The sequence below is a fragment of the Gymnodraco acuticeps genome, unplaced genomic scaffold, assembly GCF_902827175.1.
Source record: "Gymnodraco acuticeps unplaced genomic scaffold, fGymAcu1.1, whole genome shotgun sequence".
Classification (NCBI taxonomy): Eukaryota; Metazoa; Chordata; class Actinopteri; order Perciformes; family Bathydraconidae; genus Gymnodraco; species Gymnodraco acuticeps.
The window spans coordinates 798,594-870,682 of NW_022990454.1; positions in this window are offsets into that span (position 1 = coordinate 798,594).

Below are 72,089 nucleotides of genomic sequence, written 5' to 3' on the forward strand. Positions count from 1 at the left end.
CTCCGCGCGCCATGACGCACGGGGTCCAGTCTGAGGGCAGCTACCCAGCGCTGAAACTCCCTCATGTGTAAGCGTCCCAGTCGTACCACCAGGATGGCTGACGCCATGAGCCCCAGTAACCGCAGACATGATCTGAAGAGAACATATTTGCGTGGCTGGAAATGAGCGAGGCAAGCCCTGAAGGCTTTCACTCTCTCTGCTGACAGGCGAGCTGTAAAGGGCACCGAATTCAGGCGTAGGCCCAGGAAGAGTACAGTCTGGGCTGGGGACAACATGCTCTTTTCTGTGTTTATTACGAAACCCAGGTCGAGCAGGTGTTTTACGAGGACATTCGTCTGCGTAATAGCCTCTTGCTCCGACTGTGGTCGGGCTGAGAGACAGACCGAAGGGAAGTACTCTGTACTCGTAACAGACACCCTGAAAGGCGAACCTCAGATATTTCCTGTGTGGATAATATACTGGGATGTGGAAATACGCGTCTTTCAGGTCGACTGATGTGAACCAATCGTTTTGGCGCACGAGACGCAACAGAGATGTGTGAGTGAGCATTCTGAATTTGTATCTTTTGAGATATTTTTTCAGAGCCCTCAAATCTAGTATAGGCCGAATCCCGTTCCCTCCCCGTTTGGGAACGAGGAAATACTTGGAATAAAAGCCGCTCTGACTCTGTTCGGAGGGTATTATAGATATAGCCTTCTTGTCTAGTAGCGAGAGGATCTCTTGCTCTAGAATATGGGCCGACTCGCCCCGGGCTTGCGAATGCAGAATGCCCGAAAAGTGAGGGGGGGTGACAGCGAATTGGAGTCTGTAACCCCGTGTTATTGTCTTGAAAACCCAAGCAGAATCTGTGAGCATCCTCCACTTTTCGCTTCTCAAAGCGAGTGGAGATGTCACTTCCCTTTCGTCTGCCCTCTGTGTCTTTATTTGTTGTGTTATGGGGCCCTCTAGTGTCTGAACACGGTGGTACCCCAGGTTGACAACCCCGGTCGACACTGCGCATGCGCGTGGCGGTGATGCCTTCACAGCCCCGTCCATCGTCCGCCTTCTGAGAGAGGTAGCAGCCACTCTTAGAAGGGGGGTAGACGTCAGACTGTTTATTGTTTTTATTGTCTTTCTTTTCATTTTTATTGACTGCGCCCTTGGCTTTAAGCCTGGAAACGACAGTGGAAAAGGATTTATTAAAAGACAATAGTGATGACATGTGTTTGTGTGACTTAAACGAGCAGCGGAGCTTGCTGTCGTTGATGTTAAGTCCATTTCCCTCATGGCACGAACTTGAGGATGACGTTCTGACATCACTCGAGGCGGCGGGAAGATGGGGTTGCACCCCTGAAACACATGAGCATCTAACACTGGAACGTGTTCTGGAGCTGGAGAACAGGGAACTTCCAGCTCTTTTATCCAGGAGAGGAGAGGAGGCTGTCAGGCCGCCCTCTTCTTCTTCCTCGTCTGGTGGCTGAAAGTCTGGGCCGGCTGCGCCTGAGCGGCTGCTGCCGGAACCGGAGACTTTCTTGGCCAGCTCGTCCTCGCCTCGTGTCTGGGCTAGAGACCCGGGGCGGGCTGTGGCCTCTGCTGTTTCGGGATCTTGAAACGGGCAGGACGTGAGGCAGCCTGAGCGAAGGACTGCCGCGGGGCTGTTGAAGACGGCGGCTGGATCCTTCGGGGAAGACAAAGCTGGAGAGCCTCATCCTCCTTCTTTTTGGATTCACACCGCTGCTGCATCGAAGCTAGAGCGGAGCCAAATCTGCCCTCGGGAACAATAGGCATGTCCAAGACGTCGTCTTTTTCCCGGTCTGGAAGGTTCGTCAGGGTAAGCCACCTGGCTCTCTCCTGTACCACCATTATCCCCAGTGCTTTGCCCGTGGCTTGGACTGCACAGCGCTGCACACGGAGGCAAATGTCCGTGATCGCTGCGATTTCGTCCCACACGGCAGGCTCAGGTTTCAATTAAATTCAAAACCTTTATTTATCCAGGTAAAATCCCATTGAGATCAATGATCTCTTTTTCAAGGGAGACCTGCAGCAGTAGGTTCCACAAGAAGACATACAAACATAAACAACAGAACAACAAAAGGACATCATACAGCAAAATGTACAGGGATTACAATTTACATATTTAACCACATGTACAGGTACCAACAGCATCTGATTTTGTAGCATCCAACCGAGCTTTAAAAACATGTAGTGGTACTAGCTTGGTAATTTTCCATTATTTTTGCAGACTGTTCCATGTTAGTGGAGCTGCACATCTAAAAGCTTTCTTCCCTAAACAGTCCTAGCACTTGGCACATTTAATAAAACCACAGCATGCGATCTCAGGCAATAAGTACTTTCAATTCGCAGAGAGATCAGGGAGCAGATATAAGATGGTAGTTTATCCAACATGGCTTTGTAAATGAAAAAGTACCAGTGACTAAGCCTCCGTACAGTAAGTGATGGCATAACCGCCTTGGTATACAGGGTACAGTGATGCGTAAGTGCTTTATAATTTGTCAAAAATCTCAGTGCACTGTGATACGCAGCATCTAACTTGCTCAGGTAATTGGCAGGTGCATTCATATATAACAAATCACCATAGTCCAGCACAGGTAAAAAGGTCACAGTGACTAGCCTTTTCCTGGCCTCAAGCGAGAAACAGGACTTATTTCTAATTAATTAGCACTTATTTATTAAATATTATGAATATGTCTTTATTATCAGGCTATGTTCCATAATCATTCAAAGTAGCAGTGATAAAACCGCTTCTTAAAAAGCACAACCTCGATCCAGAGGTTTTAGCCAACTATAGACCTATTTCTAATCTTCCGTTCCTCTTGAGAAAGCGGTCGCAAAACAGTTGTGTGATTACTTAAAAAACAATGATTTATTTGAAGCTTTTCAGTCTGGCTTTAGAACACATCATAGCACAGAGACAGCTCTGGTTAAAGTCACAAATGACATTCTAATAGCCTCTGACAAGGGACGTGTCTCTATTCTTGTTTTGCTCGATCTCAGTGCTGCATTTGATACTATCGACCATGATATCTTATTGCAAAGACTAGAGCACTTAGTTGGCATACAGGGAACTGCTTTACGACTGGTTTAGGTCCTATCTATCTGAACGCTCTCAGTTTGTACGTGTCAATGATGAATCTTCCACGCAAACCAAAGTTAGCCATGGAGTGCCACAGGGCTCAGTGCTCGGACCTATTTTGTTCACATTATATATGCTTCCGTTAGGCAATATTATAAGGAATCATTCTGTAAACTTTCATTGTTATGCGGATACTCAATTATATTTATCAATCAAGCCTGATGAAATTAATCATCTAAATAAAATTCAAGACTGCCTTAAGGACTTAAAAACGTGGATGACCTTAAACTTTTTGATGTTAAACACGACCAAAACTGAAGTTATTGTACTTGGCCCGAAGAATCTACGAAACAAATTATCTAAGGATATACTAACTATGGATGGCATTAATTTGGCCTCCAGTGAGACTGTAAGGAATCTTGGTGTTATATTTGATCAGGATTTATCCTTTAACGCCCACATAAAATCAATTTCAAGGACCGCCTACTTCCATCTACGTAACATTGCAAAAATCAGGCATATCTTGCCTCAAAACGATGCAGAGAAACTAGTCCATGCATTTGTTACTTCAAGGCTGGATTATTGTAACTCTTTATTATCAGGGTGTACCAAGAAGTCAGTCAAGTCGCTTCAGCTGATTCAAAATGCTGCGGCTCGTGTACTAACCAGAGTTAGGAAAAGGGACCACATTACTCCTGTTCTGGCTGCCTTACACTGGCTCCCTATAGAACACAGGATAGAATTTAAAATTCTTCTTCTCGCCTACAAAGCCCTTAATGGGCAGGCGCCATCTTACCTTAAAGAACTCATTATACCCTACTGTCCTACTAGGGCATTGCGTTCCAAGAATGCAGGGTTGTTGGTTGTTCCTAAAGTCTCTAAAAGTACAATGGGAGCCAGAGCCTTTTCTTATCAAGCTCCACATTTGTGGAATCAGCTTCCAGTTTGTGTTCGGGCGGCAGACACCCTATCCGTTTTTAAGAGTGCGCTTAAGACCTTCCTTTTTGATAAAGCTTATAGTTAGGGCTGATTAGATCCAGCCCCTAGTTTTGCTGATATAGGCTTAGTTTTTCGGGGGACATCTTACTTCTTCCTTCGCTCTGTCTATACCTGTGTACTCTCATGTTCCGATTAACCCAGCTTCCCCAAATGTCTTTCTTTTTGGTGTCTATATACGCCGGGATCCGGAGTCATGGATGATCCTGCGCTCCTCTGTCCTGGATCGCGAGCCCTGGATCTTGAGTCGTGGCTGTGGTCCTGGATCATAGGCCCTGGATTGATATCCTCGTGGATTCATCTTCCTATTATACACACATGCATTTCCAAACATTTGGACTACCTATGTTGCAAATGTATTATCGTTTCAATTTACACACGGCATCTATTGCACGTCTGTCCGTCCTGGGAGAGGGATCCCTCCTCTGTTGCTCTCCCTGAGGTTTCTCCCATTTTTCCCCTTTAAACTGTGGGTTTTCTCCGGAAGTTTTTCCTTGTACGATGTGAGGGTCTAAGGACAGAGGGTGTCGTATTGTCATACTGATATTTTGTACAAACTGTAAAGTCCACTGAGACAAATGTAACATTTGTGATATTGGGCTATATAAATAAACATTGATTGATTGATTGATTTCTGTAAAAGAAACCTAGCCTAACCCTCAGCTTTTTAAGCAGGTTATTGACATGAAGTTTAAAAGCGAGACAATCATCAAGCCAGATACCCAGGTATTTGTAACAGGTAACCACTTCAAGTTGTATTCCTTGCGTAGTTCATCCAAAGCAGTCTCTGGTGTATTTTTAGCTTTAGCTTTAGAAAAGAGCATTACCTTGGTTTTATCCACATTTAAAAGAAGCTTTAGTTCAGAGAGCTGAGCCTGAATAATGTTAAAAACAGCCTGTAATTTAACAACAGCCTCGTTAATCGAGGGACCTGCACAGTACATAACGGTATCGTCCGCATAAAAATGTAAGGTTGCTCCTTTGACATTTTCACCTAAACTATTAATATAGATAGAGAATAATAGCGGACCTAAAACTGAACCTTGTGGTACACCATTAGTGATGTTTAACCACTCAGAAGACAGCCCATCAAACTGAACACATTGGGACCTTTCAGAGAGGTAGTTCACAAATCACCCCACTGCATGGCTGGATATGCCGATACTGACCAGCCTCTGCTTCAAAATGCGATGATCGACGGTATCAAAAGCTTTGGATAGGTCAACAAATAGAGCTGCACAACTCTGCTTATTATCTAAAATACTCGTAATATCATTTACCACTTTCATTGTGGCAGTGATGGTACTATGTTGCTTTCTGAAGCCTGACTGATGTTTAGACAGGATGTCATTTATACATAAAATCTCCTTTACTTGTTCACTCACTAGGCGTTCAAGAACCTTAGCCAGAACTGAACATTTAGAGATGGGTCTATAATTGTTTAATAAGGTGGCCTCCCCTCCTTTTAGTAGTGGCAGGACATACGCTGACTTCCATACTTTTGGGATTTTGTTCGTGCTGAGAGAGAGGTTAAAAAGAGTAGTAAGAGGTGGAGCAATAAAATCTGCAGCTATCTTTAAAAAGAAAGGTTCTACGTTGTCCGGACCAGCCGGCTTTTTATGATCTAGCTTGGTTAAGACTTCACGAACAACATCAACAGTAAAAGGAGTAAACTGAAAGGGTTTTCCAGACCACATTGTTCTGAGTCACCGACTGTGGTGTTCACAGAAGCAGAATTAGAAACAGAATGAAACAGAGAGCCACAGGACACAAAATGCTCATTAAAACAATTTAACATGTTAGCCCTGTCCGATATAGTGCCAGATGCTGTGGTAAGGCACGGAGGTAGCTCATTACGGATATCACCGGTGGATATCGATTTTATGGCTTTCCAGAATTTTCTAGGGTTGTTCAGGTTCTTTGTGGTTACTGACAGATAATACTTAGATTTAGCACTTTTGACATGTGAAGTGAAGCTATTTCTTAGCTGCCTAAAACGCAGCCATTCTACCTCTGAGCCTGATTTCCTAGCCTTTGCTCAGGCCTTGTTTCTCTCATGTAGGAGACTAGATAATTCAGCAGAAAACCAAGGATTGTCTCATCCCTTTAAATGTACGCAGGGGTGCATGTCTATCTATAATTTCCATAAAACCAAGATAAAAATAAGACCATGCAGTCTCAACATCAGCACACAAATCGATTTTTCCCCAATCAAACCCAAACAGATCATGCACAAAACCCTGCTCCACAAAATGTTTAATGTCTCTCTTGATGATAATATGAGGTTTAACCTTTTGGACTTTTGTGTCCCGAATTGTGGCTACAACACAGTGGTCACTCAGATCATTCGCAAATACTCCCACAGATAAGTATTTATAGGGAATATTAGTTAGAATGAGATCAATTAGGGAGGATTTATTAGGGGACTTAATGTTAGGGCGAGTAGGACTGTCAACAATCTGTGTAACATTTAAAGAGATACAAAGGTTTTTAAAATCCTCTGACACTGTAGTTAACCAGTCCCAGTTAAAATCTCCAAGTAGCACTATTTCCTTGTAGTCTAGTTGCGATAAAAGATTTGCTAGCGAAGACAAGGAGTCTTTGACAGCTGAGGGGGGTCTGTAACAGCTAGGGCTGTACCCGAATATTCGACTATTGGAATATTCGTTCGTTGGCCAACTATTCGGGTTTCAATTTCATTATTCGGATATTCGTTTTTGTTTTTTTTTTAAATATATATTTTTTCCCCTAAATGTATGCTATCAATAAAGGCGAATTACCATATTCTTATACTATATTTATACTTTTGAATTGCACTGTTAAAATGCGGAAATATATACAATCTCAGCCTGTGCTCCTGACATCGTGTTCACTCACAGTTACAAACGCAAACGGCACGCTTCACCTCGCTTCACACACCTGAACACAAAATGCCGAAGACTTCAGCTGTGTGGGACCATTTTAAATTGGACGACGGTAAGAAGAAGGCAGTCTGCCAAATATGCGACAAGAAACTGGCCTACCACGGTGGCACAACAACTCTGAAAAGTCACCGGATGCTGTAAGTACTAGCCTAGCTTAGCTTAGCTGTTGTCAAGTTGCCATGATGAAGCTACTTTATCCACCGTTTAAACAGTAACGTTACACATGGTAAAATCGTGCACTTACTTTGCTTGGAAAATAGTTGCAAGCAATTAAGCAACCGAATTGTTTTCTAATATTAGTTTTACAATTTTATCCGAATAGTGAAAATAATAGGAGCAATGTGGGAACATCTGGGGCTAAGGCAATTATTGGCATACAGTTCGTTCATTTATTTTTCGTTCTTCATTTATTTAAATACAGTTTACTGTATCGGTAACAAGTATTACACTGTTAGGCCTACTGTTACGGCTATGTTATTAAAAGTATTGTTGTTATAACAGAAATATGTGTTTTGTATCTTCAGGTTGTAAAACGTTATAGACGGAATTTGGAACCAGATTTGGTCCCCGGGCGCTGCGCTGCGGCTGGGTTAAATGCAGAGGACACATTTAGTTTTAATGTATGCGAGTACTGAGACAATAAATAAATATAAATCGTAATAGTAGGCCTATGCTCTTTCTGTGATTCTGCTTAACAGCGTGTTGTCAGGTGTCTCGGAGCGTGTTATGAAAAAAATGTGAAAACAAAACTTTATTAAAAAAAAAATAAATAATCTCTCCGCACCGAATATTCGCTGCTGATTACTACCGAATATCCGGAGCCCGAAAAATGGTATTCGGGACAGCCCTAGTAACAGCCCACGACCATGACCTGTTGACCCTTTGCCACTTCTATATTTAAGGCTAAAAATTCAAATTGCTTACTGATAGATTTGGAAACTAATGTGGATACACTGAACTTATTCTTAACATAAATGGCAACGCCACCAACTTTATTAGGCCGGTCGGTACGATACACATTATAACCATTTAAGGCAATGTCAGAGGCCAAAATAGATTTATTTAGCCATGTTTCTGATAAAACAATGACGTCAGGGTCAGTCGAGCTCGCCCAAATATGGACAAAATCTAGTTTACCTAACAGACTGCGCACATTCAAGTGGATGAAACCCAACCCAGATCTAGCTTTAAAATCAGCAGGAGTAGCGATCTGACTACTACTACTGGGCGGACCAGGGTTAGGTTTGATCGTCATGTCCTCGCAGAGCTCCGCCTGGTAAGCGGTCAGCAGCGAGGAGACGTTGAGCGTCCTGGCGGACAAAGCTGCGGCTTTATAGGCTCGTTCGGTCATTGCTGACTGGAAGCGGTCTGCCTTTGCCGGTAGCGTGGGGTTCCTGCTCGGTGCCGAAGCCAGCCGCGGTTGGAGGTGGGCTGCCACCAGCGGTTCCATGGGCGGCATGCGGAGCAGACCGAGCTTCTCCATGCCGACACAGTCCAAAGAGGAGGCACCCTGGATTGGGGCCTTGTTGCTGAAAGGGCGGTCATTCCACGAGACCGACACCTCGTCCAGCATCTCTGGAAAGACTGGGAGAAGCTGCTTCCTCATCCTCGCTGCTTGGGGCAAGTTCTTCCCCTCATAGCGAGATCTGGAGGTCTCCTTGGCCACTTCAGGCCAGGGGATGTCCAGCCTGGACGCAGCGCGTTGGCACACGGCCTGCAAGTCCATACTGAGGCAGGGCGAAGCTGGTGTGATTTCGCCCGGGGGAGCGGACATCGCCTCCGGCTTGGCAGCCTGGGCAGATGAAACGAAGATGTCATCTTCGCGCTCATCCGAGTCGGATAAGAGAAACTCAGAGGCATCCTCTTCATCCTCCTCCATATAATCCAGCTGTAGGACATCCTCCGCGGGTGGAACCATGGTGAGGTCCAGTTGGGAGCCCCAGCTTGACACAGCGCGGGGCTCCGCTCTCGCGGCTCTTGCCGCCACTGGACCCCAGCCTGACACAGCGCGGGGCTCCGATTCCGCGGCTACCGCCGTTGTTGAGCCCCAGCCTGACACAGCGCGGGGCTCAAACTCCGTGGCGGTCGCCGCCATGTCCCGATTGCCGGCCGGCGAATCAACGGACATGAAGGGTCCCGTCCCGTCAGGCTAACTTGGCGCGCTAGCCGTCGGCGGAGGCTCTTGATGGTGAAGCGGGCACAATGCCCGCACGAACCGGGGGTATCGATAGCTTCCTGAGCGTGTTCCAGCCCAAGGCAGGACTAGCAGACCTGGTGTGAGTCCTAACCCATGTCCTGAAATAGCTGAATAATTTAATAGCTGAATGGTTTCTGTAGCTGAAAGTAGGCTGAAGAAGTTGTACGTAGTAGTATAAATTCAAGTAACATTACATCTCTAGGGCTTTTGGTTGGGGTATGTGGTTTGGGGGAATGCGAGGTGGAGAAAAATAAAATGAGATGTCTGACATCAATAAATGGGAGGTTTTATCCCATAAAAACAATGGTTAGGTGGGCAAAGGCCTTTGAATAGAATAGAAGAATAGAATCGGAGGGATGAAACCCTCTTTAATGGTCACACATGCAGAGTACACAGCACACACAGCGAAATTAGCTCTCTGCTTTTAACCCATCCTAGTACCAGAGGCCTGTACTACGAAGCCGGATTTTCGCTTAGCAGGCTAACTTCAGGGAAAACTCTGGGTTTCCGGTCCTACGACGCTGGTTCTCTTTTAGCTAGATCTCCATGGTAACTTATGCTGAGCGGCTAGCCTGCTCCAGAGCAAGTTAGGTTGCAGGCTAAGAGATCAACTCAGTGAAAGCACCGCCTGCTGACCAATCAGAGTTCAGTGTGCGGAGTTGAAAGCGATCAAGTCATATTACAGGAGAAAGGAAATACAGAAAAACTGCCGTTGCAGGAAAGACGGCCGGCAAAAATCACCGACTGTGTGAACGTGAAAATGAATAGAATATCACCTCCCATCTTCAGAGCAATCTGACTATTATAACATTAGCGTTAAGAAAGCTTACTTAAATATCTGCCACAACATAAGTAACCGGATCAAAGTAACATTACGTAGCATACAGTCCGTGGCACTGTGAGTGCAGACGTCGATGTGTCCCATTATCATTCATATCACATCACATCATAATGTATCATATATTTCCTTATCTGAGTCAGCTGAACCGTATCTGGCCGTGTAACACTCAGTGTCACATACTGTATGCATAAGTATTATTTTAAGCAACACATTAAGTTGACGAAACACTCGAGTCAAATGTAATGAAAGTCAGATCGTGTCTTAGACGGGGCAGTGATATCATAAACCTGTTAATGTACGCATTCAAACACTTGTTCTGTTCCCAGCTGTATTCACCTTGCAGGTGCAGCTATGTGGCTTTGATCCTGGATCAAGTGTTTAAGTCATGGATGTTTAAAGTTTAACTTCTTCATATGTCTAATATTATAGTTGACTTTTCATTCAGGAAGTATGACGCGCTGCGCTGTCAGTACACTCCAAATACCACCCCTTTCATGTGAACGTGCACCTAACTAGATGGGACACGGCTGGCTTGAGCGATCCACTTGATAACCAGTGTCGTAGGACCGCTTAGCGAGGGCGCGTATGTTTTGGATTGGGCCAACCGGCTAACTCAAACATATCCAGGTTATGTTGAACCGGCTTCGTAGTACAGGCCTCAGGAGTCTAGTACTAGGAGCAGTGGGCAGCTATTGTACAGCGCCCGGGGAGCAATGGGAGTGGGGGGATGTCCGATGCCTTGCTCGAAGGCACCACGGCAGGGCCCAGAGGGTGAACTGGGACCTCTCCAAGTAAAGTAGCAGTCCAGACTCCATATATAGGTCTGGTCGGGGACTTGAACCAGCGATCCTACGGCTCACAGTCCAAGCCCCCACTGCCAGACTAACGTGTGTGTGTGTTAGAGACATTTGTGTATGTGTGTCTTAACATATGTATTAGAGACATCCTGTGTGTGTGTGTGTGTGTGTGTGTGTGTGTGTGTGTGTGTGTGGTCTAGCATTACTATACTTGTGGGGACCTAAATCTGTTTACATAGTCACGTGTGGGGACTGGCTTCCCTTATGGGGACAAATTGGAGGTCCCCATGAGGGGAATCATTAATTTTAGGGTGAAGACTTGGTTAGGTTTAGTATTAGGGTTAGGGTAAGGTTAAGGGTTAGGGTTAGGCATGTGTTGGTTATGGTTAAGGATAGGATAAGTCTCCATGAAATGCATGTAAGTCAATGTAATGTCCCCTGAAGTGATGTATACATGGTGTGTGTGTGTGTGTGTGTGTGTGTGTGTGTGTGTGTGTGTGTGTGTGTGTGTGTGTGTGTGTGTGTGTGTCCATAGGTAGTATAGACATCTAGGCCGTGTCTCAATTCAGGGGTTGTATCCTTAGAAGGGTGCATTCATAGACCGCATACGTCACTTCCGCCGAAAGAAGGCTGTCCCAATTTTAGAAAAGACGAGACTCCTCCGAATGCGGCTCACGAATGCAGCCTACTTTTCCCCAATTTGAAGGATACATCTGATGTACACTCCGCGGCCTACCATATCCCAGGGTGCAATGCGCATAGGGAAGAGGGAGTTTTTTTCAAATAAAATGGCTTCCGGCCACCCCAGCATAGTGGATTTAAAAGCAGCAGCAAGCGGAGGAATCACTAATAAATGTGAGTATTGGGTTTTTACTTACTTTAAATTAACTAACGTCACACACGTCAAACCCAAGGTGCATTCAAACGTTATACTTTATATTACATAAATAGACCAAAGTGAAAACATTTAGACAACAGCCTACAGTACGGTGGGATTTATAAAATGCTACCCTGACATGTAGCTGCTGTTTGCTTTATTTATTTCTCTGACATGTTCCAATGTTTTACTGTTTATTAAACTTTTAGGACCACATTAAATTTTTATTCAGCTCATGCTGCTTTGAGGTAGGGCTAAAAGAAAAGCCTATTTTAAATATTTCCACCAGATTTGATCATCTTTTATTTAGGTTAAAGTGTATTTAATGTATCCTAATCCCATAATAATAAGACAATCAAAAATAGACAGCAGCCTTTAGCTTGATGTTAGTTTGTGCTGTCAAGGGGATGCAGGTGTGACTGTCATTTCATCTCTTTAGTTTTTTAAAAACCAGAACAGTACATCATTTTAAATGATCCTTTAGGGATTGTTTGTCTGAAATGCTTAGAGTTCCATTTTGCAATAATACTTTTGCAACCCTGTGTTTAATATGATTAATTCACTTTTTTCTTTTTGTCTAACCCTCTGTAATTAGGACAATTCTGGTGAAATGGATCTGCTGGAGAAGGACTCCTAATTTGAAAAGTGCTCAGCGGATCATCAGGACAGAGCTGCATCCACCTGGACACCCCGTGGTGCTGGACAAAGCAGAACGTCGAACAGGAACCTCCTCCACCCAGAACTCTGCTTACTGCTGTCTTACAGACTTGTGTCTTACTTTCAGAATTGGATTTTGTATGTGTCCTTTCTTTTAATAGATATCTAACTATTATAGCTTGAGTCTGTCTGATTCCCCAAACAGCTGCTTCTATATACTTTCTGCACATATAATACAAATAAACAACTCCATAAACACACTTTTGCTGATATTTGTGTTACTGCTGGTGATGTTAAAGTACATGATTGATATCCTCTGTCTTAATGATGAAAGTTATAATAATAGAAGACATGAAGCTGCAGAGAGAGGATGGATATATTCTTACCTCTACTTTGTGATAAGATGAAAATACAATATTAAATTGTAATTGTTAAACACATTGTTTATTTCATTTACTGAGGTTTTAACCATTATTTACAACATGCGTACATAAGCAGTGGAATAATAGGATATCTCTAGGTCATTAAACTGTTGAAGATAATTAAATTAACATATTATAGCAGGAAGTTTAATACAGTGTAATTTTTGGTATATTAATTTTAATGTCCCTTGATATATAGGAAGTGTGTTTTTATATATTCAGGTGTGTACTTAATTACTTTGTATTTAATAGTAGCAGTTTATATGAACAAGAAGCTGGAAAGAGAGAAGTGAAAACTTCCCTGTCAGGAGAAGGAGACAGAGAGGAAATACCCTTATATAGACATATGCTATAGGCAGCAGAGTAGGATGTGTGTGTGTGTGTGTGTGTTGCAGTAGCCATCTGGCTGTATCATAACTGCTCAATTATACTGATGCTTGTGTTTTTATTGATTTCTTTCTGTTTCATTCTTTCATGTTGTGAGTACTAAATTGCCAAAACTTTGTGCAGTAGTTGGCTTAAATGTGTTTAAATTACTTATGTGAAATAAGGAGCAGGTTGGCATGACAGGAGACTGGGGATGTGGGGAGAGGACACATTCTTATCTAAACACAGAATGCCAAGTAGCTAGAATGATACATGTCTAAAATATATGTGTGTGTTTAATTACTTTGTATCAATAATAATAGGGAGTTGGAAATATGAGTAAAACCATTATTTAAAGTAAGATGTGAGCAGGGGAATGCCCTTATTTGAAGATAGCTCAGATCTCTGAAATTAGTGTGCATTCTCTGTATATGTTATGTAGGTTCGTGCAGGACACTCAATGTGTCTGTGTTACCTTACATGGTAAAAGAAGGAAAATGAGTGTGTGTGTGTGTGTGTGACACAACTAAGGGAAAATGGGTTTGCGTTCTCTATAGAGGCTGATATTCTACTATTTTACTGCTTGAGAGCAGAGGTAATATTTTCCTCGTTATTATTGATATTAAAGTTGTACATATATTGTTTGTATTAGTCAACTATAACCAAAGTATGTGAAACTGTGTGTACATTGAACTAAGGGGAGAGGGGGGCCACAGAGAGGGAAGTCTCTGCAAAATGTGTGGGTGTGTGAAAGTACACCCAATGCGTCTGTTTTATCTAAAATGGTAAAAGACTCTTGTTTCTGTGAGTCCTCTGCTGGCTCGTCGCTTTTATATCAACCAATGAATGGACTCTATGGGAGGAGAATCCGGCACACCTCCTCCCCGTTCTTTTTGCATATAAGCATGTTGTGTCTTTAGATCGCCCTCTCTTCTCCTGCTGTCAAGACCGGAATCTGAACAGCACGCGAATCAGGGCAGGAGTACTCCTTATTGTATTGTATGGCATTGTATTTTTACCTTTTATAATTAAAACAGATTATTGTTTAACTGGTATCCTGGTGTCTTCTGATTTCCTTCCTTTTATGATTTTAAGCAGGCTCGCCAAAACGACACGCGGAGCCGAGGTGGGTTGTAAAAACCTCTCAGCTACAACAAGTGGTGACCCCGACGTTTGCGAGTGGGAGTTCAGAGGGAGTCACATCAGCAGCCAGTGGATGAAGTGTCCAGAGGTGACACCTCGAAATACTTTCTGACAACTAAAAACAGAGCTCTATACAAAATACAAGGTAAGCACGGATACCCGTTACACTCAAAATCTGTGATTTGGCTATATTCAAATTTTTAGAGTTGTCAGGAATATTTCCCAGTGTCATAGTCTTCACGCTAAAATAATGCAATACATATTTTAATATAAAAGTGAAGCAGCATAGTATTTCAGCGTAGGGTGAGTGTAAAAACCCAAGGGTATTGAGTCTCGGACGGCTGAAAGGGCACAACGTCCCTAGCTTAAGTGCTGGAAGTCAAGTGGAATTATCGAGTCTCCATCCATGACATATTTGAATAACAAATCCAAGGTTCATATGAACTGGAGGTGAGTTATAAGTACAAAGATCCAAAGGGAGATACGCAAATTTCAAAAAGCCATTTTGAAAGGACCGGCATCTCATCATCCTTTGTTCTGTGGGGTTAATCTATCAGGCTAAACGTGACGATAAAGAGATTCTGTTGACCTGGGTTTCGGCTCCATGAGAATGCCACATCGCTGAAAAGCGGTGTAGAAGCGCGTTCTAAGGTCTCATTATCTGTTGAAATAAACATCGCACCATAAAGCTGGATAGACTGTACGGGGAATAATTTTCTGTGAATAATTACTAATAGATAAGGGAGAAAGTCAGATAAAGACGCGAAGTTTAAGCTTGTACTCTCAGAAGCATTCTTCCCCTCAGTGAGGTGGAACTCATTCCTGTTGAGGTGCCGCCATCTGCTGGACGTAGTTTGTAGTATTTCTTGCATTATTACATTACATTTGACTGGCGCCTTTATCCGAAGCGACTCACAATAAGTGCGTTTGACTAGGAAAATACAATCAAAAACAAAACAGGATCATTAAAATATATCTGGGTTTATTTCAAAACATTTCAAGTGCTACTCAACTGCCTTTCGATAAGCCAGTTCGTTGTTAGTATCACAAGTGCTTTTGTGAGTACTTCTTTGTTAATAGTTCTATCATTCGAAGAGGACTTGAAATACTTGGGTTTTTACACTCAAACTATTTACACAGTTGGATTAAGGGCAGGGCAGTTAAATAAATACATTAACTACGTTAGGAGTAACGACAAGTATTGTCCATTATATTAATAAATACCACTGAACACAAAGCAACCTAGTCAGATAAATAAGATACAATCACTATGGAGGGACAGTTTAAAAAAAATGATTGACACGTCCCAATTCCCAGAAGTTTCCGAGAGCAATGGGGACAGACTGAGAGATTGATTCTCAGTGGACTCAAACAGGGAGACAAGAAGAAGGCTTGTGCCGACCTCGGGTTCCTCCATAAAAAAATGATAGAAGAAGATAGAGTGGGAGAAGATGACACTCTAGGAAATGTATGCTCAGCTCTAAATGTTTATGAACAGCTTGTAAAAAAACTTGCTGTCCTAAACGAACAAAAACACGGATTATTAGGCCGGACGAAACTAAACAAAGAGAAGGAGGAGGTAGATAAAATACGGAGGCTTTGTCATAATGCAGCACTCGCCATGAACGGTGTGGCTGTTACTCCCTTCACAGCCAAAACTCCCCCAGTCCTGGTCGCGGTCCAAACCCCGACCCAGGGAGAGGAGTTTCAACACTCTAATTACCTTAGAACTCTCCTGTTCCCTCATCACAGTATAGGGACGCACGTGCCAGCACAACCACCTACAGATGAAGAAATACATCACTTTATTGCAGAACGTGTCAGGGGCTTATAGGAATATGAATAAAGAGGAAACCTCTGCCTCAAACAGGGAAGACATGGGGAGGCAAACTCTCAGCAGTGCTGTAAATGACATGTGCACTGTACAAAAGGCTGGCTCAGAAGAGAGGTCTCAGACAGGACCTATAGAGGATCCAGTTCTCCCCTTCTGTTCCCCCCGCATTTACCCAGACTTATTTAATCCATTTAAACAACCTCCCCCTTACTCTCCCCCTGTCCCAGACACACCCCCCATGTCTAATCTACAGATGCCACTAACAAAAGGGTGCTATGGATCAGACCAAGAACAAGCAAGTGATAAAGGGGGTAACTTTACAATCATGGGAAATGTTTCACTGACTCCTTTAAGGAGTATCTCTATTAAAAGACGCAAGAGCAGCCCCACAGAGGCAGAATTACTCACCATCGTAGAACGCCAAGAGGAGAGGGAGAGAGAGGATAGAGTACGATTTGACTATGACAGAAGGCAGTATGAGGAGAGAAGACGTGATAAGAGAAACGGAGACGAGGGGAGTGGGGGTAGTCAGGAGAGAGAGAGGGGCTATCACCAAGGAGCGGAAGAATTACTGGAAAAGGGAGAAAGTCAAGACAGAGCAGAGGACAGCTCCTCTCAGGGAGAAAAGTCAGGTGACGAACCTTTTAGAAGTAGAGAAGCCCAGACCCGCTATAACCCAAAAAGTAGGGGAGGAGCATCTGGGGATGATAGTGATAAGCATTACTCTGAAGCAGAACACACAGGGTATAGAGGCAGCTATCAGGACACTGCTCAGCAAGGGCGAGCAGAACAGAAACAGGACAACTGCAGAAAAAAATAGGACAAAGGTTAAGAGCATATCTCTGGAAGGAACAATCACTGAATTGACTGATGTACAGGTTATTGGACTCGGGGGAGGTTAAGATCCCATCACACCTCGGAAAACCCCACATCTCATACCTTTCTGGCCCCAGTATTACAGGCTCCTTTAGTGACTCTCCCCAGTGGGAATATCACTTACCACCCTTTCACACTAGGAGACATACATGCACTAGTTGACAAAATGCCGCTACCTACTGAGGGAGGGAGACAGTGGATGAGAAAGTTTGCGGATATGTCAGTAGGACAAACAATCTGCCTTGGAGATTTCAGGAGGATATTAGCACAACAAACTTCCAGCTATGAGGTAAAGAGAGTTGAGGGAAGATCAGGTACAGGAAGAATGAGCGATGACAAGCCTATCTCTTCCAACGACATACACAGCTTGCTTAGCAAGGCAATGAGAGAACATTTCCCACAGACAGGAGGAGGCTACGGTTCACTGTCTTTCACATTCACACCTGGAGAGGCCGCAGCAACCATGTTGCTCAGGTCACGCCAACAATACACAGTAGCTACTGACTGTAGTCCAGAAAATAATGACCAACATGTGCCAGATGTTCCATAAAGCGATACTGGCAGCAGTACCTGCCGAGATTAAAGCTCTCATGGAGGACAACCCAGAAGCAGATCACCTAAACACACAGACATGGGAGCGTCATTTGGCCCATCACTTAGGCAAATTTAACAAACAACTCACAAAGAATAAAACCGAGGAGGAAGAGTTGAGGGTGCAACTACTCCGTACTCAGCTGGAAATAGCCCGTAAAACAGTTCAAAATGAGAAAAAGAGTGCCAAACAGCTGATTGTTCATCCCGTGGCGCCAGCAGAGCAGGCACCGGGGCCGCAAACCCCACAAGGGGGTTTTCCCAACCAAGGTCCGTCCTATAACCAGCCCCAATATGGCTACAATAATGGTTTTCAGCAACAGAGGGGCGGGTTCAGAGGCAGAACTAGAGGTAGAGGAGGGTTTGGAACAGCTCCAGGAGAGAACCAATATCAGCAGCAGGTGTGCTTCATCTGTGGACAAACCGACCACTGGTATAAACAATGCCCACAGGGACCCCCACCACAGAGAGGGAGGGGACAAGGGGGACAGAGAGGGCATGGACAAGGATACACAACAGACATGCAGTATTTCCAGAAATCCCATGACCTAGCCCCACAGGCCCAACATCGAGACCAGGGTCACGTGGCACCCAATGTGATGGCCGCCCCCTATGGCCAGTTTGTCCTGTACGAACAAGACTATTACCCACCACAATGAGGTCGCCCAGGGAACCCTGAATGTACGGGCCTGGCGGATCCTTACATGGACATGACTGTAGAAAACTCGAAGCTACCATTCCTTGTTGATTCAGGAGCTAGATATTCAACTATCAACTCCCCCGTGTTCAACACGTCCATTTCAAGTGATAAAGTCTCAGTCATAGGGTTTTTGGGAGAAATAGAGCAAGTACCGCTCTCTACGCCATTAACCACCAAAATAGCAGGCCAGATATTTTTACATCAGTACATTCTGGCACCCCAAAGTCCGGCTAACCTCATGGGACGGGATGTTCTTATCAAAGCTAATGCCTCCATCCTCTGTTCCCCCGATGGACTGATAATATCGTTTCCAGACGGCACTCACCTCAATTGTTCAATATCCACCATAAAGTCAGGTTCTCAGATGTTGTTGGGCCAATCCACTGAAGCAGACGCAACTCAGTATGCCACTATATACTGGGGGTTGCTCGACCGGCCCCAAGACAACACACCAGGACTATTTTCCATTTTTCAACAATGGAAGCCGTGGATTAACCTCCTCAGGCCTTATGGTTCCCCTCCAGACCCTCCCCATCTGACGCTAAATTATGATAGAAAAGACGACCAAAGTTATGCATATGCATATGACGCAGAGGTGGATATGTCCATTTGGGATGTAACCACAACCAATTTATTTGTGGGACAAGCGGGGGTGGGTGCATCTGTTGAACTCACTGATGAACAACTCTATTGGTACCGTATGTCAGCTGAAGCTACACTACACATTTCATTAGCTATCAGAAAGGGCTATGAAGCTAAAGAACTTGGTCCTATGGTCAAAACACTGCTAGAAGTCGAAGATTGGGAACCAACACAAATAGTAGCACTCACATACTCTCCTTCACACAAAGCTTATGCTCTAAAAATCTGCACTCAAGAATGCATCTTCATGGAGAGACATGAAGTGGATAGACATCATGGTAGAGAGAGGACTGACCATTCATACACTGATGACATGTTGCGTGACCTCCCGCCTGACCTGTGGTCATCTGACTCTCATGACGTAGGTTTCTGCTCAAAGGCTGCACCAATAACATTTGAGGTGAGCAGCTCTATACCTATAAATCTATCACAGTACCCTGTTAAACCACAGGCCAAAGGGGGTATCAGCAAGGCAGTTGAGGGACTAAAGAGAGCGGGGGTGTTGGAACCCTCAAAAAGCGAGTGGAATACTCCAATACTCCCGGTATCAAAACCTAGCGGGGAGTATAGGATGGCTCATGACTTGAGAACCATTAATGCTATCACGACTACAGCTCTGGTACCAGTGCCTAACCCATACACGGCTCAGGGTTTCCGTTAGCCGGTAATTACCGGTTTTTAGCTGGTAAAATGTATTAAAAACCGGTAAATTCAAAACCTGCCGGTCAAAATGTCTGGTAATAATTAGGGAGGCTCCGATAGATCGGCCGCCAGTCATTATCGGCCGATATTCACTGTTAATAGTTTGATCGGTGCTCTCTATAAAGCCCGATCAGGAGAGCTGGATCTGATCGATATGGACATAAACGCGAGTGAAGTATAACCGGACACGCGAGAGAGATCAGATCAGCTGCTGAGTCTGACAGAGACACGCAGCTCTGCATAATCACCTGAAGCCCCGCCCTCTGTTTAGCGAGCTGCATGAGAAACTGACGGGCTGTCAGGAGAGAGAGGGAGGGAGAGGGGAAAAGAGAGGATCCGTTTCTCCCGTGTTATTATTCAAAGTTAATGTAAACTTTTGAATAATGTACGTTATCTACTACAAGTAGTTTGTTTGAATGTAATAATTATGTTTGTTGTTTGTGGAATCATTTATTGAAAAATGAATATGAATTTTTCGATCTGTTACGATTATAAACTGAAGCAATATAAAAATGAGCCCCGTGAACTGAGTTTTAAACTGAAGCATATCTGCTCATAGTCCGGTAATTACCTGCTAACGGAAACTCTGCTACACAACTCTTATTATTATTATTGAAATATGACCGGTAATTTTCAAATGTGTCCGGTAAAATAAATTCTGCCCGGACATTTGACCGGCGAGAAAAAATACTAGCGGAAACCCTGACACGGCTATCTGTAATATCTCACCTGAACATACATGGTTCACCTGTATTGACCTGGCCAACGCTTTCTTCTGCATACCTCTAGCAGAGAGTATTAGTAGAGACCTATTTTTTCATTTACAATGGGGGGGGGAAACTACAGTACACAAGACTACCCCAAGGCTTCAGTTCGTCTCCAGGAATATTTAACAAAATACTCAGGGAACAGCTAGATGGCGTTCCATTGCCAGAGGGGGTGGTGTTGATCCAGTATGTAGATGACCTTTTCATTGCTGCACCCTCCGCAGTCTCTTGTCTGGAGGCCACCAGGAACTTACTGGTTCGCCTCCACGCAACAGGATTCAAGGTCTCCAAGAAAAAGCTACAATGCACCCGTAAAGAGGTGACATTTTTGGGCAGAGTTATCTCTCCAGCAGGTACAGGCATGTCAGCAGCACATCAAGAAAACATATTACACCACCCCAAACCCAAGACAGTCAAAAACATGCTATCTTTTCTGGGTCTCACAGGCTACAGCAGACACTACATCCCAGAGTATAACCCAAGAACAGCTGAACTCAGAACACTGATCAATGAGAAGGGCATGCGCAATCTCACTGCCACACTAAACTGGACACAAGCTGCAGAAGCTGCGTTCATTTCTCTCAAACAATCCATGTCCCAGGTCACCTCTCTCGCCTCTGCATCCTATGCATTGCCATTTTTCCTTGATATTTCTGAAAGTGAAAACACAGTAAATGGTATTCTATTTCAGAAAAAGGGGGGATGTAGGTCAATACTGATGTACATTAGTATCACACTGGACAGAGTGGAGAACAGAGAACCTCCATGCAGAAGACATGCAGCAGGTACAGCACGTATCTTAAACAAGATTTCACACATTGTGATGAGACACCCTTTGACAGTACTGACAACACATAGCATTGTCTCTTTTGTGAACTCAAGTGCATTCACAATGACTTCCACAAGACAGACCAGGTTAGAGAAAACTCTGACGCAAGCACACATCACCTACACACATGAAGGAGTTAACAGTGCAGACACTATTGGCAGCGGAGAACCCCATAGGTGTGAGGAAATAATCATCCAGGATGTGAAGCTAAGAATAGATCTCAGAGACGAGCCTATGCCACATGCAGAAAACCTGTTCACAGACGGCTGTTGTTTCAGACACCCCACCAACGGGCTCCAAGCGGCCTACGCAGTGGTAGGTCAAACAGCTGAGGGACAGTTTGAGGAAAGAGCAGCAGGAAAAGTAACAGGGAAAGTCTCAGCACAGTTGGCAGAAGTAATGGGAGTCATTGCAGCATTAGAGCTATCAAAAGAAAAAGATGTAAACATCTATACTGACTCAGCATATGTTCATGGTGTCATACATGTGGAAATGCGCCAGTGGATGAGAGCAGGATTTGTAACATCCACCAATACCCCCATCAAACACGAGAAAGACATCAAAAGGCTTGCAGAAGCAGTAATGTTGCCAAACAAGCTAGCTTTACTTAAGTGTAAAGGTCACAGCACGGCAGACAACTATTTGTCTTGGGGTAACAATGCAGCAGACAAAGCAGCTAAAGCCAAAGCAGGGTATATACCCCAGTTTCAAATGCTGGTCTCAAAATCTGCTGACTTACTGCCTGCAGTAACAGATGATACTCTTAGGGAAGCTCAACCAGCAGGGTCTCCTCAGGATAAAACAGTATGGTTAGACAGAGGAGCTACCAACAAAGACGGGATATGGTACTCCCCAGATGGGAGACCAGTGATACCCCCAGGATGGGTAAGATCAATGCTTAAAGAAGCACACGGCCCAACACATTGCGGTAAAACTCAAATGAGCAGACACCTGACTCACTGGTGGCACCCTTACCTACCTGACATGATAGCTAATTACCTAGAAGAATGTGTAATTTGCCTAACCCATAACATCAGAGCTACTGTAAAACCACACCAGGGAAAGTTTCCTTTACCTAAGATGGCAGCAGAAGAAATCATCATTGACTACACTGACATGATTGACAAAGTAAAAGGGTTCAGGTACTTATTAGTGGTGGTAGATGCATACACAGGTTGGCCAGAAGCTATGCCATGCAGGAGAGAGGATGCAGACTCAGTGATCAAGTTTTTAGTCACGCATTACATTCCACTACATGGGTTTCCTAGGAAAGTGAGGTCAGACAATGGCAGCCATTTCAAGAACCATGACCTATGCACAGTAGAACAGTCATTAGGACTAAGACACAGTTTTGGAGCAGTCTATCACCCCCAATCTCAGGGAAAGGTAGAAAGGATGAACCAGAACATCAAACAGAAACTCAGCAAAGCATGTGAGGAGACAGGCATGAAATGGTTAGACGCTTTGCCTCTGGCCCTTATGTCAATCAGGAGTTCTATCAACCGAGGGACAGGTTTCTCCCCATTTGAGCTGACACATGGCCATCAGTTTCCGGGCCCAGGAGCCCTGAGCGTAGGAAAGGAAGTAGAGGTCATGAGTTCGAAACCCTATTTCCAGCAACTTAAGGGGCTGGTGTCAGGCTTTTCCACACAGGTCGCTGACGCCAAAGGGGGACCCGAGAGACACGAGGCCAACACAGCGGAGTTCATCTGGCTGAAGGTCATCAGGCCCAAGTGGCTCAACCCCAGGTTCTCCGGCCCCCACAGAGTGACTCAGAGGACATCTCATGCCGTCCGCCTAGAAGGAAAGGGAGACAACTGGTATCACTGGAGCCAGTGTGCGGCGGGGAAACCACCTGGAAGGACCCTAGACGACATCAGGACGGATCTGGCTCTCGTCAAGGAGGTCGACTCGGAAGCTGTCATCAGCGGACTGGAGGAGAAGGACCTCGAGGACATCCATGCAGCAGACGACTTGGAAGCTGTCATCAGCGGACTGGAGGAGAAGGACCCCGAGGACATCCAGGCAGCAGACGACTTGGAAGCTGCCGTCAGCGGGCTGGAGGACAAAGACACCGGACTTCACGGGGAAACAAAGGAACCTACTTCCCTCTGATCAGGTTGCTATAAGCTACACAGAGCACCACATTTTTTAAACCCATTTTTTGAGGGACTTTTTATTAACCCATTTTTTGAGGGACTTTTTATCAAACCCATTTTTTGAGGGACTTTTTATTAACCCATTTTTTGAGGGACTTTTTATTAACCCATATTTAAGGAATTGTTTACGTTTTAATGACCTCATGTAAGGCTGACACAGAGACCAGAACATTTCAGAGAAGAATAGAAAATGTCTGAAGGAGCCCTGAATTTCCTGATAACCTGTTGGTCGCTACTACTATTGGGAATAATAGTGTATTTGTTCGCCCTACTGTATGTACATTCTAACGCTTAAAGAGTCAAGGTTGAATGACCCATTGGTCCACAGCACTCTTAATAACTTGGGTTTTAATACCATACGTTAGCATAGACGTTTTTTACTGACACTAGAAGAGTTGGAGCTAACAGCATAATCATGTATGAGAACTGGAAATGTTTCACAGGCTTAGTCCTGTTTTCTACTGTGACTGTTGCCATTATTTTAATCTTATGTGATTCCATTGACCACCCAGACTCCACTCCCCCGCCAGATGAATCTGTAACTAGGGTCAAACGGGCCAAATATGAGGTAGTAGTTACCACCATGTCTCTTAAACAAATCTTCTCTTTACAGGAAGGTAGTGATGGAATAATACAAATCGACCTGTGCAAAATTTCCCCCTGCGGAAACCTCGCCAGGACCTATTCCAACCTAGCCAAATACGTCTGCTTAGCCCCAGCGGTATGTAACAGAAGCATCCAAGATAAGGTCAAAGGCAGTCCTTACGTTTACCAAGGCAGTACAGTTAGAATCAAAGGCGATCCTCATGTGTTCGTCAAATACACCTACGGTTGCTCCTGCGAGTCCTGGGCCGGTGTCATAGTAAATTCGGGACCTGATGACTGGGGATACATGCCACCTTACCGATCGGCGGAAATTGTTAGATCCCTCAAATATAGAATGAAAGTGGTTAGGAGAAACCCAGGCGTTCCGTGCTCTGCTAGGTTTTGTAATCCGGTACTCATAACCCTAAAGAATGTCGTGCTCTCCGACGCTGGACTTTATGTCCTCGCAGTACATGCAGGAAGGGGTTCGCCACAAGGCCTCTTCGAAATTAAAGTTATACCAAAGGTACATGTAAAGCAAAACCTTCTTCAGTCAGGATCTAAGGTTAAATACCTGTCTAAAATTACATGCACAGATAAATGTACGGGGGATTATAGCCAACTTCAACCTCTAGACGTCATCCAAATGGCCACAGGATACACAGATGACGATCTATGGTTAAAATGGGTTGCTCGGACAGCCCAAGAACAAATGGCAGGGGATTGCCTAGCCTGTGCCACGGCCCGCCCGCAATTAATCACTGACCCTGCGCCCCTGTTTCCCACAGATACCTGGGGTTACAACTGTATGTTACAGCTGACCAAGATGGCTAGTCCTCCTAACTGCACCACCCTGGCCAAGGTTTTCCCTCCAATTGATAATGGTACTAGGACAGGCCTATTCACGCCTAGCAGAGGCGCCGGTGGGTACACCTGTTTCACCATGGTCCAAAAATCTCCACGTTTTGACCTAGGAAATATCCCTACGGATTGGTGTAACCACACCGTGTCTAGCACTAGTATAGGACATTGGGCCAGGGCTGGTCTCTACTATTATTGTGGGGGCCACCGCCTGTACACCCGTATCCCCGAATTATCTGTAGGATTGTGTGCTATGGTGCGTCTCCATGCACCCCTAATGTTATTAGGCGAAAAACTGGTGCCCACGGACCCTAAAGCCTCCCTACATGTACTGGCTAAAAGGGACACCAGAGACACGTTTGATTTATCCCTCAATTCTCCCACCTACATCGATTCCATATCAATCAATCAATCAATGTTTATTTATATAGCCCAATATCACAAATGTTACATTTGTCTCAGTGGACTTTACAGTTTGTACAAAATATCAGTATGACAATACGACACCCTCTGTCCTTAGACCCTCACATCGTACAAGGAAAAACTTCCGAAGAAAACCCACAGTTTAAAGGGGAAAATGGGAGAAACCTCAGGGAGAGCAACAGAGGAGGGATCCCTCTCCCAGGACGGACAGACGTGCAATAGATGCTGTGTGTAAATTGAAAAGATAATACATTTGCAACATAGGTAGTCCAAATGTTTGGAAATGCATGTGTGTATAATAATAAGATGAATCCACGAGGATATCCATCCAGGACCTATGATCCAGGACCACAGCCACGATTCAAGATCCAGGGCTCGCGATGCAGGACACAGGAGCACAGGATCATCCATGACTCCGGATCCCGGCGTATATAGACACCAAAAAGAAAGAAATTTGGGGAAGCTGGGTTAATCGGAACATGAGAGTACACAAGTATAGACAGAGAGAAGGAAGAAGTAAGATGTCCCCCGACAAACTAAGCCTATATCAGCAAAACTAGGGGCTGAATCTAATCAGCCCTAACTATAAGCTTTATCAAAAAGGAAGGTCTTAAGCGCACTCTTAAAAACGGATAGGGTGTCTGCCGCCCGAACACAAACTGGAAGCTGATCCCACAAATGTGGAGCTTGATAAGAAAAGGCTCTGGCTCCCATTGTACTTTTAGAGACTCTAGGAACAACCAACAACCCTGCATTCTTGGAACGCAATGCCCTAGTAGGACAGTAGGGTATAATGAGTTATTTAAGGTAAGATGGCGCCTGCCCATTAAGGGCTTTATAGGCGAGAAGAAGAATTTTAAATGATATCCTGTGTTCTATAGGGAGCCAGGGTAAGGCAGCCAGAACAGGAGTAATGTGGTCCCTTTTCCTAACTCTGGTTAGTACACGAGCCGCAGCATTTTGAATCAGCTGAAGCGACTTGACTGACTTCTTGGTACACCCTGATAATAAGGAGTTACAATAATCCAGCCTTGAAGTAACAAATGCATGGACTAGTTTCTCTGCATCGTTTTGAGGCAAGATATGCCTGATTTTTGCAATGTTACGTAGATGGAAGTAGGCGGTCCTTGAAATTGATTTTATGTGGGCGTTAAAGGATAAATCCTGATCAAATATAACACCAAGATTCCTTACAGTCTCACTGGAGGCCAAATGAATTCCATCCATATTTAGTATATCCTTAGATAATTTGTTTCGTAGATTCTTCGGGCCAAGTACAATAACTTCAGTTTTGGTCGTGTTTAACATAAAAAAGTTTAAGGTCATCCACGTTTTTAAGTCCTTGAGGCAGTCTTGAATTTTATTTAGATGATTAATTTCATTAGGCTTGATTGATAAATATAGTTGAGTATCATCCGCATAACAATGAAAATGTACAGAATGATTCCTTATAATATTGCTTAACGGAAGCATATATAATGTGAACAAAGTAGGTCCGAGCACTGAGCCCTGTGGCACTCCATGGCTAACTTTGGTTTGCGTGGAAGATTCATCATTGACACGTACAAACTGAGAGCGTTCAGATAGATAGGACCTAAACCAGCCTAAAGCAGTTCCCTGTATGCCAACTAAGTGCTCTAGTCTTTGCAATAAGATATCATGGTCGATAGTATCAAATGCAGCACTGAGATCGAGCAAAACAAGAATAGAGACACGTCCCCATAGGAGTTCCACGAGGGGTCCCTAATGAATACAAACTAGCTGACCAAATGGCTGCAGGGTTTGAAAGTTTTCCAGTTATCTCTGCCGTCTTCCCTGTTACCCCTATCAAAAATGTAGAAAGGATCAACTATGTACATTACAACATACTCCGATTGGCCAATCTCACTAGGGACGCGGTAGAAGGCCTGGCTGAACAATTGGGTCCAACGTCCCTTATGGCTGTGCAGAATAGGATGGCGTTGGATATGCTTCTGGCGGAGAAAGGGGGTGTTTGCTCAATGTTCAATAGATATGTGCTGTACGTTTATTCCCAACAACACGGCGCCGGACGGTTCCGTGACTAAAGCCTTAAAAGGTCTTCGTACCCTATCTAAAACTATGCATGAGCAATCAGGGATACACAATCCCCTTGAAGAGTGGTTTACTAACATGTTTGGTCAATGGAAGGGTTTAATAATGTCTCTTTTTATTTCTGTAGCTACTTTTTTGGCCATTTTAATAACATGTGGGTGTTGTTGTGTGCCGTGCATCCGCTCATTATGTGTCAGACTAATCAGTTCCACCATTGAAGGCAAAGCTGCTTCTCCCTCTCCGTATAAAATGCCCCTGTTGGCCTATGCCTCGGAGGGAGAGGACGAGTATGGAGGGTCAGCAGACAAGGACACCGTTTTTTAACATATTTTGGTCTCTCTCTCCACTGTCATAAGAAGTTGGTATGATGGGCTGTTCCCAAAGGTTTAAAGTAGCCTACTCTAGGTCTCAGTTTCTGATAGATATATACAAAGTTGGGACAGACACAGTACAAAAGAATGACTGTAGTTATGTTTCAAATGCCTTGTTTAAGTTGATCTTTGGAAATAAGATCAAAAGGGGGAAATGAAGAGAATTAAATTAACATATTATAGCAGGAAGTTTAATACAGTGTAATTTTTGGTATATTAATTTTAATGTCCCTTGATATATAAGAAGTGTGTTTTTATATATTCAGGTGTGTACTTAATTACTTTGTATTTAATAGTAGCAGTTTATATGAACAAGAAGCTGGAAAGAGAGAAGTGAAAACTTCCCTGTCAGGAGAAGGAGACAGAGAGGAAATACCCTTATATAGACATATGCTATAGGCAGCAGAGTAGGATGTGTGTGTGTGTGTTGCAGTAGCCATCTGGCTGTATCATAACTGCTCAATTATACTGATGCTTGTGTTTTTATTGATTTCTTTCTGTTTCATTCTTTCATGTTGTGAGTACTAAATTGCCAAAACTTTGTGCAGTAGTTGGCTTAAATGTGTTTAAATTACTTATGTGAAATAAGGAGCAGGTTGGCATGACAGGAGACTGGGGATGTGGGGAGAGGACACATTCTTATCTAAACACAGAATGCCAAGTAGCTAGAATGATACATGTCTAAAATATATGTGTGTGTTTAATTACTTTGTATCAATAATAATAGGGAGTTGGAAATATGAGTAAAACCATTATTTAAAGTAAGATGTGAGCAGGGGAATGCCCTTATTTGAAGATAGCTCAGATCTCTGAAATTAGTGTGCATTCTCTGTATATGTTATGTAGGTTCGTGCAGGACACTCAATGTGTCTGTGTTACCTTACATGGTAAAAGAAGGAAAATGAGTGTGTGTGTGTGTGTGACACAACTAAGGAAAATGGGTTTGCGTTCTCTATAGAGGCTGATATTCTACTATTTTACTGCTCGAGAGCAGAGGTAATGTTTTCCTCGTTATTATTGATATTAAAGTTGTACATATATTGTTTGTATTAGTCAACTATAACCAAAGTATGTGAAACTGTGTGTACATTGAACTAAGGGGAGAGGGGGGCCACAGAGAGGGAAGTCTCTGCTAAATGTGTGGGTGTGTGAAAGTACACCCAATGCGTCTGTTTTATCTAAAATGGTAAAATACTCTTGTTTCTGTGAGTCCTCTGCTGGCTCGTCGCTTTTATATCAACCAATGAATGGACTCTATGGGAGGAGAATCCGGCACACCTCCTCCCCGTTCTTTTTGCATATAAGCAGGTTGTGTCTTTAGATCGCCCTCTCTTCTCCTGCTGTCAAGACCGGAATCTGAACAGCACGCGAATCAGGGCAGGAGTACTCCTTATTGTATTGTATGGCATTGTATTTTTACCTTTTATAATTAAAACAGATTATTGTTTAACTGGTATCCTGGTGTCTTCTGATTTCCTTCCTGTTTATGATTTTAAGCAGGCTCGCCAAAACGACACGCGGAGCCGAGGTGGGTTGTAAAAACCTCTCAGCTACAACACTGTCTTCAGTTTAATTGTATTAATACAAAAAATAGGTCATAGAAAATGTTTAATTGTGTATTTCAGCAGAGCGGGGTGGGGGAGCACGGTGCTGCTGGACCTGGAGGTGCTGTCAGTGGGACATCATCTGGGCAGGTTTAGGGGAAGAAGGAGAATATAAACTGTTATAATCACAGTTATTAAGATTAGAACACTAATATTGTTAACAATCAATCTATACAACATGCTTTTGTTCATTTAAAAAACATATTGTTTTATTAGTACAGAAAAATTAAGATTTATTTTAAATATGAAATAATATGATTAAATTACATCAGCTATATTTAATTTATTTGTTAACTTACTAATGTAACATTACTGGGGGCTAAAGGAACAGCTTCATCTTATTTACCTGGCCATGGTCCTCTTTATTTCATCGCCGACGGTGATCTCCAAAAAATTTAAAAGTAAAGTTTCTGGATCCTTTTCAGCTGAGTTAGCTTGTAAGCTAATTTGCTAGCAGGCTGCTGGAGCAACGCAACGTATCACGTGACGTAAATACGAAGCGCTCCGTAGGCTAGACCGTCTCATTTCGTAGGCCGCTCGGTCCAGCCTACCCGGTCTACGTGGGCTGGGTCCTCCGTGGACCGCGTAGGCTGCGTACTCCGAAGGGTGCAGCCCCTGAATTGAGACACGGCCACAGTGTTTGTGTGTGAGTCTACCAGACTGACTATGGTTAGATTATGTCACTCAGGTGTGTCTGCCTCAATCTGCCCAGCAACACCACGATAACCAACTGCAGCACTGAGTCCCATTAAGAATGCACTGAGGATTATATCTGACAATTTTCCCACCTGTTCAAAAGCTATGGCTCCTATCAAAAAAATTACCAGAACGTGAGCATCAGGGTCTGAGTCCTCATGGTCATCAGGGTCCCAATGAACTGATATGTTTTTTTTGTGTGTAAAATGTGGAGATGGCAGCAGTTTGTCTAAAGTTGACTTCTTTCTGGTCTGTAGAAAGATCGGGCATGACTAATTATGCTCCTGAAATCGTTTGAAATTATTTGAATAGTGTATATTCTGGCTTTGAGTGCAGTTTTTAAATATTTTTTCGAAAGATTCTTAAGACCCATGTACGACATGATGTGACGTATGCTTTTAGTTCTAAAGTTTTCAGTTCAAATATTCTGCAGCTTTTTCATGCATTTAGACTTTTATTTTCTTGTTCTTATTTCACATTCAAGTCCCCTCTATTCATGAACCCTTTAAAGTACTCAGCCACACCACTTATATATCAGGTGTGACTGTTGCTATGTCAGTTAATCTTTCAAATACAAGGTTGCTTGTTTGATTCAAGCTCTTGTAGTCAATATGTCAAGGTATTTATCCCTAACATTTTATCAGCTAACTAACTGACACACACTCAGAGGATCTTTATAAACGATTTAAGTATTGCACATCTTTAAACATGACTCTTATAAATCACTTTTAAAACCAACGATGCACTACAGGGTCAGCTTTTCTAAAATAGAAACTTCACTGTTCACATCTTTCTAAATGATTCTACTTTTCAATGACCTACAAATAATCCTAATAATAATCCCATTTTCAATCTTCCAACTGTTCATATGTTTTGGTCAATCAACAAACCTGTTGCCACATTTATTTGATCACCATGGAAACCTTTGATCTCTGGACAGTCATTAGCTCAAATAGAAACACCTGTGTCATGGAACACGATGATGTCATAACTCCAGCTGACATGCTCAGAGCAGCAGACTTCAGATAAAGGTTAATGGTCCTGCCCTCAACAGCTCTACTCAATTATGGGGTGTCATCATATGCCGTTTCCATGGAAACGCCTCCCTCACCATAAAACACGATGTCGCTGTAGCTCCAATGGACACGGTCCGGTCGTCCCACAATCTTCACCTGTATATCACCTCTCCATGCCTCAACAGCTCTACGTCAAATCTGACATCTCACCATATGCGGTTTCCATGGAAACGCATCCCTCGCCATAAAACACGATGTTGTCGTAACGCCTATGAAAAGGGTCAAAACAGCACTACACTTCAGATAATGGTTAACGGTCCAGCCCTCAACAGCTCTACGTCAATTATGGAGTTTCATCATATGCTGTTTCAATGGAAACGCATCCCTCGCCATAAAAGACGATGTCGCTATAACTCCTATGAAAATGTTCAAAAAGTGCTCAAACTTCACATGTGTGCTAACAGTCCAGCCGTGAAGACATCTACGGGACAGTTTTGAGATTTCTTCAAATGCCGTTGCCATGGCAACACAATGCTCGCCATGAAACACGGTTTTCTCATAATTTCAGTGAAAATACTCCAAACAGCCCAGAACTTCACAGGTTTGGTAACGATGCAGCCATCAACGCATCTAAGCGTATTATGGGGTGTCATCAAATGCCGTTGGCATGGCGACAGATCATTCGCCATCAAGTTAGTTCAAAAGTTTGCAGTTCAAATATTCTGCTGATTTTCCAAGCCTTTTTACTTTCTTTTCTTCTCTCATCACACATTCAAGCCCCCAGTGTTCATGTATCATTTCAATCTAAATTCTTCACTTTCTTCTTACACATTACATTTCAGAATAGCAATTCAGCGTCAGCAATTTCTTCAGGAATTGCATTCTCTAATTTGTAATGATGTTGCTTTATTCCTGCTGTCTATTTGTGGATACATTTACAGGGACACATCTCCAACACGCGTGTCTCTGTGTTCAATGTCTCTCTCCCTTCTTGACAATTAACTGTTGTTTCCATAATTATCATATTATGCAAATGAGGGTCTGTGAATAGAGCTGCAGCCCACACCTATCATGATGTTTATCAGAGGGTCTCTCAGGGGCCGAACAGCACTCCCTCTCTGCAGGAGCTGCTTTTGTCTGGATTAAAGCTGCTATTTTAAACAGAGAACACCAACAGTTCCACCTCAGCGGTGGATACATCCGGACCGTTCCTTCGCATGTGCTCACATACAGACCTGAGATGTGTTAAAGTTAGTGTAGGAGCCAGGAATGTCAGTGGGGATTTCTGATATATGATTTAATAATGTTTTTAAATGTTTTTTGGCATTGGGCTTTGTTTATTATATTTCAATGTTTGGATCAATTATGGGTTGGATCAGTAAGGTCACATGGTTATGGGCGGTACTCATAGTTAATATAGTCACCTGTTCACCTGAGTCGCTGCACTTTTTGTTGTCCGCAGCATGTGATAGCTGGATTATTCTAAATATTTGTTTATGCACTTACTATTAAATTGATTATTTTCATTAAATTATGATTTTGTTGAACACATTTTGGGATCTTTGGGCAACCAGACCCAACCTCAGCCTCTCAGAGACTTTGTTTCTTCCTGCAGTTGCTACATTTAGTATGTGCTGCAAAACAGCCAAGCAGAAGTTGTCTTTAATCCCAGGGTTCTTGTACGAAATGTCTGTTTACGTTCTACAAAACTCAAATCTCAGCAGTACAACATACATAGCAGTTGATTCCAAACTTCCAGTGTAGAAATACGAAGACGTTTTGCTGCATTGACTCATTTTCACTGCCTTGTAGCATGACTCCACCCACCTGGAAACATATTTTTTTAGTTTTTGATGAGAAAAGTTATAAACAGTAACTGCTACTTTTGTTGGTTCCACCTCAGGGAGGGTTCTAACGCTGGCTTAGGTCCTACCAAATTCTGGAGTTAAAACCCTGTAGTCCACTGATTGGTCAGAGAGAATCCTGACTAGTGCAACACGTGCCTACAGTACATAAACCCTCCAAGCTACGATCAATAGCAAACCACAATGTCATTAAATTACTCGACACAGATTTAGAAGATGGCAGCCCACAACAAAATTGCTGTGGGAACTTGACAAAGACCCTGCTTGGTCGCAAGGGATCCAAGGAGGAAACACGTTGTGTAAGTGTTGCGTTGTACTTGATTTCACAACAGATTGACGTGCGCTGGCTGAATGAGAGTTGCTACAGGCGCTAACTGAAGGAGTGATGCTGCAGCTGGGAAACAATAAACATGCACCGTCACAAAGAGCAGTCAGGAGGGAGGTAGTGAACTACTTAGACTCACCTATTATGCTAAATACACTTTTATACATATATATGTGTCTCAAGTGTGTTAAGAGATTATCTATCTTTTTCTCTTGAACCACCTACAGTGTTTCCCACATATCTGAAATATACTTGTGGTGGTAGCCGAGAACGGGGGGGTGCTAGTGGAGCACGCTCATGAACTGTTCGCCGGAGCCTCACAGCGGAGTTACTGCGGAGCGCATTAAGCAGACCCTTCACGTGATAGCAGAGCAAACAGGTACAAGAGGGGTAGTTAATCAATCGCAGATGGCGTCGGGCTCGCGGATGGATAAAAAAAGATTAAACCTAAATGGGGCGCGAAATATACTTCGGCGGACGTTAATATACCTGGGCGGCCCGCCCAAGTAAAGTCTATGTCTGGGAAACCCTGACCTATTTAAAACCCTGTCTGATAATGAGCTGATCAGATTTGGCCACTTTGTGATGCGTCAGGATCAGAATCCTGAAGAGTGCAAAAATATTCGAACACATCACACCCATCCTCAGATCATTGCAATGACTCCCGGTCTCACTCAGGATTGACTATAAATTACATTATCTACCATGAGATAGGCTAACTTTGTCAACTGTGACTTTATTACAGTAATATGGATGTTAGCCTTTAATATCTAATAATAATTATTATTATATCTCTCATTTTGTTGAATTAGGCCACTGAAGGAAATGTTGAAAAATAAATGAGCAGGACTATTTAGAGCACATTTGGTTTTGATATGATTTTTTACATCAATCACATAAAGTAGCTGGATGTGTCAGGTACTTAATATGCTGGATGAACGGAATCCAAGCCCCCCTGTCTCTTACTTTAGCTACACACAATCCTTCATCATGTTATGATGACACTTCCCCCACTACAGAGAATTACATAGCATTTATATATTTCCCATCAGTGTCCATGGCCCCCATTTTCTCTCAGGCATCTTGTATAAAAAGGTGAGGCCAGATTGATATTATGCTCCAGTTGATGCTTGATGGCTATGATTCAGTTTCACATTGCCTCTCTTTCTAATGAATAGAGGCTTGTACCAGTGTAAGGAAAACATATAAAGCAGAGGAGTGCAAACAGATCCGCACAGCCTCGAGTCTCTTCTCTCGTTCCGGCCTTGAACCTCAGCATCTTGCCTGAGAGAGCAATTAAAAAGCAGAGAAAATCTATGACGATCAACGGTTTCGTAACCTCTTACTGCAGAAAACCATCCCATCATTTTCCTCTCTTTTTGGGGACAAGAGAATGCATCCTCAAACAGCCGATTGACACATTGTCTTCTCTTTGCTTATATGTTTTTTGTCTTCCTAAAAAGACATGTTGGGTATTGCTCTAGTAGCAGTTTTTATTTTTTGACGCATGCATTCATACGTAAAAACTCCACTGTGTTCACTTCAAACGTTATTTACTGAGGTGAGTGTCATGCAGGACTTAAGTCAGACTTTAAAACACATGGTAGAAGAGATACAGGATTAATATTCTACATGATGAAGGACATCATTTTACCACCCAGCACAGAGAGCTGAAGAGCGATCACATGTCACATGTGCTGCAATCTCCATGGCGACTGGTTTTATGCCTTGTTGAGGATAAGTACACTGCAAAAACTCAAAATCTTACCAAGTATATTTGTGTAATTTCTAGTCAGAATACGTCTTTACACTTGATATAAGACATAATAACTTAAGTAGTAACAATGCAGTGAGATATAATGTCTTGTTTTTAGACATTGCATCTTAAGTGTCAAGTCAAAGACTCTTGAAAATATCTTATTTTGAGTTGTATCTCAGGTGAAACAAGTTTGTGTTGACATGTCACAAGACTTGCTGATATAAACTCCTATGGTGTTTGTAAAAGATGAATTATCTTGTTTCAAGAAATAACCATTACTTGTTTTTAGAAAACACATTTTTATTGGAAAAACTCACATCAGAAAACAGTGCAAGATACAGGACTGATAAAATGTGGAACAGTGTCATTTATTGGCAATCTTCACAAACTCACATTGTATGAAGGGAGTGATGCGCAATGATATCTGTCAGATCATATTTAATTGGAATGTACTTGGTGTTGTTGTAGGTCAAATAGTAATATGCTGTATAATCAATAAGTTGTTCAGAATCTACCAACAAATTGGCTTGAGCTAGGGAGGGAACTTCCACCTCATAAGTTAAACAATGATCATTCCATTCAACTGTAGAGAGGCTGGCATTCAAAACAGTACATTGACGTATTTACAATATAAATGTTTTTCACAAGTCCAAACTCTGGAATGTTATTGTTGACATTAGAAATAACCAAAGTCTTTCCACATGTATACTTATTTCCATATTGCATAATCCACGGTACTGAAACAATACATTCAACTTGCTCTATTCCAAAGAAGTCTTTAATTTTTCCTTCAACATAGTTAACATTTTTCACCTCAGAGACGGGGTCCATTTCAAATTCACCTGAAAGAATTGGATGTTTCTCATGAACATTCAGGCTACATTCGTATAGTTGGTTGTGCTTCACAAGGGATTTACAAATATTCTTAAAACTACTTTTCAAAGTCCACTGCTTGAAAAAACAATGCTTTGACTCAAAGCGCATACACATATGCCTCAATCTCTAATAACTTAAGCAGCATTTTTGTGTATTCATTTTCTCAAACTGTGTCAATGAGAAATGGCAGGATCTTTAACAAGATCAGCATCTGCCCAGCAGACTGTTTCAGTTTATTGTCATTTGATGACAGTGTATTTACAGGCTTATCCCTTGCATCCACAGGAGAATAAGGGAAACCAATTATTGCACTATTAAATGTGTCTAAATCCATAAGACCTGAAAGTACAAGATGCTTTAAAGCACATTTGATTTCATATGGAGCAACACCTTCGAGAATGACATGCATACTGTCTTGTGGCATTTGATTGATTCAATCAAAATGAGGAGATTCTGTAACTTTGTTTATACCATATGTTGTTTTAAGATTTTCTTTGAGAAAGTCAGTGCTTGCCTTTTCAATGTCAGCACATTGCTTGATATGACTTGCCATGGTCCTTTTAACAAACAGCTCTTCATTAAATTGTCCCTGCATGTCTTCAAAGTTGCATTCACAGTGCCAGCATTTACTGTAGGCAAACCCCACGCCTTCTTTAAATCCAGCCACTTCGTGTTGAGCTGGAGTGTCGCCATACACAGCCATAAGCGCCCCATAAACTGTCATCGGACTATTTGCAGTGACAACCTCAACACCATTATACAGCTCAATAAGGTATTGATGAATTCTCTCAAATATCTTATCTATACCACAACCTGAAAGGTCCTTGGTTTTAACCATAGCAAGCAGGCGAATGGCAGAAAGTCTTGATCTATATTTAGAGTGTATATTACCTAAGGTGTAATAAATCATTAACAACTTGTTTTTGGTCTCCCGAGATCCAAGTGGGTTGCACAATTCAATTTCATCTGTATATAAAATGAACTGCAATGCTGTTGGAAATTTCAAAAACAGTGGATGTGACTTAAAAATGTCTCCATCAATTAAGTCATGAACAAAACCATTCTTGCATGGCTTTGGGCCCTCTTCAATCATTGCAAGAATTCTTGGATGCATCAGCAGCTGCTCTAAACTTTGTACCAACGAAATATAATAAAAGCCCTGGTTTTTAATGGCAAGTACTCTGGAGTCTCCACTTTTCACATAACATACCAAATGTTTTGTGGTGATAATCTCTGGTTCAACTGGTTTAAGCAGTTCTTTGATTGTCTTATTCTGCAAATGTGTTGTAGCAACTTGATTGAAAGGGTCAACAAACTGGTCAAATATTCCCATTGCGTCACTCTTCAGTTGATCCAGATCCCCCGGATGTCTCTCAATCACATTACTTATTAGATGTTTTAGGTGCTCCAATAATGACACCTGATATTGCTGTACTCCATTTACCACGTGGTTGACAGCTCTCTGTGGAGAGTGGAAAAACCAATCTCAAGAAAATGGAATGGACATGCATTTTAGGTAATGTGCAGAACATGCAACAGTTGGATTTGGGGTAGAATGGAATGTTAAACCTCTCCATGTTCACATGACCCTCTCGACCTTCTTAAAGCCCAACCTGAAACAGATACATATCTCTATTTATCTTAATATGTATAAAACATCTCTATTACAACATGTTGAATATTTACATAGCTAACACGCATTCACTCTTTTTCATTAGCTGTGAAACAGACTTCTGAGGGAACAAGAATTTCATTTTCTGCAGGTCATCATGACATATTTTTAATGGGGGACAAAAGATCGGTTTAAATAATATGATTTCTATACATATATACATGGCCTGAACACACCAAATTATGACATACCATTTGAGGGATGATGGTTGATCCCTCTTGGATCACTGAAGAATGTTCCTGTGTCGCACAGACCATTTCAGCAGCAGTGATATTCGCAGTAGTTTGGTTGTTTCTGCCCGTCATTTCACGTGTTTCCGGTGGGCCTTGGAGAGTCAATCCTTCCTCTGCCCATTCGTCTTGAAGAAGATGTGCGTGAGTTCTCTTTATGTGATAGTAATAAGAGTTAAACACCCGGTACTCACTGGCACAACCATCAATGCCACATACCACACGAAAGTCAAGGCTGCGACTGTGCATAGAATTAATGTGACCTAATATCTTTTTCAGAGTCAATGCTACAACAATGTAGCATATGAAACAACGCCAAATCATCCTGGAAGAGCAGGTTCTCTAGTGGGTTTCAGATTCCACACAGGTAACTGGAAGAGGATCAGATTATGTTGGAGAAGATAGATACAAACTGTCAATATCCTGAAGAAGTAACTTTTAAAAATGTAGTGGTAGGCCTATACACTGTATGTTACATGAAGAACTATTTCTTGGATCAGATTGAATAATATTCTTAACAAAAGCAAAGGTAAAACACGTTTTTTTTAAATTGTACAACTGTTAAATCTTTTAAATAGCTTGGTGGTGTGGCAAGTGAAAACACCGTGTGTGTGTGTGTGTGTGTGTGTGTGTGTGTGTGTGTGTGTGTGTGTGTGTGTGCGCAGTACAAAACAGTGGAAGGCTATTAATGGGGTTAAAGTATGTAAGTATATTGCTGCCACGGGAAAAAATAAATGAAAAGGGATCCTTATCACATTATAACATAAAACCTAATGTTTAAGTTATAAGGTGAGATAAGATCTGATATACTTTATTGATCCCAAATGTTGACTTTTTGTTCGTAACAGCAGCATGTAAAACAAGGCATTGCAAATTATTTGAAATCAAAAGCAGTAGAAGCTGAACATTTATTCTATATAAACATCTTGTCTCGATTGTTCAGTCCACACACACGAGGCTCCGGTCCAGCTCCGGTAACGTCAAGGCGGGCTCATCAAAGAAAGAACACGCGGGTATTTTTTCTTCTTCGGCTGCTTCCTGAGGCATTACTGCCACCTTCCGCCGTTATTCTCCCTCTGTAGTGTGTGGACCGTTAGTGGAGCTGAACACGAGTCACGTCACGACCCGCCTAAACATTGACTCCTCCTGGTTTGAAGACGTGTTTCATGTAAGTAATCTATATTCGACATTTAATTCATATTTGTTGTTGACATGACATGCGTTTTTAAGTATCCATGTTCAGTGATAAATGTTTTATTTTGTGTGTGAAGTTTCCAGCCGCTAGGATAGCAGTGCTAACGTTAGCTGAGGTGAGCTAACTAGCTAGGTCAGTATTAGCTTTGTTCGTTATTATTGCGTCCAGTAGAGAAGCTTAGGATAAATGAGACCAATGTAGTCTCTGGCATAAGGTTCAAATGGGTACTTTAATTAAAATGGCGCAGTAATGTTACAGGCAGAAGACGATTCAAAGAGAAAGAGAGAGGAGCTGCAGCTCCCTCTCGCAGTCGCGGCCGTGCAGAAAAGGCTCCACAAAGCTCTGTCACCTGACTATATATCTAATTTGGCTCCTCCCCTTCAATGGCGGCTGTGGTGACGTAGGGGGTCCGCCCGCCTCCGATCTTCAATGTCCGTTGTTGCGCATAACAGAGGATTCAGACATTGTACATTCAATACATAACTAAACACGCCTTTTCTCCTCATATTCTCTTTCATGACTTTTCATTTATTGCATTTTAACGGCTGTAATCAATACTATAATAATACTGGAAATACTTTACGACAGTTATCATTTACGGTAGCCCCGGAAGTCGTCATATGCTACCCACGTCTGTTATCAAAACTTATTAAAATAAACTGTGCCTTTATTTAATATTCAGCAATAATAATATCTCAACGTCTATAGATGTCAGTAGGTTTTGGTGTGCAACACTCCGTGTCATTTCTCTTCTATATTCACTTCTATAGGAAAAGGAATATTAGCCACATGCTAAATGCTAACCAGAGATGAAGGATTTTCAAAATTAAGATTGTGCGAGAACTTCTGGTTATTTCAGAATAAAACAGCTTTTATGCTGACGGTATGTTTTAAACTAAATTATGCCATTAAATATTGATTTTCATTTCTAACAATCCCTCCTTACAGACCCTTTAGGGTATGTAAATAATACTGAAATCAATGAGTTCTTCATCTGAACTTTGCACAGTACATAACTCATAAAAAACATACAATCAAAATGGAATGGTTCAATAATCATCATCAAAAATGGCGCAGTAATGTCATGTACATTACCACTGGAAATACTGAGGTGAAAATACTGAGGTGTTTTTCCCCCGGAGACATCGCGAAGAGACGGAGCGGCTCCACCTGTTGCTGCCTGCGATCTGCGATCTACGGAGGCCTGCTCCCACCTGTAGAGTATGGCTGTACTGTAGAGGTTTTTACCCCGGAGTCGTCGCGGAGAGACGGAGTGGATCCACGCTTCGGGCTTGGCCTGCTTCCACCGGGCGTGTGCTGCTGTGCGGAGGCCTGCTTTCACCCCGGGGATACCACGGAGGGACCGGAGCGTTTCCACGCTGCTGCTTTCGCCTGTCCTTTGCTGCTGTGATGATTTTTCTCCAGGAACATCGCGGATACTGTGTGCTGGTCTGGGAAAATGGCCCATATCGGGATTCTGCTGTGCCTGTTAACTGTTTTGGACTATGAGAAGATCTCTAGTCATTCTGAGAAGTCTACTGGATTCAGGTCTGTTCTGCCACCCGCAGTGGGCATCCCCTGCAAAGGTTCGGATGTGTTGCACAAACAATTACCGGTTGCCTTGTCACAGACAATCTGCTCGACAAAATATGTTTGTCTTTTTTGTTTTCCTGCGATGATGGTTCTTCAGGACTGCTTCTTAAGCTCAAATCACACTCTCGCAGACTTTTCCGGTGTTGCTAAAGTAGATGACAATGTATGTGTGTCGTTTAAGAGGAAAAGATGCCTGTTTTTTTTGTTGCTATTACTGTCAGGAAATGTACAACCTAACCCTGGTCCGCGCAGTAGTAGTAGTCAGATCGCTACTCCTGCTGATTTTAAAGCTAGATCTGGGTTGGGTTATATTTCACACAGGCTCCGCCCTCTAATGGACTCTATGGGTACTACTCTCTATCATGCTGTGCGTGCTTTCACCTACTGAGTTTTCGTAAACGTAGCCGGCCAATCGGGGCGAGCCTACCTAAATGCGCGCGCAGGCCCACAGTATATAAAGGCGGCTACACCCGCCGCCCACTATCCTTTTTCTCTTCAGACGAGCTGACAACCGAAGAGTTAAACGAATGAAGATTAGAAGATTAGAAGAAACGAAAAATGGACCCACCATTACTGGAAGCTCGGCCATGCACCTGCCCTGGTTTGATCGCGGGCGCCGGTCTCCACCACCTCTGCTTAGAGTGTTTGGGGGACCAGGATATGGCCGAGGCGGTGCCATTCACGTCGCCATTCTAGCGGGGTGGATGGCTCCGTTTGCCGTTGTCGGGCACTTCCGGGTCCGGTCCATGGAGGTCCACCGCCCTAGGTGATGACCATGGCGGCGGAGCGCAGCTGCTCCCAGCGGGCAGCAGGCTGGGCAGGGAGTTGAAAACAACTCTGCCACGCTACCGCGTGACAAGGCGACTGCAAATAAACACGGGTGTGTTGGGCATCTCGCTCATTGCTGGAGATGCCCCCACATCACCAGATCGGAGCGATTATTTGTAGCTTGGTCGTGGCCGCCGCCGTTGTCTGCCGTGTGATATCCCGGTGAGGGATCACGCCGCATGGCACTTTCCAAAAGGACCGTGTTGTTGATCTCCCGGGCCGGGAGCCCCCGTGTTTACGGAAGGGCTCTTTGGATCAATCTCCTTGGTTACGTGGGTGAGGAGTAGTCGCAGCGTGGCTGCTTCTGGCTCATCCCCAGAGGAAATAACACTGTCCCACACTCCCCGCCCCCTCTGTAAACTCCAGTATAGGAGCCAGCAGGTGGGCGCGTGCACGTGCACTGTGCGGGTTCCAGAGAGAGTGATGTGTGTGAGAAACGCATTCAGTGAAAACGATTGCATTTATCCCAGAGTAAGAGTCATCTCTCTCCACATTTCCACTTTTCACCATAATGTCCGTTTCAAAGAGACGGCATTATGATGACCCCCCCCCCACCCGAGAGCGGGCCGCGGTGCATTCATGGACATTATCAGGGTGTCGCAGTGGTCTGTGCGTTTGATCATCAGATCAAGGGGGCGTTGGGGAACTCCAGTTCGAAACCCACTCCTGCCCCACTGCGTCAGGCCGTTGTGTCCTTGGGCAAGACACTTCACCCGAATTTGCTCCTGTGGGTATTGTCCACAGTAGATGACCATTACATGAATGTATGATCTGTAATGTGTATTACCGCGGCCCCACGGGAGCGTGCCGCGGTGCGTTCAAGGACCTCAGTAGAAAATCGGCCCTTTTCTGTGTAAGCCCCCATGCCAAAACTCCCTTCTTATGGAAAGGTTTGGCAGCGGAGTAGGCCACCAGAGAATACTACAGCTTCATAGCTTTGGCTCCACAGCTGCTGGCATGTCCCCTGAACACAGTTTTGTGGGGAATGGAAGCCCCACAAAAGCTGTGTACTGAAAGAGTAGAGGGCCAGGACACTGAGACTGGGTTACTCACTCAAGCTTTGCAGCGTCCCTCCTCCTTTGTGGGGCAATAGAGATTCAAATCTATCATCCTTGGAGGAGATAGGTTTCCTTTCAACAGGAAGTCGAAAAGAGGCCCTGTTGCATGAACGGTGGATTACGTATTGTAACCCTTGTTCTAGAGTGATGTGTGTGTATGTGAAAAATGCATTTAGTAAAAACTATGGCATTTATCCCAGAGTAAGAGTCATCTCTCTCCACAATTCCACATTTTCCAATAATGTCTCGTTGAGATCGGCAAGGCCGTTTTCATACGATATTAATTGGACACCCATTATGAGGCGCGGCCCCCTTGAGAGTGGCTGCGGTGCGTTCAGGGACCTCCGCAGAAGAACTGTGGGTTACGTAGTGTAACTCTAGTTCTAGAGTGATATGTGTGTGTAAAATGCATTCAGTAAAAAACGAGTGCATTTATCCCAGAGTAAGAGTCATCTCTCTCCACATTCCACATTTCCCCATTATGTCCGTTTCAAAGAGACGGCATTATGATGACCCCCCCCCCACCCGAGAGCGGGCCGCGGTGCATTCATGGACAATATCAGGGTGGCGCAGTGGTCTGTGCGTTTGATCATCAGATCAAGGGGGCGTTGGGGAACTCCAGTTCGAAACCCACTCCTGCCCCACTGCGTCAGGCCGTTGTGTCCTTGGGCAAGACACTTCACCCGAATTTGCTCCTGTGGGTATTGTCCACAGTAGATGACCATTACATGAATGTATGATCTGTAATGTGTATTTGTAAAAGCGCTTTGAAAGTAGCATTGATAAAGCGCTATAATAAATATAAGGATTATTATTAAAGAAGCTCAGATTAATGCCTCTTTCTCTCTGGGAGAAAACAGCATTATGGCAGAGCGCGCGCTCTCACTGTGCGTGCCGTGGTGTGTTCAGGGACCTCAGTGAAAAATCGGCCGTTTTGTTCTCTGAGTGGAAACTGCATCATAGAAAAACGGCCCTTTCTGTGTCAGCCCCCCATGGGTCAAACTTCCTTTTATGGAGGGTTTAACGGCGGAGTGGGCCACCAGAGAGTACCACAGCCTCATAGCTGCGACTCCGCAAATGATTGCACATACCCTAACACAATGTTATGGGGAATGGAAAATCAGTGGTATATTAACAGGGTGGACGGACAGGACACTGAGACTGGGTTATTCACTCCAGTTTTGCAGCATCCCTCCTCTGTTCAGAGTCATGAGAGAGGCAAATCTGTCATCCCAGGAGGAGATAGGTTTCCTCTTGGCATGTGCACTCTCAAGTCAGAGAGAAGGGGCACTATTCCCTGTACTTCCTGGTTCCCAAGCAGACTGGAGAATTCAGGACCATTCTGGATCTTCAAATGCCTGCACCAGCACATTGCATGCAAGAAGTTCCATATGTTAACTATGAAACAGTTACTGGGTCTGGAACGCTTACTTTCATGGCGAAATTGCTCCAAAACACAGAAAGTATTTGCGTTTTGCCTTCCAGGGGGTAGCCTACGAGTACAACAGACGTTCGGCTACTCCCTATCCCCACGCACTCTACGGCGCTGCAACCGCTGTGGGACCATGACATGAGGGTGTTCTTTTATCTGGGCGACCTCATAGTCATGGCCAGGTCCAGGGAATGGGCAATGTCTTACAGCCCAATTGATCCTACACCTAACCAAGTTGGGTTGAAAAAGAGTTGCGGTCAATTGGAAGAAGAGCTCTCCCATAACTCACCAGCAGGTAGAATATCTGTGTTTCCACATTGCATGTGTTCAGTCCATATTTACAGCGTGCTACAAATGAAAATGCCTAAAACTTTGACTTGAATGTCTTGTTTATTAATCAACTAATGGACAGTGTTTCAATTCAGTTCATGTAAGCCTTACACACACATTCCTCTTTTGAGCGTCGAGTGATTATGGCCTGCATGTCTTTCTGTTCTAACTCAGCTGTCAGCTTCTTAGCAGTTTAGACAAACATCACATTCATAATGTAGAGACTAGTTGGACAAAATAATGCTTAACAACTGTTCCATTACTGTGTGAACTGTTTTAGGGGTCGACTGTATGAGATATCGTTCTCCCGCTTGCTGCTGGGTGCAGGTGAAAGTAGGGCGACAGTTCTGTTCACATCGCTGACATTTGTCACAGGTAAATCTTGCAGGTATGCAACAAACATGACGTTGTCACACAGCGACAAGCTGGACACTGGATTTGCCGACACAGTACAAACCGGAAGTCAGCGAAATAAAGTTATGCAAAGATTACTTGTATTCTCTATAAACACATATCTGCATGTGAATGCAGAAATAAACGTATCCTCGTCAGCATGGGTGCCGGAAGCAGGGGGGCCAAGGGTCGTCAGACTTCTGGGTCTTTTACAGCATTGCCATTATAGCCTTGTGTCTTTTATTTTGAAATATGTTCTTTAACTTCCGGTCCACCGGACTGCTTTTCTTCATTCTTCAAAACAAAACGGAAAATTGAATGAAGTTGTTATCAAAAACTAAAACCGGACCGTTTTTTTTAATTAGGTCTTCTTGTTATCCGTTTTTTGATTCAGAAAACGACTTTGGTTTCCCTTTTTTTTGTTTTTGATTTAAAACTAAAAAAGGCTGGTATTTTAGTTTTTTGTTTCAAACGAAAAATTAAACTGACAAAAACTACACGGACCCCGCAGTCTCCTGAGCAGGCGCCCAATGTATGGTTGCCTCTGTTTGAATGTGTGTGGATGAGTGAGTGCTGACTTGTTTAAGTGAAAGCCCTTTGAGTGGTCGCACAGGCTAAAAAAGCTCTATATAAATGCAGTCCATTTACCAAATACTGCATAGTAATCATCACTTGTGCATAGATTCTTGCAATGTTTTTTTTTTTCAAATATCAATGAACCTCACTGAAACAAAGTGTTCAAAACAAAAGTATATAGAGTCCATAAGGAATACAAAACCTGAGAGACACCGTCAAGAATACTAAACAAGTGTTTAAAAAACCTCTTACATCAAATGAGAAAGAGGCAGATAAGAGAGTGTGGAGGACAGACACTGAAACAGTAATATGATATTCTGTTTGAACTCTGACTCGGAGTGTGATATCTCCATTCAGGCAGCAGACGCCCTCTAACCCTACCCTCTGCATATGTAATGAGACTGACACAGCCACATAATACATTTAATGCGGCCAAATCAAGAGCTGCAAAGCAGTGTGTTAAGAGAACAGATAAACACACAAAGCTGAAAATCATACATGTAACTAAGAGGCTTTTAAGATGATGCTGCTGGGGATTATACCGTTTATACTGTCATGCGGAGTACCGCCCCAAGCCCAATTACCATCGTGGGCATGGATGTGGACATTGTGGACAGCTACAAGTTCCTGGGTGTCCACATAGACAATAAACTGGACTGGAGTAAAAACACTGAGGCCCTATATAAGAAAGGCCAGAGTCGCCTGTATTTCCTCAGGAGACTCAGGTCCTTTAACGTCTGCAGCACTATGTTGCAGATGTTTTATGACTCGGTGGTGATCAGTGTGAACCAGTGTGATCTTCTTTGCAATTACGTAACTGCCACTACGTTTTAATTTGTGCACTACTAACTACTAAATACTGCTAATAATGATTGCATTGATTGTATGACCATCTATGTTTCTATGTTTCATGTTGTCTGTGGATGTTTAATTGCTCTTTTTCTGCTGTGTTTATTGTGTTTATTGTATTTTGTTACTCTGGCACAACAATTTCCTTCGGGATGAATAAAGTCTTATCTTATCTTAAGGAGCCTCAAATATGCTGTAGAAAAAGATGAGCTGAGTTGCTCTGAGCATTGAGTATTGTGAGGCTGGACAGTGCAACCAAAGGCAATATAGGCCTAACGACAGGACTGATGGGGAATTTACATTTACATGTAGTCTATGGAGGTGGCAACACTGGTAAGAAAATGACAAGCACATTAGAAGGAATTACTCTGAAGGGAAGCGCCAAGCTTTTGGGGCCGATTTCTTCTGTGAGTATTTATTACGCCTGCTGCCAAAGAAGATGGCGGCAGGTAAGGCAGGTGCAGTCACAGCTCTCTTAATATATGCATTACTTTTAAACTTTTTAAGACCTGTTAACATCAACCCGCAACAAAACGCACAATATGCAAACAAGGCTGATCTGTTGAGCCAACAGGCACACACAACCCTTGGAATTGTTTGATATGGGAAGCACACCCTAGCAGTGTCTCTCATTTTCCCATCTTTGTACAAATGGCTGAAGAAACATTCAGAGCCACCAACTCGACTTCAAAGAGTAATGAAGTAAGATCATCACTATCTGTCATCAGGGCGGATGTTTCACGCAATACAACCTTTCAACACAGTTTTATTTGGCACTCATAAAACCGCTGTCTCTGGCTGTAATAATCCACGTACGTTTGGAAACAATACAATTAAAAAGGTAAACACGAAACAGGTGAATCCGGCGATCACGAAGAACTGTGAATCACTGAAGTACAGTCTGGGATCCCAAAGCTAAGCCAAAGGGACTTTTAGATGGGCATTTAAACATAACAAGCATTACATCTAAAAGTGAGCAGATCCATCAACTTTTTCTGGACTCTAATTTAGACTTCCTATGTTTATCTGAGACCTGGCTTCATGAGTCCTCTCCCAACTATAGGTTTTAACATTTACCGGAGAGACGGACATGGTTCCAAAGGGGCGGGTTTATGTTGTATGTGAAAGATAGCATCCAGTGTAATTAAATGCATTGGTCAAATTACAATGAATTAGAATGTATTGTTGTTAATATAACTTTGTCACCACAAATGTCCTTTGTTTTAAACTAGAGTGTTGTTTTGTGTTGTATTTTCTAAACTATAACTTGCCACATCAGTGGTTCCCTTTGTTAAGGTTCGTTTAAAGATCACCCCGCCATTATTTAAACTCCTCTGTGAGAGCCACATGGGGTACTTTCAAAACTCTTTGTTCTTCAGGTCAGAGTTTGAAATGATCAGTTGCCATCTTGTTTTGACCTCATGTTGACAAACAAACACATGGCAGTCGCCATTTTGTGAAATGCTAACTCCTGTGTTTGTTCCCATACATCTAGCTTCACTCCCATGAGGCTAAGTCATTTTTCTGACCTCCATCTTGTGAAGAACAAATCATACTTCTCGTCACAGTTGGAACTAGAAAATAGTTCATTTAGCTAAATCAGGTTGTCTATACATATTGTAGTTGAAGTTTGGTGTTTGTAAATAAGGATTATTGTATTTAGTGTTCTGTAGTGAGTTGTTAGATACCAGATTTGTAGGCTTTCCGAAAGGATTGTGTAGTGGACATTTCTTAAATGCTCCTATATGCTAAAACCAAATGCTTCTAAAAGCATTGTCTAACACTACTGTGCCATTTTCCTATTATGTGCTGTTTTCTCTGCATACTCTAATGAGGGTTTTATTCCCAAGCGCTTCAAGGCCACAGAGCTGATTTGGCAGACTATGTTGAGACTACTCTTCTTCACACAAAGTCACACAAGAACTTCCATATTCTGAGAACCGTTATACTTTCTACAGCTCAAGGACAGGTGTCTAATAACAATATGAGACCGTGTGAAAGCAGATTTCTGAGCTTCCCGCCCTTTCCTGTATATAAGCTTTTCTATTTTATGACTATTGCGCACACTCCTGCAGACTATCCTATACTCTGTGAGACCTGTGTCTTTGAATATATTCGAATAAATAACCAGAAAGACAACTCTGTTTGTTTCACCATTTATTGTTGATCATTCTGACCTGTGTATCTCCACAGTATTGACTGGGTCTAAGATTTCCATAACAATTGTTGAAGTATTTGTGCTTGCAAATGTGTTTTGGCTTGTTTATGCTTTATTGTTTAACCATATTGTAATTTTCTTCCCATTTGAAAGATATTTTTAAGAAAGATACGTTTATTCTTGTCACATTGAATTCAGTTTTACAATAGCTACCCCTGGTGGATGAAGCTTACAACAGCGCATTCTGCTGGTTGTACAGAATTGTTACACATCACAGGAGCAGCATTATAAATAAAGCACATCTTAGGTAAAGATACAATTATATTCTGAAGTTTAATTTCAAGTGTTATAAATTAACACATACTTCATCACACACAGATAGAATTGCAAGTGGTTTCTAATTTTAAGATAAAAAACCTTACATAATAGTCTTTCAACCTAGACTGTAGAATATTCAAACACCAATTTATTGAAGCTAACACAAGTTATGACAGTTGCATAATTCCATACACTTCAGTGTACACAGCAGATTTACACCATATTTCTATTTTCATATTTCAAAGTCAAAACCATACAGTGTTCATTTGAATTTATTATGTAATTCTGATTTTGAAATTTGCATAATTTTGAATTACATTTTTCCAATTTCAAAAATCTTAAAATTAGGAATTACATTTTTCCAATTTAAATTTGTTTTGAAGCCAGTTGTTCCATCCATCCATCTTCTCCCGCTTATCCGTGGTCGGGTCGCGGGGGTAGCAGTTCCAGCAGAGAGCCCCAAACTTTCTTTTCCCTGGCGACATCAACCAGCTCTGACTGGGGGATCCCAAGGCGCTCCCAGGCCAGCGAAGAGATATAATCCCTCCACCTGGTCCTAGGTCTACCCCTTGGTCTCTTCCCAGCTGGACGTGCCTGGAACAGCTCCCTAGGGAGGCGCCCAGGTGGCATTCTAACTAGGTGCCCGAACCACCTCAACTGGCTCCTTTCGACGCGAAGGAGGAGCGGCTCAACTCCGAGTCCCTCCCTGATGACCGAACTTCTCACCTTATCCCTAAGGGAGACACCAGCCACCCTGCGGAGAAAACCCATCTCGGCCGCTTGTATCCGCGATCTCGTTCTTTCGGTCATGACCCATCCTTCATGACCATAGGTGAGGGTAGGAACGAAAATGGCCCGGTAGACAGAGAGCTTTGCCTTCTGGCTCAGCTCCCTTTTCGTCACAACGGTGCGGTAAAGCGACTGCAGTACCGCTCCCGCTGCTCCGATTCTCCGGCCCATCTCACGCTCCATTGTTCCCTCACTCGAGAACAAGACCCCGAGATACTTGAACTCCTTCACTTGGGGTAAGGACTCATTCCCTACTTGAAGTGGACAGTCGATCGGTTTCCTGCTGAGAACCATGGCCTCAGATTTGGAGGTGCTGATCCTCATCCCAGCCGCTTCACACTCGGTTGCGAACCGATCCAGTGAGTGCTGAAGGTCGCAGACCGATGAAGCCATTAGAACCACATCATCTGCAAAAAGCAGTGGTGCAATCCTTAGTCCACGGAACTGCAGACCCCCTCCCCCATGACTACGCCTCGAAATCCGATCCATGTATATTACAAACAGGATTGGTGACAAAGCGCAGCCCTGGCGGAGGCCAACCCTCACCGGAAATGGGTCCGACTTACTGCCGAGGACCCGGACACAGCTCTCGCTTTGGGAGTACAGAGATTGGATGGCCCTGAGTAGAGACCCCCTCACCCCATACTCCCGCAGCACCTCCCACAGTAACTCCCTGGGAACTCGGTCATACGCCTTCTCCAAGTCTACAAAACACATGTAGACCGGATAAGCGTACTCCCAGGCCCCCTCCAGGATCCTTGCGAGAGTAAAAAGCTGATCCGTCATTCCACGACCAGGACGGAATCCGCATTGTTCCTCCTCAATCTGAGGTTCGACAATCGGCCTGACCCTCCTTTCGAGTACCTTAGAGTAAACTTTCCCGGGGAGGCTGAGTAGTGTGATGCCTCTGTAATTGGCACACACCCTCTGATCCCCCTTTTTAAAAAAGGGGAACCACCACCCCGGTCTGCCACTCCTTCGGTACTGTTTCCGACTTCCACGCAACGTTGATGAGACGTGTCAACCATGACAGTCCCTCAACACCCAGAGCCTTCAGCATTTCCGGGCGGATCTCATCCACCCCCGGGGCTTTGCCACTGTGGAGTTGTTTGACGACCTCAGTGACCTCCCCCTGGGAGATTGGTGTTGATCCCCCGTCATACTCCAGCTCTGCCTCTAACATATCAATCAATCAATCAATGTTTATTTATATAGCCCAATATCACAAATGTTACATTTGTCTCAGTGGACTTTACAGTTTGTAAAAAATATCAGTATGACAATACGACACCCTCTGTCCTTAGACCATCACATCGTACAAGGAAAAACTTCCGAAGAAAACCCACAGTTTAAAGGGAAAAATGGGAGAAACCTCAGGGAGAGCAACAGAGGAGGGATCCCTCTCCCAGGACGGACAGACGTGCAATAGATGCCGTGTGTAAATTGAAAAGATAATACATTTGCAACATAGGTAGTCCAAATGTTTGGAAATGCATGTGTGTATAATAGGAAGATGAATCCACGAGGATATCCATCCAGGACCTATGATCCAGGACCACAGCCACGACTCAAGATCCAGGGCTCGCGATCCAGGACAGAGGAGCGCAGGATCATCCATGACTCCGGATCCCGGCGTATATAGACACCAAAAAGAAAGAAATTTGGGGAAGCTGGGTTAATCGGAACATGAGAGTACACAAGTATAGACAGAGAGAAGGAAGAAGTAAGATGTCCCCCGACAAACTAAGCCTATATCAGCAAAACTAGGGGCTGAATCTAATCAGCCCTAACTATAAGCTTTATCAAAAAGGAAGGTCTTAAGCGCACTCTTAAAAACGGATAGGGTGTCTGCCGCCCGATCACAAACTGGAAGCTGATTCCACAAATGTGGAGCTTGATAAGAAAAGGCTCTGGCTCCCATTGTACTTTTAGAGACTCTAGGAACAACCAACAACCCTGCATTCTTGGAACGCAATGCCCTAGTAGGACAGTAGGGTATAATGAGTTCTTTAAGGTAAGATGGCGCCTGCCCATTAAGGGCTTTGTAGGCGAGAAGAAGAATTTTAAATTCTATCCTGTGTTCTATAGGGAGCCAGTGTAAGGCAGCCAGAACAGGAGTAATGTGGTCCCTTTTCCTAACTCTGGTTAGTACACGAGCTGCAGCATTTTGAATCAGCTGAAGCGACTTGACTGACTTCTTGGTACACCCTGATAATAAAGAGTTACAATAATCCAGCCTTGAAGTAACAAATGCATGGACTAGTTTCTCTGCATCGTTTTGAGGCAAGATATGCCTGATTTTTGCAATGTTACGTAGATGGAAGTAGGCGGTCCTTGAAATTGATTTTATGTGGGCGTTAAAGGATAAATCCTGATCAAATATAACACCAAGATTCCTTACAGTCTCACTGGAGGCCAAATGAATGCCATCCATAGTTAATATATCCTTAGATAATTTGTTTCGTAGATTCTTCGGGCCAAGTACAATAACTTCAGTTTTGGTCGTGTTTAACATCAAAAAGTTTAAGGTCATCCACGTTTTTAAGTCCTTAAGGCAGTCTTGAATTGTATTTAGATGATTAATTTCATCAGGCTTGATTGATAAATATAGTTGAGTATCATCCGCATAACAATGAAAATGTACAGAATGATTCCTTATAATATTGCCTAACGGAAGCATATATAATGTGAACAAAATAGAGGGCGGAGTTGTCGGGTTCAGGAGTTCCTCAAAGTGTTCCTTCCAACGCCCTAACACTCCATCAGTTGAGGTCAACAACGTCCCATCCTTACTGTACACAGCTTGGATGGTCCCCTGCTTCCCCCTCCTGAGGTGTCGGACAGTTTTCCAGAACAACTTTGGTGCCGCCCGAAAGTCCTTCTCCATGTCTTCTCCGAACTTCTCCCACACCTGCTGCTTTGCCTCGGACACGGATGAGGCTGCTGCCCTTCGGGCCTGTCGGTACCTTGCAACTGCCTCGGGAGTCCCCCGGGATAACAAATCCCTGAAGGCCTCCTTCTTCAGTCGGACGGCTTCCCTGACCACCGGTGTCCACCAGGAGGTTCGAGGGTTACCGCCCCTTGAGGCACCTAGGACCTTGAGACCACAGCTCCCCGCCGCGGCTTCGGCAATAGAGGCTTTGAACACCGACCACTCTGGTTCAATGTCCCCAACCTCCACAGGAATGCCCGAAAAGCTCCGCCGGAGGTGTGAGTTGAAGGCCTCCTGAACTTGGGCCTCCTCCAGACGTTCCCAGTTCACCCAAACTACACGTTTGGGCTTACCAGGTCTATCCAGAGGCTTCCCCCGCCACTCGACCCAACTCACCACCAGATGGTGATCAGTTGACAACTCCACCCCTCTCTTTACCCGAGTGTCCAAAACATACGGCCTCAGGTCCGATGATACGATAACGAAATCGATCATGGACCTTCTGCCTAGGGTGCTCTGGTACCACGTACACTTATGAGCATCCTTATGTTCGAACATGGTGTTTGTTATGGCCAATCCATGACTAGCACAGAAGTCCAGTAACAAACCACCACTCCTGTTTAGATCAGGGGGGCCGGTTGTTTAATAAGTTAAATACTGATGACATAGGATATTTTTATGAGGAATACAAAGGTACTAGTCAGAGGATTAGTAATTCATATTTGATAAACTTCCTAATTGTATCCAAGTATTGTGCGGAAATTGAAGTAACTTGAAAGTTTGAAGTGAAAAGTTGATACAGCGTATTTTTGGTATATTCATTTTAATGACACCTGATGTATAAGAGGTGTGTTGCATCATGTTATCACTAATATATGTGTGGTTTTATACATTCCTGTGTGTTAATAGTTGAAGGAACAAAGTAAATGTTTCCTCTTAAATATAGAGAGGTTTTTTTATATTCAACAAATGTTCCCTTTTTCTTAAAAGTAGATTAGCGCAATAGTCTTTTTTTTTCCACTTTTATATATAATCAAAAGGGTGGTTTTTTTGGAAGTAAGTAAGGTGCAGTATAACTGGTGAGTTCTGTTTTGAGTGAAAAGATTACCCATTAAGTGTTTTTCTGAAAGCCTTGTTGCAGTTCGAGGCCATGAGTTTCTTAGGTAATCATCAATGGTCTTTGCAAAATAACAGGGGAACTCCAAGAGACATTTTCCCCAGATGGAAGGCAGTTACATTCTTGTAGTTAATGATGCATGACAGGCAGACCTATAAAAAGGGCCTTGAGAACTGGGTCACACAATTAAGGTCTGAATAAAATGTATGTATTAAATTGTGCTGAGCAATACCTGTGGTTGCATTCTATTGACTTCTCTGCTGTATTCTTTCATGAGTATTTTTTCATAAATGTGAGGACTAAAATTGCTATGAACATTGTGGGGTGGTTGGCGTAAACAGGTTTTTATTACTCTGTAGTTATGCAGGACAGGGGGCTAGGTGGATGAGAGTACCTTCTTGTTAAGATCTCCAACATGTCAGTGAAGTCTACATACTTTGAATAGTAGATGTGTGTGTTTAATTACTTTGTATTCATAATAAGCAGTCTGTGTAACCAGAAGCTGGAAATATGAGATTATTAATATGTATTATCTTTGTGAGCAAGGGAATATTCTTTAGACACAACTCAAGTCTCTGGAAAGTTGCAGGATGGGGGTGGGGGAAAGCTATGCAAGAATGTGAGATAACGGACACCAGATGTATTTTGCCACAACCTCAGAGACACTTGTTTATTATCTGCCTGGCTCGCGCTGATTCGCTAAGAGACGCCATCTTTTTACATCTCCCAATATAGATAACCTGACTCGGCTCCTCCCGTGTTTTCTGGTATATTAAGCTTGTTTTGTATTAAGTTCGCTCTCTTTTTCCTCCTGCTGCGAAGACCGAAGGATCCCACCAGCACGAGAAACTAGAGCAGGAGTGCTCCTAATTGTATTATATTGAATTGTATTGCATTGCATTATTACCTTTTATAATTAAAACAGATTATTGTTTAACTGGTATCCTGGTGTTTCCTGATTTCCCTCCTGTTATGATTTTAAGCAGCTCGCCAAACGACACGCGGGGCCGAGGTGGGTTGTAAAAACCTCTCTGGCGCCAACAGTATTTAAGAAACATGTCACCAAAAGACACTGTAGCTTGTAGGAACAAGACAAGGAGAAGGGAGGGGAAGCTACCAGAGAAGGCAGGCCAGACACCGCCAACAATTCAAGCTCAGGAAGAACCAGAGAATGCAGTGCAGAAACCTCGAACAGTTCAAACTCAGATAGTGCCAGAGAATCAGATGCAGAACCAACAAAGAGGAGATTTCCGAGGAGGCAATGGTTTCCGGTTTGAGGGATGTTACCATTTCAGCCAGCTAACACATTGGTCCAGAGAGTGTCCACAGCAACAAGCACCAAACAACGGCCCTCCACACAGTCACCCCAGGGGAGGTTTCCATGACTACAACAGAGGCAGGGGGTCTCAGGGATGTCAAAGAGGAACAGGATTTCCAAACATGACCCAAATGCCACTGACAGCCTGGTATCAACCACAACAATGAGGAAGCTCAGAGGGCCAGACCACCAGGTGATGCATCTTCAGCCCAGAAGGGTATTTTGAAATCCAGCTACATTGAGCCATATCTGTCACCACAGGAGAGAGGTTGAATGTTATTTAAAAGAGAGTGAGTAGCATATTGTATTTACATATAAAGCATCCACAAATTAGTAGTAGAAGATTAAAACGTAGTAGAACATTTAGCAGACTATTTTTGTAATTATGAGAAGGATAGAGATTACGAGTGATGTTGTTCCCCCACACAGAAAACTATTGTGTCCACATAGCTAGTGAGGTCAAGACGATGGGTTTTCAACCAAAATATGAAGACGGAAACCTAGTACTCGCCCAAGACGGAGGATCCATACCAAATCCTCCTGTTTACACCGACTGCAGTTCAAGGGGCGACGATACACCTGACGTGAAGCTGTTGAGACCTGAAAACAGAAACTCGATTCTGCTGTGGTGAGGTCTGGCTACAAAGGGAGGTGTCCGATAGGGTCGCTTGTCTCAAACCAGTGAAGAAGTCAACAAGAACCCAGCAGAACTAGAGAGTGACTGTTAGCGGGAGAACAGTGACAGAGCGACAGAGACTGGCACAACATTTTCCAGCCAGTACATAGATAGACCCCGTCAGAAGACCGGGGCTGTGTTTAAAGGGGAACTTCATTTATTGTTAGTGGAAGTGTAGTTTTTTAGTCAAACAATTATGTGATTTATGGAGTCAGATTACATTTTCTCATAAACACAATTTTATAATCGGTCTGAAGTATCTGTTTTAAGGCAATGAGCTGCAGATTAAATAACATAACACTGATTGAGAGCTTGGATGAAGAAGATGTAGGGTTTTTACAACAGTTTAAAGAATCAGTTTTTATTTATTTATTCTTGAGTAATTTTGCTGATTTATAATGTAGTGCGTAAGGCACTATCTCATTTTGAGTGAGGGCCACCAGCCCTTCATGCATGTCACCCTCTGTGAGAATAGTTCGTATTTTCCCTCTAGTTTAGAGAAATATTGTTTTATCATATGTTTGTTCAGCAGTATCAAACAATCCTCTAATCCTAGAATTATTGAGACGTATTAGCGGAACCAGGGGTATTGTTTTTCGCAGCAACAATGATACATAATACCATGACAGAAGCCATTATTGAACTAACAAGTAAACTATTTTTTGTGCTAATGGCAGATTTTTTGTGAATATGCATTTATACCATCAGAAAGCCACACATCACACAATATTTTTGTACGCCTTATGGGTACACGGAGAATTTATATTTATTTAATACAACGTTATGGGTTTTCCATGTTCTGTTCATAATAGGGTAATCATTGCAATATTAATTGAGCATGTTCTGCCCAAAGGAGGGAGTGTCATGATTATACAGATATGTTGATTTCAGTGACGTTGTAGTTAATAAATAATAACATGTAGTCAACAATAGGTCTCATAACAACAACAGGTATGCCAAAGCTTGGGCCTTCTCCAAGGAGTGAGTGGTCCAGTTTTAACGATCATCTATCTAAAATAGTTGTGTTAATTAAACGCACAAGGGGTTCTTGAATGAAATAATATTATAAAGGTAAACAGAACTGATAAACGGACAATCTGCTCTTTCCACAAAATAGTCCCCACGGAAATGTATTTACTACAGTCTATATACACACATTCACAAAATAAACAAAGACAGGTTTTATACGTTATTCAAGTGTATTCACAGTTTGAGCCAAACAAAACAAACAAAACCCAACAAAAGGTCCGCTCGGCGATACACCGAAATTGTCTTTACTGCCTAATCCAGGCCATAGTTCATTGACAAAAAAAGGCTGTTGCTCCTGCGCCCGTCGGAGGCAAAAACCGAAATGTTTGTAGGCGTTTTCAGACTATAATCTACAAAAAGAAAAATACGAAGATCAGCGTGGGGCGTGGCACAAAGGAGCGATCTCACCCTGTGTTGGAGAGAATCTCTCTCTCTATCTGTGCGCGTCCTCTCCAAGGAGACGTGCTTCCAGGTCGGTCAATGCAATATCCACAATCAGTTACTTTCAGTTACTTCCCCGTTGCATTTTAACATAGATATACATGCTGAGGAAACTTAAATATCCCGCATTCGCCACACACACGCTTCCTCCTCCCGTGAGAACCACCCCCTGGCATCCCGGTGACGCGCCCACTAAAAAGCCTCTGGCGACAGGTGAATATGCAGATGAGGCTTGCAGAACCACACCCTCAAACCGTACATAAAAGTGGACATTTAACAACTGTAGTTGCAAGGATAATACACATCATAGTTTTCATTTCATTTAAATCTAAACCACATGCCTTAACCTTTTCCCCTGCCACTACAGTTTATAAGAAACACTTAGATCAATCTGCGACCGTCACACAGTTTTGGATATTAGACGAATAGAAGTGCATGAATATGTCAGAACTCTGAGTAATATTATCCAAGTTTTGTCTACACAGGCTAGGAAAGCTACAGAGATACCAGAAGAGACTCCTGTTCGGCCAGGTGATTGGGTGAGGGTGAAAGTTCACAAAAGACAGTGGGCTGATCCCCGGTGGTCGGAACCGTGAGAAGTTGTAACGAACTTCACACGCGCTCCGGTTTAAAGGTAAAGAAAAAGGAGCAAATTGACACCACCTCACACATTGTCACCCTTCACTGGCAACTTCCAGAACATTATTGGGAGTTAGGACTGATTTGGCAGAGCTGGAACAAAACAATAAATAGAAATAAGATAAAGATAGAAACAGCTCAAAAGACGAATTGTCTTTAGATTTTTATAGATAGTACACTAAAGTGAAAACCTATTTTTTGTTTTACACCTGAAAAAGAGTCCAATTTTTGTATACGTTATTTTTGTACTCAATTAAATTCTGTAACTGACACAACCAGGGAGAAAATAGAGATGATGTCAAGAACAAAGCCAAATCAATTGTGGGGTCCCCTCGGGATAAGAGTTAGAATAGCATTGTTGATTGTGCTCATTACACTTGGCACCTTTCTGGTTGGATGGGAGTACAATATCAAGTAAGACATGGATCCATTAGTCCACTCATAGATAATGCCCACATCACTAACAAAACTCCAGCTGTGTTTCAGAGAGTTTCCCTTATCCCCAGAGCCAAAAGATCAGCTGAGCAACAAGAGGAGGAGTTAGAAATACTCGTTCCCAAAGGTGAAGCGGTTATAATCAAGATGATTCCCCCCCCCCCCTATATGCAGTTCTTGTATCAAATGATGAGATGGGTTTAAGTGATCGGGATATGTAGGTGATGGGGATTTACAGATTAGGGGAATCTCCAAATACACTGGATCCATGTTTTAGTCTGTGCCAGAAACACCCCCTGTTAAGTTTATGAACAACCGACCGGTGACCTATCTGAGCACAATTATTGAAAATGATTACAGTAGAAACAGGCTACTAACCCACAAGTACAGTTGAGTACGTACAAACTCTATGAACAAAATTCCCCAGCAGATTGTGGCGACATTGCAGAGATATATCCAGTCATAAAAGTTACTAATGTTCTAAATAACAGTGAGATTATATGAGAAAATATGGGGACGTTCTTTTATAGTGTGTGTTACGTCCCCACTAAGGTCTAGGGCAGAGGTTCTCAATTGTTTTTCAGCCAAGGACCCCTTACAAGATAGAGAATACACCAAGGACCCCCTCATTCTGATTTGTGATTTTGGGCTATATAAATAAAAATTGACTTGATTTGATATGTATGTCCCTTGGAATAATCTGACGTAGCCTATTTTTTACACTTCTATAGTCTTAGTTATGTGAAAAAACAACACAAGAGAAATGTATTAGAAAGATATTAGATATGTATTAAAAATATTTGCACCATCTCAACACAGAATACCCATAAAACAATCAATCAATTAGCTGCAAGTAACACTGTACCTAAACAAAATATCAAAGGGAAATCAAGAGAAAAGTGATCATTTGAAGTGCATTTCAGAACACACACACACACACACACACACACACACACACACACACACACACACACACACACACACACACAAGTGTTTCACTCTTAGTTCAAATTAAATGATTTCTAAAAGTCTAATCACAAAATAAATGCAGGCTATAAACAATTGAACACATGCCTGCATTGCAACATATATCAAGTAAATTGCAAAACAACTGCAACTGCATTGCTACAATCCCAAACCACTACATCTCTGGACACTATTGGAGTGATGCAAGGCCACATGAAGCTGATTGCTTCTCTCTGCAAGTGAAGACACACATATCAAACTAAATCAATAAATGCAACATATCTGACATTTCTGTTGCTCACACACATAGCCACACACACACACACAAGTAGATGAGAGGCATACACGTAGGTCGTTCTCCACTTCCATCCGAGCCCTGTACTTGGTCTTCATGGAAGTCAGCGCTGAGAATGATGACTCGCACAGGTATGTGGTTGGAAAGGGGAGCAACACCCGCATGGCAACAGCAGCGATTTCCAGATACTCCTGTTCAACTGAAGGCCAAAAGTCCACATGCCCCCCTTGGTCGAACCGGATTCTCAGCGTCCCGTCGCATGCCAGGTCCAGCAGCTCCTCCTCTGCTTTTCCACTGAGACCCCGCGCTGATGTATGGGCAACGAAGGGGTCGTGCACCCAGTCCCAGGCATCGGTGTCAACGTCAGTGAAATAGTCATTGAAATAGTCACCAAGGGAGGCAAGATGCGAACCGATTGTATTTTTCACAATCTCAGCTAGTATTTGGTTTGTGTCCAAAAACTCTGTGAGTTGGGGGAACATGTCTGTAATGCCATTTTGCACCCGCCTTCTCCAGATCGCTGTTTTGGCACGGAATCCCTTGATTTTGTCGCTTACCTCCAGGATAGAGGCATATCTGCCTTGAACGGATAAACTGAGATCGTTCAATAAGTTGAACACATCTGCGAGATAGGCGAGCTGTGCGATCCATTCGGGGTCCGAGAAGAGTGCTGCAGTGGTTGGCTTGTCATTCTGGATGAACTCACACAGCTCTGAGCGCAGTTCGTACACCCGCTGTAGCACTTTTCCACGGGAGAGCCAACGCACCTCTGAATGGAACAGCAGGGTGTCCTGTCCTGCGCCCATCTCCCTGCAGAGCTGGCCAAATAAACGGGACTGCAGTGGCTTACACTTGATGTGGTTGACCACAGATACCACCGTGCTGAGAACGGACTGTAGCTCAGGACTCAATGATTTGATGCCAGAGCCTGCCTGTGCAGCATGCAGTGGGTGGCTATCATCATTGGATTGCGCTCCTTGGCACGAGCAACCACCCCACTCTTGCGTCCGGTCATGGCAGCTGCCCCATCCGTGCAAATCGCAATGCAATTCTCCCAACTCACATTGCCAGTCTCCATGAACATATCTATAACATTGAAAATCTCCTCACCTGTTGCTCGCCCCGTCAACTCTTGACAAAATAAAAAATCTTCCTGAATCCTTCCTTCCCATGGGTAGCGAACCAGCGCGATGAGCTGCGCAGTGGACATCAGTGGACTCATCCAATTGAACCGCGAATTTAGACCCTCTGAGTCTTTCCAGCAGTTGTGATTTGATATCAGCAGACGTGTCCTCAATTCGTTGTCTGATGGTGTCATTTGACAGAGGTACACTTCTTAATTTGGCAGCCGCATCTTTCCCCACCATCACCTCATACAGATTCACCGCAGCAGGGAGCAGCAGTTCCTCCGCTATTGTGTGGGGCTTTCGCGCCTTAGCAATCCTCTGCGCTACCAGGTAGGAGGCCTACCTGTAAAAGGGTTTTCCAAAACACGTTTTTCAGAATCACAGACTGTGGTGTTCACAGAAGCAGAGTTAGTGACAGAATCAAACAGAGAGCCACAGCACACAACATGCTCATTAAAACAATTTAGCATAGTGGTCTTGTCCTATATAGAGCCAGATGCTGTGGTAATGCACGGAGGTAGCTCATTACGGATATCACCGGTGGATATCGATTTTATGGCTTTCCAACATTTTCCAGGATTATTCAGGTTCTTTGTGGTAACTGACAGATAATACTTAGACTTAGCACTTTTGATTTGCGATGTGAAGCTATTTCTTAGCTGCCTAAAGCGTAGTCATTCTACCTCTGAGCCTGATTTCCTAGCCTTTGCCCAGGCCTTGTTTCTCTCATGTAGGAGACTAGATAATTCAGCAGAAAACCAAGGATTGTCTCGTCCCTTTACTCTAAATTTACGCAGGGGTGCATGTCTATCAATGATCTCCATAAAACCAAGATAAAAATAAGACCATGCAGTTTCTACATCAGCACACAGATCGATTTTTCCCCAATCAAACCCAAACAGATCATGTACAAAACCCTGCTCCTCAAAATGTTTTATGTCTCTCTTGATGATAATACGAGGTTTAACCTTCTGGACCTTAGTGTCCCTAATTGTGGCTACAGCACAGTGGTCACTCAGATCTTTCGCAAATACTCCCACAGATGAGTATTTATAGGGAACATTAGTTAAGATGAGATCAATTAGGGAGGATTTATTAGGGGACTTAATATTAGGGCGAGTAGGACTGTCAACAATCTGAGTAACATTTAAAGAGATACAAAGGTTTTTTTAAATCCTCTGATACTGCAGTTAACCTGTCCCAGTTAACATCTCCAAGTAGCACTATTTCCTTGTAGTCTAGCTGCGATATAAGATTTGCTAGCGAAGACAAGGAGTCCTTGACAGCTGAGGGGGGTCTGTAACAGCCCACCACCATGACCTGTTGCCCCTTTGCCACTTCTATATTTAAGGCTAAAAATTCGAATTGCTTACTGATAGATTTGGAAACTAATGTGGTTACACTGAACTTATTCTTAACATAAATGACAATGCCACCACCTTTATTAGGCCGGTCGGAACGATACACATTATAACCATTTAAGGCAATGTCAGAGGCCAAAATAGATTTGTTTAGCCATGTTTCTGATAAAACAATGACGTCAGCGTCAGTCGAGCTTGCCCAAATGCGGACAAAATCTAGTTTACCTAACAGACTGCGCACATTCAAATGGATGAAACAGGGGGTTACGTATTGTAACCCTAGTTGTATAAGCACAGGCGGAGCCCTCTACTGGACTCTATGGGTACTACTCTCTATCATGCTGTGCGTGCTTTCACCTACTGAGTTTTCGTAAACGTAGCCGGCCAATCGGGGCGAGCCTACCTGAATGCGCGCGCAGGCCCACAGTATATAAAGGCGGCTACACCCGCCGCCCACTATCCTATACACTCTTCAGCGAGCGGACTAGGAAAGACAGGGCCCCCAGGTAGAGGGCTCCGCCTGTGCTTATATAACTAGGGTTACAATACGTAACCCCCTGTTATATTTCACACAGGCTCGATGTATACACGCCCTGTCATCCAACAACATCGACCCACCACACCGTCCCTGACCGGCTTTTGGCTAACATCCATTGCATCCCCACTTCCTCCCATTCGGTTGTAACCGTAGAGAAGTTGGCGCCGCAATTTGGATAAGGCACACTCACACACGCTTACCTCGTGTAGAGTGTGCATGGAAAAGATCTGTGCAGAGACTCCGTCTGGAGCCTACCGCGCACCATGTTCCCCAGGTCCCTCAGGAGCATGGGAAAACATAAGTGCACCACGTCCCCCACACTCACACATGCTCCGTGTAGAGTGGGCATGGACAATAGTGAGGAAGGCTCTCCCAGCCTGCCTCCAGCCCTGTATGGGGCTGATTGCGCACCATGTCTCCCGAGTCCCTCAGGAGCATGGGAAAACACAAGTGCTTTCAGGGAGGAGAGCTCCAGGGGCTCAAATGGTTCTGTGACCAGAGCCTCGAGCACCAACGGCAGGTCCCACTGTGGGGCGGAGGCGTGCACTACTGGGCGCTGCCTCCTGACCCCTTGCAAAAACTGCGACATAAGCGGCTGACTGAAGGCTGACCTGCCTCCAAATCCCTCATGGTAGGACGAAATGGCTGCTGCATACACCTTAATTGTGGAATGAGCCAGCCCCCTGTCCACCAGTATCTGTAAGTAGGTAAGAATAGAGCCCAGCGTGCATGACAGAGGCTCCTTCCTTCACACCATCGCCGGAATCCCGCCCACTTTGGCCTGTAACAGGCTGTGGTGGATTCTGCTCCTGCTGCTTGCATAGTCTGAATAACGTTGTCAGACAGCCCCACCTGTCTCAGCCTGTCCCTCTCAGGAGCCAAGCCTGGAGAGGTTGGCCCAGAGTGGGTAACGCCCCTATTGCCCCTGCTTCCTGAGACAGCGCTCCCCAGACCTGAGGAATAGCCCAGGGCTGGCCCACAATCATCTGTGTTACCCCGCGTACCACGGCGCCAGGCGGCAATCTGGGGCCACTAGTGGCGCATTTCCACTGCAGCGGGTAGCCCCGTTTAAGCGTCCTTAACCGTCCTCAAGCGGCCAGGCCAGTTTTTGGTGGCCTTTCCATATAGCCTAGCACCGGCTAGCGGGTACTTTTTCCCTCTTTTTCCGGCCCCATAAAATCGTGGTTCTATCAGGCCAGGCCAGGGCTGAACTAGTGACGTCAACACTCTCGACTGCTGATTGGTCAGAGAGAATCGTCACAAGATCGCGCGCAAGATCATCCCTAGTGTCGTATATATATCTAGAAGCAAGCTTGCAGCATTTTTATAAACAGCATTTTGTAAACGGAGGAGCTACAAAAATGGCAACGGCGAAGAAAAGCACACCGTGGTCGACCGAGGAGGTGACGACGTTCCTTAATCTCATTGGGGATGATAAAATCCAGCGGGAGCTTGACGGAACAACGCAAAATGTGAAAGTGTTCCAGGATGTCTCTGCACAGATGTCCGAACGCGGATTGTCGAGGACTTTCCTGCAGTGTAGGGAAAAACTCAAAAAGATGAAGAGTGAATAACGCCAAGTAAAGGACAACAATAACACGAGTGGTGCGGGTAGAAAACAATGGAAGTGGTTCGACTTGTTGGACCAGATTTACGGCCATAGACCGGCCAACGTTGGGAGGGAGGGAGGCCTGGACTCTGCAACGGCTTTACTGGAGTCCCTGCAAGGTACGCTCACTTCTAACAAATAAGTCTATTTTAATCCTTACATTAATGTTCGACAACCCATGCTTTTATGGAGCCCCGAAGAGCTACATAGCTAGCTAAGGCAGATAGCCTAGGCAGATAGCCTTAGCTAGAGCTATTGTTTGCTAACACCATATGTGCCATTATTTACGTTCAGTTTTTCTTTTCTATAGTTGTTGTTGCTATTTAGTATTGTGCTGCAGTAGTTTGTGGAATTAACAAGTCATTTTGCTGTTCTAGATGATTACATTGGGACTAGTGAGGAGGAACATTCCCGAACAACGGGTAATGGCAGGGTTCCGTCCACAACATCGTCATCGAATCCAGAACGGACCCCAGCTCGACCACAGACACTAGCCGAAGAACCGACACCAACTCAACCACCAACGCCGAATGCCATCACGACACCGCAGCGTGTGGTTCTAGGTAAGAAATAGAAATGGCAAAACGACTGGAATTGTGTTTTGTTTTTTTAAACCTTGGATCATCCATCGTCAGCAATTAAAATAAGCTATACCACTGTGTGGAAATGCTCTGTTACAAGTAAAGTCTTAGCTAGTAAGCAGCTAGTACAGTTGTGTGTGACATCCTATCATATACATATATGTATATTCATTATCAACAGGCTGGACATAATGTAATTCACAATCATTGTAAACATCTAGGGCCAGAACTTTCTTTAGTTCACCTTACTGTTGTTCTGTTTATACATGTTATTCTTATATCCTTGTGTGACCTGTACCTGTCCAGTGTTTTTTCCTTATTGCTAATTATTATCTTATTGTCACCCAGGCAAGAGGAAACGAGGAGGAGAGGATCGGGCCCAGCAGGAACGGCACCATGAACAGCACATGGCCCAGCAGGAACGGCACTTGGACTGGGCCAAAGCGTCTGCTGAGCGGAGATGGGAGTTGGATGCGGCCTTGAGAAGGGAGGAGGCCGTCTTGAGAAGGGAGGAGGCCGCTCAAGCAGAGACCTTCAACCTAGCCTTCCTGCCCACTCTTGGCGAGGTGCTAGGGGGACTGGGCAGCCGACGTGGCCCGTCTCCTCCGTGATACTTCAAATAACCTTAATAGTTATTGTACATATTATATATTTTTTATCTAGTTAATTTTTAAATGCAACATTTGTACTTTCTTGTTTATTTATTTTCTTTAAAATGTGCATTTTATATTTATTTTTACAATGCCATGTATATTTATGCTGGCTGCAATACAGTTTTACATTTTTTATTTGTATTGTTTAATGGCATGCCTTTTTGATACAATTGTTATTTTATTTTTTTATACTGCCATCAATAAAGTATTACTTTGACTTATCTTATCTCTTGTTGATAATAAATTGCACCGAACAGAAAAAAATCAGATTCACATAATCTTGATTTAGAGAAGATATAAACATACATGAATTTATAAAGCAATAACAAACACCATCAGTTAGGAAAAAGGCCATAAGATAAAAGTTAGTTTTAAGAGATTTAAAGCAAGAAATTGAGTTTGCTAGCTTGAGGTCCTCCTCTAAAACATTATTACATGTTTATTTTGTAATAGTATTAAGAATACATGATAAATACATAATACATGTAGTAGAAATTGCTCAATTGTAATACCCTCGTTCTACTAGACTCAAACAACACATTCCTTATATATTTCAAAGACGAGAGAACAAAAGAAACCTATAACCATTCAAGCAAGCTTTTAACATGTCTAGAAGAAAGATTGAGGTTATATTTTAATATATTATTTTATGTTGTGGATACTTTAGCCTCCATCCATGTTTACAATTGTCCACACTATTTTACACTTGCATTTATGAATATAGTTTTGCTGTGTTTTACACTTTAGTATTTATGTTTATAGTTAGTTTTGATATTCGCTTAATTTATTAGAAAGATTTTCTTTTCATGATCTGATATTTCCTCAAATGTTCTTATTATGGGGCAGTACTTATTGGTGCTTGAAATTCAAATATTTACTAAATATTCAATTCAGATAACATTTGTTTAAAACATTTGACAAACACATGTATATGAAAAAAAAGAGATGTATTTATGTTCAATACAATGAATACAATACAATGCATATTTAGGTATTCAGGTAGCGCATCAAACCCTCTCTGATGTCAGTGCCCTCCTCCTCTGCACCTTGAGCCACTGCTACCCCAGGCTCTGCTGCTGCTGGTGCATTCCACCCATCATCATAGTCCTCTCCATGACTCTCGCAGAGGTTATGCAGAGCACAGCATGTTAACAAGCCACACACCAAGAAACAAGTAAACGATCGCTTCCACATCCTCCATTGTTGTGTGTGTTTTCAATCAATGTTTATTTATATAGCCCAATATCACAAATGTTACATTTGTCTCAGTGGACTTCACAGTTTGTACAAAATATCAGTATAACAATACGACACCCTCTGTCCTTAGACCCTCACATCGTACAAGGAAAAACTTCTGAAGAAAACCCACAGTTTTTAAAGGGCAAAATGGGAGAAACCTCAGGGAGAGCAACAGAGGAGGGATCCCTCTCCCAGGACGGACAGACGTGCAATAGATGCCGTGTGTAAATTGAAAAGATAATACATTTGCAACATAGGTAGTCCAAATGTTTGGAAATGCATGTGTGTATAATAGGAAGATGAATCCACGAGGATATCCATCCAGGACCTATGATCCAGGACCACAGCCACGACTCAAGATCCAGGGCTCGCGATGCAGGACCGCAGGATCATCCATGACTCCGGATCCCAGCATAGATAGACACCAAAAAGAAAGAAATTTGGGGAAGCTGGGTTAATCGGAACATGAGAGTACACAGGTATAGACAGAGAGAAGGAAGAAGTAAGATGTCCCCCGACAAACTAAGCCTATATCAGCAAAACTAGGGGCTGAATCTAATCAGCCCTAACTATAAGCTTTAACAAAAAGGAAGGTCTTAAGCGCACTCTTAAAAACGGATAGGGTGTCTGCCGCCCGAACACAAACTGGAAGCTGATTCCACAAATGTGGAGCTTGATAAGAAAAGGCTCTGGCTCCCATTGTACTTTTAGAGACTCTAGGAACAACCAACAACCCTGCATTCTTGGAACGCAATGCCCTAGTAGGACAGTAGGGTATAATGAGTTCTTTAAGGTAAGATGGCGCCTGCCCATTAAGGGCTTTGTCGGCGAGAAGAACAATTTTAAATTCTATCCTGTGTTCTATAGGGAGCCAGTGTAAGGCAGCCAGAACAGGAGTAATGTGGTCCCTTTTCCTAACTCTGGTTAGTACACGAGCTGCAGCATTTTGAATCAGCTGAAGCGACTTGACTGACTTCTTGGTACACCCTGATAATAAAGAGTTACAATAATCCAGCCTTGAAGTAACAAATGCATGGACTAGTTTCTCTGCATCGTTTTGAGGCAAGATATGCCTGATTTTTGCAATGTTACGTAGATGGAAGTAGGCGGTCCTTGAAATTGATTTTATGTGGGCGTTAAAGGATAAATCCTGATCAAATATATATATATCAAATAGTTGAGTAGCACTTGAAATGTTTGGCTCTATGAAACCTGATGTACTTATATGATTCTGTTTTCTTCAAGGTTGTGTCTTCCTGGTCGAATGTACTTATTGTAAGTCGCTTTGGATAAAAGCGTCAGCTAAATGCAATGTAATGTAAAAAAATATAACACCAAGATTCCTTACAGTCTCACTGGAGGCCAAATTAATGCCATCCATAGTTAGTATATCTTTAGATAATTTGTTTCGTAGATTATTCGGGCCGAGTACAATAACTTCAGTTTTGGTCGTGTTTAACATCAAAAAGTTTAAGGTCATCCACGTTTTTAAGTCCTTGAGGCAGTCTTGAATTTTATTTAGATGATTAATTTCATCAGGCTTGATTGATAAATATAGTTGAGTATCATCCGCATAACAATGAACATTTACAGAATGATTCCTTATAATATTGCCTAACGGAAGCATATATAATGTGAACAAAATAGGTCCGAGCACTGAGCCCTGTGGCACTCCATGGCTAACTTTGGTTGGCGTGGAAGATTCCTCATTGACACGTACAAACTGAGAGCGTTCAGATAGATAGGACCTAAACCAACCCAAAGCAGTTCCCTGTATGCCAACTAAGTGCTCTAGTCTTTGCAATAGGATATCATGGTCGATAGTATCAAATGCAGCACTGAGATCGAGCAAAAACAAGAATAGAGACAAGTCCCTTGTCAGAGGCTATTAGAATGTCATTTGTAACTTTAACCAGAGCTGTCTCTGTGCTATGATGTGTTCTAAAGCCAGACTGAAAATCTTCAAATAAATCATTGTTTTTTAAGTAATCACACAGCTGTTTTGCGACCGCTTTCTCAAGAATTTTTGAGAGGAACGGAAGATTAGAAATAGGTCTATAATTGGCTAAAACCTCTGGATCGACGGTTGTGCTTTTTAAGAAGCGGTTTTATCACTGCTACTTTGAATGATTGTGGAACATAGCCTGATAATAAAGACATATTCAAAATATTTAATAAAGAAGTGCTAATTAATGGAAAAACTTCCTTCAACAGCTTAGTTGGAATTGGGTCTAACATGCACGTTGATGGTTTAGAAGAGAGAATCATTGAATTTAATTGTTCAAGGTTTATGGCTGAAAAGCATTCTAGTTTACTATCTCGTGTAATATTAGAACTTACGTTTCCGGGAGCTGTTGATAACACTATACTGGTCAAAGGCAAGAGGTCATTAATTTTGTTTCTAAGAGTAACAATTTTATCGTTAAAAAAGCACATAAAATCATTGCTACTGAGTGCTATGGGAATAGAAGGCTCAATCGAGCTATGGCTCTCAGTCAGCCTGGCTACAGTGCTGAAAATAAATCTTGCATTATTCTTATTCTCATCTATTAATGAAGAGTAGTAGGCTGCTCTCGCTTTACGCAGTGCTTTCTTATATTCATTGAGAGTAATATGCCAAATTAAACGAGATTCTTCAAGTTTAGTGGAACGCCATATCCTTTCAAGTTGTCTCGACTTTTGCTTTATTTTGCGGGTTTCGGCATTATGCCATGGAGCTAATCTATGTTGTTTTATTTTCTTCTTTTTCAAAGGAGCAACAGAATTTTATTCGCAGCGCATCTGTAGCACTATTAACAACATGATCAATTTGGGGTGGTGTACATTTTGTATAAGTTTCCTCCCCTACATGCAGACATGCTATCGAGTTAAGTATTGGTGGAATCTCTTCCTTAAATGTGGCTATAGCACTAACAGATAGGTTTCTGCTGCAGGAGCTTTTGACTAATGCTTTGTAATCTAGTAACAGTACTTCAAAAGTTACTAAGAAATGGTCGGATAAAGCAGGATTATGCGGTTCGACTAATAGTTGCTCAATTTCAATACCATAAGTCAGAACAAGGTCGAGAGTGTGATTATAGCAGTGGGTTGGTCTATTTATACTCTGACAAAAACCAACAGAATCTAATATAGAGTTAAATGCAACAGTAAAGCTATTTTTATCATCGTCAACATGAATATTAAAGTCACCTACGATAATTACTTTATCTGTTTTAAGTACCAAAGTTGATAAAAACTCAGAGAATTCTGATAAGAATTCTGAATAAGGACCTGGTGCACGGTACACTGTAACAAATAAGATTGGCTGCAAAGTTTTCCAGGTCGGATGCGTAAGACTAAAAACGAGACTTTCAAAGGAGGTATCATTTAATTTTGGTTTAGTATTGATAAGTAAACTTGAGTCAAAGATTGTTTTGTGAGTTGTGTCACATTGAAGATGACGCCACTGCAGTTTTACCCAGCGTCGCTCCGCCCAAAAAGCCCGCCAAAAAGCTGATCACTGCGTTGCTACCCCAGGTCCTAAACTGTAATGGAAATGCCCCACGGCCTCGGACGGCCAGCGAGGCAGCCCGAGGCCTGAGCGAGGACGCTTAAACGGGGCTACCCCGCTGCAGTGGAAATGCGCCATAGGATGACTGACAGCTCCTCCCGCCTCACCCTATCCAGAAGGGGGGGGGGGGGGGGGGGGGATAAGGTGCAGCGGTGGAAAGGCGTAAAGCAGCTTCCTTGGCCATGGCTCGTGTGCAAATGTGTCCACCCCCAAGGGCGGATTGTCCCACCGGGCCAGGGAGAACCACAGGGCACAGTGGCTGTTGCGCCGATTGGCGAACAGGTCCACCTCTGCTCTCCCGAACTGAGTCCAGAACTGCTTCACCACCTCCGGGTGAAGTCTCCACTCGTCTGGCAGGGGTCCGCCTCTTGACATGAGGTCGGCCCCCCAGTTCTCCCGTCCCGGGATGTGCAGGGCCCTTAGAGACAACACAATCTGTGAAACCCACAACCACAGGTTCTCTGCCGTGGTCAACAAGGCTATTGAGCGGACTCCGCCTTGCCTGTTGATGTACGCCACTGTGGTGCGGTTGTCGCTCCTCACTAGCACATGTTTGCCCTGTATTAAGGGTTTGAAGTGCTGTAGGACCAGCATCACTGCTTGCAGCTCCAGGAGGTTGCTGTGCCGAGCCTCTGTCAGAGGCCAGCAACCACCTAAAGCTCTCTCAAGGCACGTCTTCCCCCATCCTGTCACTGAAGCGTCTGTAAAGACTGTGATATAGGAGGTCACTTGCCCCAGTGGAGCTCCCCTCCGCAGATTCTCTGGGGACCCCCAGAATCGGAGGTTGCTCTCTACTGAGGGGGGGATGATCACCAGACGTTGTTTGTGTCTTGAGATCTAAACGAAGGCCGGTAAGCCACCTCTGTATGTGACGTGCATGCAGGAGTCCGAGTGGTACTACGGAGTGAGCAGCCGTCATGAGACCCAAAGTCTGCATGATGATCAAAGCTGTCACCGTCCCCCCCTGACGCAGACCGCCCACAACAGGGATGCCTGTCTGCTTTCTGTCAGTGTGGCACGTAGTCTGCCTGCATCGAGCATCACCCATAGGTTTATTCTCAATACTCATAACAGTATCAGACACAATGACTTTACTGAGAGTGAAGATGACATGAACATATAGTTACTGTATGTTACTGAAGACAACATACAGTATATTGCATTTACCTCTTCCTCTAACTCTCTCTCCAATATTGGCCTCCATTGTTGTGCACAACAAAGTGTTCAAGCTCATGTTTCTAAGTGATATCATTTTAACATGTGCATTCTGGGTGCAGGGGCTTGATAATTGAGTGTGGTATTTCAGTGGCAGTGTTTTGCAAACACACAGGCTGTCGGTTTTGAATAACGTGTCTAATGTAAGCTAAATAAGAGTGAGTAGTAAAGCAAACAGATATTGTTCTAAACTGTATTAAAGTAAACAGGTATTATTTTGAACTGTATTGAAGTGAACATGTATTATTTGGGACTGTTTTGAAGTAATCCTATATATATATATATATATATATATATATAAACCTTCTTACCTACACTCCATAAGGCAGATATCACCAACACACACACACATACACCTCCTGTCTCCAGCACACACACATAAACTCCTTGACCCAGATATCACCAACACCTCCTGTCTCCAGCACACACACACAAACTCCTTGACCCAGATATCACCAACACACACACACCTCCTGTCTCCAGCACACACACATAAACTCCTTGACCCAGATATCAGCAACACACACACATACGCCTCCGCTTATCAGCACACACACACATACACTTCCCCTCACTAACACACACACATGTTCTTTTTCAAGGTTCTTTCTGGGGCCAATATAATCCCAAGCACCAATATATCTGTGTACAATGTTTGATACCAATATATCTGTGTACAATGTTTGATTGTTTAGGAAAGAAGTGGCTATCCGCCCCAAATATGTCCATATATACTGTTGTTTCTTCATGAAAAATGCCCCCTGTTTCTGACTGGCTGGTCCCGATATCTGTATCGCACGGCAGTAGAGCGGGGAGCCCGGAGTGCTCCGTTTCAGGGCACTCTGTATTTCGTATTGTGTTTTTTACTGTATTAAAATCAGATTATTGTTATAACTTTTATGCCGGTGTTTTGAACTCCTTTTATTAAATCTGACCAGGCTCATCTAAAGGACGGCGCGGAGCAGAGGTGGGCTTTAAGCCACCACTATTGTGTTTGCTCCTACAGTAGTTATTTGCAAAAAGTGTATTTTGGAATATCAAACTAAGTGTAAAGCAGACGATGTGTTTATGTTTAGCATATCTGTTCAATAGATGAAAGG